General features: G+C 29.8%; 7 protein-coding genes across 7 annotated transcripts; 5 read left to right on the top strand and 2 right to left on the bottom strand.

The window, feature by feature from the left end:
• The first annotated feature begins 3,844 nt into the window (after positions 1 to 3,844).
• Positions 3,845 to 5,692, top strand: LOC132926160 (piggyBac transposable element-derived protein 4-like). The gene is made up of 2 exons (XM_060990497.1): positions 3,845 to 5,339; positions 5,451 to 5,692. Exons 1-2 carry the CDS (start codon positions 3,845 to 3,847, stop codon positions 5,690 to 5,692), a joined length of 1,737 nt encoding a protein of 578 aa, XP_060846480.1.
• A 3,413-nt stretch (positions 5,693 to 9,105) lies between these two features.
• On the top strand, positions 9,106 to 9,933 carry LOC132924553 (uncharacterized). The gene has a single exon (XM_060988933.1). The coding sequence runs from the start codon at positions 9,106 to 9,108 to the stop codon at positions 9,931 to 9,933; it is 828 nt and encodes a 275-aa protein (XP_060844916.1).
• Positions 9,934 to 10,903: 970 nt separating this feature from the next.
• On the bottom strand, positions 10,904 to 13,292 carry LOC132926158 (piggyBac transposable element-derived protein 3-like). The gene is made up of 3 exons (XM_060990496.1): positions 12,512 to 13,292; positions 11,687 to 12,349; positions 10,904 to 10,980 (listed from the first exon to the last, which is right to left on the bottom strand). Exons 1-3 carry the CDS (start codon positions 13,290 to 13,292, stop codon positions 10,904 to 10,906), a joined length of 1,521 nt encoding a protein of 506 aa, XP_060846479.1.
• Positions 13,293 to 13,821: 529 nt separating this feature from the next.
• Positions 13,822 to 15,954, top strand: LOC132926823 (uncharacterized). The gene is made up of 4 exons (XM_060991226.1): positions 13,822 to 14,108; positions 14,497 to 14,779; positions 15,110 to 15,647; positions 15,713 to 15,954. The coding sequence occupies exons 1-4, from the start codon at positions 13,999 to 14,001 to the stop codon at positions 15,952 to 15,954; spliced, it is 1,173 nt and encodes a 390-aa protein (XP_060847209.1). The 5' UTR covers positions 13,822 to 13,998.
• Positions 15,955 to 36,483: 20,529 nt separating this feature from the next.
• On the bottom strand, positions 36,484 to 38,136 carry LOC132926157 (piggyBac transposable element-derived protein 4-like). The gene is made up of 2 exons (XM_060990495.1): positions 37,467 to 38,136; positions 36,484 to 37,358 (listed from the first exon to the last, which is right to left on the bottom strand). Exons 1-2 carry the CDS (start codon positions 38,134 to 38,136, stop codon positions 36,484 to 36,486), a joined length of 1,545 nt encoding a protein of 514 aa, XP_060846478.1.
• Positions 38,137 to 48,630: 10,494 nt separating this feature from the next.
• On the top strand, positions 48,631 to 51,653 carry LOC132926156 (uncharacterized). Its single transcript, XM_060990494.1, has 3 exons — positions 48,631 to 48,789; positions 49,199 to 49,553; positions 51,100 to 51,653. The coding sequence occupies exons 1-3, from the start codon at positions 48,631 to 48,633 to the stop codon at positions 51,651 to 51,653; spliced, it is 1,068 nt and encodes a 355-aa protein (XP_060846477.1).
• A 1,013-nt stretch (positions 51,654 to 52,666) lies between these two features.
• LOC132926155 (uncharacterized) lies at positions 52,667 to 54,081 on the top strand. Its single transcript, XM_060990493.1, has 3 exons — positions 52,667 to 52,701; positions 52,768 to 53,962; positions 54,010 to 54,081. Exons 1-3 carry the CDS (start codon positions 52,667 to 52,669, stop codon positions 54,079 to 54,081), a joined length of 1,302 nt encoding a protein of 433 aa, XP_060846476.1.
• The last annotated feature ends 7,020 nt before the right edge of the window (positions 54,082 to 61,101 follow it).

Raw genomic sequence — 61,101 nt, 5'->3', positions numbered from 1 at the left:
GGACTTACAAGAGTCCCAAGCCAACTACAAAAGATCTGCGCCCGAATCCACATGCCCATCATCACCTCTTTCTCCGAAGTCTCCTCCCATTCTTATGGAAACAGAAGATACATTAGCTTCAAAACAGACAAAAATAAAAGATAAAGCTCCCAAAAAAGCTAAAATCCGATCTAAATCTTCCTCCTCCACAGGTAGCACTACCGACAAACTTGATGAACAACTCGAAATAGTATCAGAAATAATTCACCAAAATAAACACCTATCTAAAAATAGTGATTCTCTCAGATACGTAATTGAAAATTTTTCAAACAAAAATATCAACATTCATGACTTGTGTAAACAAGTTGGATCTAACGCAGTCGATTTACATCAATTGATTGAGATAATCAGACCCAAGTTGACAGACCGCAGCATAAAAACCAAAATCACTAAACTTTATAACCTCCTTTTCCAAAGCTTTCCCCCATCACAAAACTAATTTCCAAAATTATATAATTAAAAAAAAAAAAAACAAAAACAAAAACAAACCTCTCACTATGACATCATTCATTCAATGGAATATAAACGGTTTCTATAAACGTTCTGTCGGCATCTCTCGCATCATCTATGACTAAGGTGACCATAAATTTTTTAAGTCAAAACGGGACAAAAAAAAAACTCATAATTTTGTTAAGAACAAATATGTATTATTAATTTATTATATTTAAAAAAAAAATATTTTTAATTACTTTTATCATATTTTTCACTTGAACAAATTTGCTTCAATAAACTTGGCGATGACTTTACGAATGAAATTCTGGACAAGACATTTGGAAGTTAACTTTTGTTAAGAGCATTGCTTTTAACACTGATACTTGAAGCTGTGTTTTTTCGGCCGTCCATAAGTTGTTCATCAATGAAAAGATTCGTTCGACTGGTGCATTAGAAGCAGGCAAGCAGAGAACATACTCAACAATTTCGCGAAAAATGTTGTGCTTTAAATTGTTGTCTCGAAAATGCTGAAACACTTGTATCCAACGATGCTCCACATTTGTAACCGAAGAACTTGAATTCCACTCCTGTACTTTTTTAGTAGATACATACGATGTTATGAGAGTAAATTCGTCAAATACCTCAGTGTCCTTCTCTGAATCCATTAAACCTTTTTCGATGAGAACGTCCATTGACTTTTGTACTTCTTCCCACGTTGTAATTGTTTTCAAATCGACCCATTGAAATATCTGTAATTCGGGCTGGTTGTATGATGTCCACTGCTGAAGATATTCACTAGTTGTATTATAGAAATCCGAAGCGATTGATTTCACATGGTCTTCTTGAATCTTTCCTTTTTTTTGCAAGTCAGAAATTAATCGACGGACAGAATGAGGAAGAAATATGGAACTTAGTTTTTCTTCTAAATTTTTTCGTAATTCATCGATTACTTTGGCTGCTTCAATCGCTGAAACATTTTGACCTTCAATCTTTAAAATTGCTGTATGAAAAGTCCCCGACTGACTGTGCACGAAAAAAAGCCACATTTCGGAAGATGGGTTCTCGAAGAAATTCTTTAAAACGGTTGGACACTTTTTTATACTCAAGAAATACTCTTTTAGTGGTACATATAACTGCAAAACTCTCTCAATAGCAGGCATTAGTGCAAGCCATCTGGTCTTGCTATAGCCTAGTAATTTCTGGTACTCAGTTCCAGCTGCTTCACAAAATTGTTTTAAGGCTTCTTCTCGCACTGTGTAAATGTAGAAAAAAGAGTAAATTTTAACAATTATACATTCAATATCGAAGGGCAGGCAATCTGTAGCACACTTGATGGCGTTGTGAATGACGTGAGCAACGCATCCAATTCCTACCAAAGATCTACCCGTAATTTGATTCAGTTTGGCAAACACGTTATTTTTTCCTCTTCTTTCAGAACCACCAAAGTTGCAGTTCGTATTATCCCCACAAAACGCTACTATTTTGTGTAAAATGTTGTGTTCTCTCAGCACATCGGCAACATAAGAAACAATAATATCTGAGTTTTCACCAGGTAACTCTTTAAACTCCAAGAGTTTTACTTGCACGCCTTTATATGGTAAAAAGTAACGTACAAGAATAGGAAATATTTTTTGTGATCCATGATTTGATGCGTCAGTTGAAATAGAAACCCAAGTAGCTGTAGTAAGGTGCTCATTCAAATCAGCAATTGCTTTCGGTGCAAATACGTTTTTTATAATTGCCTCGGTTTTAGTACGCGCACATCTAAATTTCGAGTCGAAACATGATTGGATTAATTTTGATGCACAATCGTTAGAGCGAAAACTATGATTTTCTTGAACTGTGTGGTAAGCCCAGATTCCTTCAGCTGCAGCAACTTCAAGGTCTTTAGAAGTTGGCATGTTAGTATTTTTAAAGTATTTTTGGAGAGAAAAATTTGTTGCTGCAACACGGTCAGCATTTTTATGTTTTACAGACCTTAAATGCTGTTCAATATCACTTCCACCACCATGTGATACAGAAAATTGTGTTGTACATCTTTCACATAATACGTCAGATGGAAAACCTCTTACTTTAATGAATGGATACTTTTCTTGGAGAGCTTCATTAAAAACGCACTTACGTTTCGGCATCTTGGAAACTAATAGCAAAAAGTACGTGTACACACTGAGAACAGTCGACGATGACTAAAATGCAGTAATAATGATCCGTAGAAAATAATTCGATAATTTTGTGTTGATTTCATAGCTATAATATAGGTATAATACATTAGATTAGGACACTGGGTAATTTTTATCAAAACATCGACCACCGCAATAGTTATTTTAATATTTTATTGTTGTATTATCTGTCCCGGTGTGCTATACAACCTAGCCCGACGCCGTTCAAGGTCATCACAATCGATCGACTATGTGTCTATGTACAATTTACTACTTGATATTCATTTACGAGTTAAAGATAACATAAACATTACTCGTCCACAAAAATGAATTTTTGTTATTTATTTGTCTATCTTATTAAAACGGGACATTTTAGTGTCCCAAGGAATCTTCTGGGGACAACGGGATAGAGATACAAAAAACGGGACTGTCCCGTTCAAAACGGGACGTATGGTCACCTTATCTATGACCTACAACCCACAATATTATGTTTTCAAGAAACTAACTTAACACGTTCAATGCCACGGTCGACACGTAGTCGACAACTGTCACACGGTCTCAGGGACCGCTGTCGACGCGTAGTCGACAAATGTTATGTATATCTTTATGGGTGTATTATTTGATCGGTTATAGACGCACTGTTTCAATATTTTTATGTGGTTATTCATCAGGATGTCGTGATTTCAATGGTATATTTGGATTTTGCGTAGCTATTTTTAGCGAGTTTTAATTAATTTTTCCCGAATGACGACGACGGCGACGGCGATGCCGATTACGCGGCTGTGCTATTTCCGATAATATTTTAATATCATATTATTTTCGTTGTAACTATATTATTCTGACGAAATAGTATTAGTTTATTTTTATAATCTACAGGGTGTATCTTGCTCGGATGTATAATAACAATAAATGTATATTTATGTTCGCATACTATGGTACACCCTACATTCATATTTTTACATACCGTTTATTATATATTTAATTTGATTCCCATTTGTCTACGACAAAATTATTATGATTTGGTAATACAGATTATTTGTAAAACACATCAATATTCCGAGAAAGTTTGAACAGAGTGCTAGTAATTTGTTTATTGGTTTCGTAGAAATAAATACAATTATTTTCATGACGTAAACGACATTTTATTACTCGATTTCTTTGATAAGTTTTTTGAGATAATTAGTTGATAAATTCTTCCCTTTTTTTCATACAAAATGGACAATAATCCGGGTACATCAAAATCACCTCCAATAAAAAAAAAACGACTGACCGATCAGGAAATTTTTAATTTAATTGAAAACCCTTTGTCCAGTGATGAGGACTTCGATCTTAGTTCTGACACAGATTTGGGTGAAGGTGACTCTGCCGATGATGATGTCGATTTTGAAGAACCTGCAGACAATGCTGTGGGTGAAATGATTTTTGGTGAAATTGATGACAATAATGTGACTGATACAGATGATCCTATTATTGATGAGGTAAGTCCGTTACGTTTAGATGAGGAAAATAGTGAAACTGGTACATTATCACCGCCACTAATATCTCCACCCACAACTCGGCATAGGATAATAAAACAACCAACAACACGTGTTTCGGCTCCAAATTATAATTGGTTGGACCATTCGCCTAATTTGGACACTATTAATTTTCATGAAAATGTTGGGTTAAAAATAAGACCTGATGGAGACCAACCAATTGATTTTTTTAATTTATTACTGACCAATGATTTTTTCGAATTCGTTGTTAGAGAAACAAACAACTATGCAACAGATTTATACATGAATAGATCCAGCGATAAATCCCGTATAACAAAATGGGTAGACACAAATGTAAACGAACTGAAAATTTTTTTTGGCTTGCTTTTACACACAGGCACAATAAAATTGCCTAAAATGTCAGAGTATTGGAAAACCGATGAACTATTTAATTTGAACTGTTTTCGAGAAAAAATGAGTCGAAATAGGTACATGTTGATTATGCGCGTTTTACATTTTTGTAAAAATCCCGAAACTGATGAAGAGGTACCTAGTCGCATATATAAAGTTGAAAAAGTTTTGGATTTTTTCAATAAACGAATGCAAGAAATATATCAGCCTTCTGAAAATTTGTCGTTAGACGAATCGATGGTACTTTGGCGCGGCCGTCTAGTATTTCGGCAATACATAAAAAATAAACGCCATAAATATGGCGTTAAGTTGTACATGTTAACTGAACACCAAGGACTTGTACAACAAATTATGATTTATTCTGGCCAAGGTACTGGTGTATTGCCCGGAGTTAGTCATACCGAATATGTCGTGGAAAAACTAATGGACAATTATCTTGACAAAGGCTATTCGTTATTTATGGATAACTATTACAACAGCGTTCAATTAGCCCATAAATTATTGAAAAGAAAAACATATTGTACCGGAACTCTACGTACTAATAGAAGAGATAATCCAAAAGAAGTTGTTACCAGAAAGCTCAAACCTGGAGAATCAGTTGGCAAGTATACTAAGGATGGAATATGTGTTGTAAAATGGAAAGATAGGCGTGACGTACTTAGCATAAGTTCAAAATTTAAAAATGAAATGGTTGAAACAACTAATCGACATGGTCAAAAAAAAATCAAACCCTTGGCAATAGCGGAGTATAATAAATATATGTCAGGTATCGATCGCCAAGATCAAATGATGTCTTATTATCCAGCCGAACGTAAAACTTTACGTTGGTATAAAAAAATTGCGATTCATTTTTTACAAATAAGTTTATTAAATTCACATATACTTTATTGCACAAATATAAAAAAAGTAAACTTATATGACTACCGGTTATCAGTTATAAAAGCTTTACTTTCTTATAAATCTGACCCGGTACCACTAATTCGTCCTCAGATATCCGAACGTCATTTTCCATGTAAAGTTGAAAAAAATCATAAAAATAGATACATTCGCAAAAGGTGCCGATTGTGTGCTTCCACAGGAAAAAGAGAAGAAACTATTTATTATTGTAATAAATGTGATTCACAACCGGGTTTATGTTTGGATCCATGCTTTGAAAACTTCCATAAAAAATTATGAAAATTTTACATTTTAATGTTTTTCATTTTATGTTTTGTTTATTTATTGTTTTTATAACATACACTTAAACTTTTTTTTATTAATTTGAAGGGATTTTTAAAACCATATAAAATTATTATATACTTATTAGAATTACTTTATGCAAGTTTTAACAATTAGTTGTTTTGAAGGATTTTTATTATTTTAATTTTTTTTGTGTTGTAAACTAAACAAATTAATAAGATAACGATGGTTTTCTAGTTATTTTATTTATTATAATTATAATTAATTTAATATTATATTTATGATTCGTTTTATTTTCCAAAAGTTAAAAATCTGTTTATTTATTAATAGCCAATATTATACGTAAATAATTTTGTTTTTCATGTAAATTTTGTATTTATTACATTTTATTGTTTGTTTTTTTTTTAAATATTAAAATTAATTAGTGTGGCAATAAATTATTGATTACTTTTAAAAAAAATAACCTTGATAATATAGTATATATTCGTACAGAAAATAATTTTTTTATAATATTTAAATAACAATTTTATGGTGCACGGCGCGCGGAACCGGTGTCGACACGTAGTCGACCGACGGCGTCGCGGCTCAGTTTTGGCGCGGAAACTTACTATATGCGCATCATAAATACACTGGCACTCAACGTGTTAAAAAATAACCACTCTGCATCTATCAAAAACTATAAACGATATTTCAAAAACAGAAATCATGCTCTCAGGGCAAGCGGAGGAGTAGCTACTTTCATCAAAGAAACTATCGACAGCGAAAATATTCCGATTCTCTCTGATTACGAAGCCATCGTTACTCTAGTTAAATTTCACAAACCTTTAAGTATATGTAACATATATATTCCAGATAACAAAATTCTCTCAAAACAACACCTTAAGAACATCATAAATCAGCTCCCTAAACCTTTCATCCTTTTGGGCGACTTCAATAGCCGAAATACCGCATGGGGATGTACTCACACAGATCACCGGGGACAATTGATCGAAGAATTTTTGGAAGACGAAGCACTCATCCTACTGAACAATAACGATTAACGACCCAACTAGACACAATGTCTCGAATGGAAACTTTTCTGCAATCGATCTATCGATCACAAACACTAACTCCTCAACACTATTTGACTGGCAAGTGCTCACTGCATACAGCGACAGTGACCACTGGCCTATAGGAATCCAATACCATAACCATGTTAATCCAAAAAAACACTCTACTAAATGGAATATTAAAAACGCAAACTGGGATCTCTTCTCAGAAAAAATCCAATATGAACTAACTCAAAACCCTTTTAATTTAAATATAAATGCTAACCAACTAGAAATAGACTCCATAATCACAACATTTACAAACACCATTCTAGACGCAGCAAACCTATCAATAGGACTAAAAACATACCAAAACACCAAAAAAACAGTCCCATGGTGGAATAAAGAATGCAAACAGGCTATCAAAACCTATGAAAAAAGTCTTAACCGTTACAAAAAAACTAAATATACCATAGACCACATTCAATTAAAAAAAAATAGAGCTATAGCACGTTATATCACAAAAAAAAGCAAAACTCTTTCTTGGCAAAATTTTACTTCAAGTATAAAACACAAAATTCCACCAAATATTATATGGAACAAAATAAATTCCATTAGAGGCAACCAATACAACACCATACCGGACACCCTTCTGTACAATCAAGAAAAAATAATATCAACACAAAATGCCACTGAATCGTTCGCACACTTTCTTTTTTCACAAAAACAACAGTGATGAAAATTATAATTCGGACTTCATTACCCTCAGAAATAGCTCTCCCGACATTCCCGAATCGCTTTCCAACCAAAACAATGAAGACTTCAACAGATATCTCGACAATTCAGAGCTACTTACAGCTCTGCAAAGCTGCAGCAGTAAAAGCCCTGGACCGGACAACATTCCATACATTTTTATAAAAAATCTTCTTCAAATGGCACTGAAAATCCTCCTCCAAATATACAATATCTTATGGACCCAGGGAATTTTTCCAAACCAATGGCGCAATGCAAATATAATACCCATCCCTAAACCGAACAAAAGCAAATTCGATATAGAAAACTACAGACCGATATCATTGATTAGTACTCTAAGTAAACTAATTGAAAAAATAATAAACAAACGCCTAATTTGGTTCCTAGAATCATCCAAATTCATCACCAAAGAACAATGCGGATTTAGAAAAAATCACTCAACGATAGACGCTTTAACTACGTTACATACCGACATTTGCTCTGCGTACAGACGCAACCAACATCTAATCACAATAGCATTGGACATTTCAAAAGCGTATGACACTGTCTGGAAAAAAAGAGTGCTAACCATCCTCCACTCGTGGAAAATTAACGGTAACCTCTTTAACTTTATTAAAAACTTCTTAACAGACCGAACATTTAATGTTAAAATCTATGATAAGATCTCATCTACTCACTCCACTGATAATGGACTCCCTCGAGGGTCTGTACTCAGTGTCACTCTTTTTCTGGTTGCCATTAACGACATATGCAAGAACCTCCCCAATCCTGTAAAATATATCCTCTTCGCAGATGACTGCAACATCTACTGCAGTGGAACACAAATTAAAGCTACAACCCACTTTCTCCAACAAGCACTTGGCTCTCTCTCCAAATGGTCTCATAAAACCGGCTTCAGTTTTTCTCCCGCAAAAACTCAATGCATTATCTTTAACAAAAAAAAAAATGATCCCCAACCTACAATAAACTTCATGAATACTCAACTCTCCTTTACAAATAGTATCCGCATCCTGGGTCTCACTTTTGCCAGCAAACTTACTTGGCGACCTCATCTGAAAAAACTAAAAATGGAATGTCAATCAAGATTAAGGACAATCAAAATTCTTGGAATCAGTACCTGGGGATCCGACACAAAAAGCCTAATCACAATTTATAAAGCACTTATACTTTCATTAATTGACTATGGAGACATCATATTCAACTCAGCAAAAAAAAAAAGATCTAAATATCCTGGATCCTATACACAACCAAGGCATTCGCTTGGCCATTGGAGCCTTCAGGACGAGTCCTGTCGATAGCATACTCTTTTACGCAGGAGAACCCCCTCTACAATATAGACGTCATAGCAATATACTAAAATATGTGACTAAAATTAAAAATCTGACTAACCACATCACTGAAAACATCATCCACAGCCCTCTACCTACCAATATACTGCCCTCCCGAAACACAGTATTCGAAAACTTCAAAATAATCAGTAATAACTTAGATTTCCGATCACAATCACTAAACAAAATTCAGTCTCCTCTCCCTCCGTGGCTCTGGTCGCCAAAAATCAACACCCAATTGGCAGAATACTGTAAACATAATACAGATAGTCGAATCATACTCAACCGTTTTGCAGAAATAATGTCACAACAATATCCGGACTATACACAAATATACACAGATGCTTCCAAAAGTAAAAATGGGGTGGGCTTTTCTGTAATCACAGATTGGGAGAACCATCTCTTTAAACTACCGTCGTCTTTTAGTATATACACAGCTGAAACTCATGCTATTTACCAAGCACTATTAATCATCTCGACTTCAAACCCAACAAACTGTCACATCATTATCAGTGACTCTCTGAGTGCTCTTACTGCAATTTCTAACCCCTACCCCAAAAATGAACTTATTCAACACATACAGAAATTAATATCTGAAATAAACATCCCCACATGTTTCATGTGGGTCCCTTCACACATTGGGATACCCGGGAATGAAAAAGCAGACACATCAGCCTATGAAGCCATTACATCTCCACATTCCATTAAAATCAGCTCTACTTCCTCATCTGAAATCTTCGGCACAATCCACCAAAAAATAATGGAAGAATGGCAACTTTTTTGGGAAAATATTCCCCTTACTAACAAACTAAGAAATACAAATTTACTCGTTAAGAAACTAAATAACCCTCCCGGCACAAAAAGAAAAGACGAAGTAACAGTCACTCGAGCCAAAATAGGCCATTCTTACTTAACACATGTACACCTCATCAAAAAAGAACCAGCACCCATATGTGATACTTGCAACGTAACTCTATCAATTGAACATATCGTAATCATCTGTCCCAAATACACTGAAGCACGCAAGATACTCCAAAATCCAGCATCACTCTATCAAGCCTTCAAAGACGAAAACACAGCTGCAATCAGTACATTTTTCCATAATATAAACACTAAACACCCATTGTAAATAGTAACTATAATAATGTAGTAAAATTTATTGTAAAACTTAATGTATACATATATATATTTTTCTTTCTCTCTTTTTCTTGTATAAATTTTAATTAAAGTAGGCTAAAAACCTGTGTTGTTGAAGCCTTAATAAACCACTTAAAAAAAAAAAAAAATATTATTGCAAATAAAATAGAACGAAATAATATTATTTAATTGTATCGTAAAACATTCAACTTTCAACATCCAATGTTAACATAAGACGTAGAACATCTACGTTGTTACGTTTTTTTGAAAAAAAAAATATATTTACTTATATTAATAAGAAATGGAAATGGAAAACTTTAAAGCATCTTTAAATAAAATCAACAATGAACATAATTTTATAAAATTCAGTGATTTGGAACAAGGAAACTGTGCGAAGAAAATAATATAATTATACCAAAAATTAAGAATAGGAAAGTTTCATGTAAAATGGACGATACACCATTATTGCAGCATACATACCAAACACAAATCGATTGTATTAAAATAGAAGTATATTTTTCAACATTAGCTATCTTGATGAATTCTATGAATGAAAGGTTTCAACAAGAAACTGTTGATATTATTTGTGCAGTAGTCAAATTAATCAACTTAGAGTTTGATATTGAGTCTTCAAATTTATTCCAAAGGTTTTTTCATGTAGTTGCAGAAGCTGAAATTACCATTTTGAAAAATATGAAAGATACCTCTAGACCAATTGGAAATTCAGTGAGTACTATACATGAATGGCTTGATTGGTTGTTAATTAAAGGAAGAGCAGATATATTTAAACAGTTTTTACAAGTATTAAGGATATTTGTTGTAATACCCGTGACCAGCTGTTTATGAGAAAGAACTTTTTCTAAATTAAGCATCATAAAAAATAAATTAAGAAGCACAATGTCTCAGGATAGGTTAAATTCATTATTGTTTCTGTTTGTTGAACAAAAAATGACTGCAAATGTTTATATTGATGAAGTAATTGACAAGTTTAAATTAATGGTACCATTTGATAGAAAACTTGTTTTATAATAAAACAACTCTAAAACAAATTACCGTAGATACAAGAAATTTTAACTGTTTGTTTATATTATAGAATTTTCTAAGCACGATAACATTTTTAAAATTATTTTTTTTTTCCAATATGTACAATTTTGCACAATTAGCATATTTGATAAGGGTTACAATAATTCATGAGTACGTGAGTAAAAAGTCACCCACTAGCGGCACTTGACTGGAATTAAAATACTTAAATTATTTTTAACTATTTACTTTTTAAGTTTCCAATTTTTTTAGTTTTTTTTCTATGAATGTCAATCAAGTGTTATTTGTTGGGTAATAAAAACTTAAAACCCTTTCACTACCAAATTAATTTTTTTGAAAAAAAAAATTTTCTCTGTTCATATCTGAAACTTATGGCCTTTCAATATGATGTACCAATTTTTTTTTTTTTTTTTTTTTTATTGCTAAAAAGTTACAGGTATGTCCATTGGAATGGACATTGGGATTTACGGTTTAAAATAATACAATAACGACAAATGTAAAAAAAAAACATAAAACTTTTATTTTGCTTCATTATTTCGTAAAAGAAGACAACTTATTTACTTAGATAATATTATATTAACTTTTAGTTTATAAAACACTTAAATGAGATTAAAATTAATTACAATGGAAATCATAAAAACAATTTTTTTTTGGTGTAAAACACAAATGAATTTTACATTTATTACATACAATATGTGTTTTACCTGTACATATTTTGTTTTTGCACCGTGTTACTTCTTTTTTATCATCATACGCGGGAAAATGTCCAAAAAGATCTTTGCTTACACCTTCTGTTGGTCGAAACTCCAATGCTTTTGACGATGTTTTGGCAGGTGTAGGTGAACTACATTCTGCAGATCTTGTACTACTGGATGGTGAAGATGTTGGACGACCCCTTTTTTTTCCGGGACTGAATCGTCCAACCATCACTAGCTCTTCAGCCAAAGTGGTTTTGAAATGCAACAAATCTTTTTGATCTTTTTTTAATATTCCCATATTTTCTGCGTCCTGTTTGTATTCGAGCCAAGAATTTGCCACAGCCATACCAAAAGCATGAGTTATCATACGCAGAGTCCATTTTCGAGATTTCATGTACACGCGGTAATAACTCACAAGTTGATCGTGTTTGTCCACTCCTAACATGGATTTGTTATATAGTTTGATAATTTCTGGTCTTTCGATGTTAACATATTGTTTATTTTTTTTGTCCCAGCGAGAAACAGATTCCGGTTTTCCTGAAGTAATGAAGTTAGATGCCATGGTTATTGCTTTGTTGTCGCACCATTTCAACAGTCCAACTCCTAATGTTGAAGTTACTTCATAAGAGGTTCCTCTCCCCATTTTCATAATAACTTTATCGGATAAAACTGGTGGATTAAAAAATCGATTTATTCGAATTGTGCCTGCTGCATATATTTGACGTGCAGTGAGTGCATAAAATAAATTATACGAAGAAAAAAAATTGTCAAAAAAAAGAAAATGTCGATTTGGCGTAAGATGTTTAGTAAGATCGAGGACAACTGCTCCACCTAGACCGAAATTTTTTTGTAAATCCTTGTTAATATTAGTTGAAACTCCTTGATAAAGAATCATGTTATAGACAATGCCACTTTGACCACACAGTAAAAATATTTTAATGCCCCACGGATTCGGTTTTCCTTTCATATATTGTTTTATAACTAATTGACCTTTAAAAGGAACTATTTGTTCGTCAACACTAATGTTTCGTTCCACTGGTAATTGTTTACATCGATTATTTAGCGCATCAAATAATGGACGAATTTTTACAAATTTATCGGTATTATCACGAGCTATATCCATATTGTTGATGATATGAATATTTTGTCGAATAGAATAAAATCTATTTCTGGGCATTGTATCGGCAAATATATTTACGCGAAATTTTTGTTCCCAGTACATCCCGATCCTAGGGTACTTCAAAACACCCATCATCATTTGAATTGCAATAAAAGATCTTATTTCTAATGGTGACGTAGGTTTAAAAGAAAAATCATTATTTTGAACTGCGTATAAATTGGTATAAAATGACAAGTCTTCGAATATTTTTTGGTCAAAATATTTAGTGAAATATTCGTATGGTTGTGGTATAGTGGAGGGACAATCTATTGGTTCTAAATCTGTAAGATTTATATACGGCTCTTGAAATGGTTTATTTATCCATTTTATATCTTTTTTTTGGACAAATGGAAACTGCATTGGTGATTTATCAAAGACTTCATTTCCAGACTTAGTTTCATTTGTTGTTTGGTCGTCTTCTTCGTGCAAGTCTAATTCTGTATTAGCCAGCATTTCATTATCGAGTTCGGCAGAGAAATCATCATTCGCAAATTTATTTAATAAATCTTCAAGTTCATTCTCTGACTCACTATTCAATATATCTATATCACTAATTGTTCCGTCATCCAAAAAGCTCAAAAATTGTTTTTCGTTTAACGCCATATTATATAAAAACTTGAAATAATAATAAAAAACCGAGACGTGCGAGCGAATACATGCAGACGGTACTGATACAGAATATCAACTAAAAAATATAAATAATATAATTGTTTTTATATTATTACCATTATTACGTCATACGATATTGATGACAATACCAAAAAACTCAATTCTAGAAAAAAACCCAAACAGTTATAAAATTAGAATTGAAATTTTACCCGATATTCCCACTGTCCATTTCAATGGACATACTTTTTATCGTGTATTACTTGTAGTGTATGATACTAAGGTATGCTTAATCCAAGGTTTATAGATACTAAAGGTTGCCTCATTTAAGAAATATTGAAAAAATAGGAATGGAGGTATTTTGCGCCGTGACGTAATCGTCGTACATACTACACTATGATAAGCATTAAAAGCATGGATAGCATGCTTTCTTTTATTCTTTAGCCTTTTGCTTTTACGGCTTACACTGTTTACAGCGTTTATTTAATTATCATTATCTTTTTAAAATTTGTAATTTGTATTTTAAATTGTTTATTAGTACGCAATATTAATAATGGCTACAACCAATAAACATAAAGGTGGTTCTGTTTGTGCAGTTTCTACGTGTGTCAATTATTCTGGAAAATTAAAACAAGATGGAATATCTAATATATCTTTTCATAGGTAAATATTTTATTGTGTCTTTACTTATAATAACTAATTATTACTATATTTTTTCTATATATTATGTTTTTATATAAATGCCTTTATGCACTTGAATAGTTATGTTAATACAACAACTAGTTACTTATTATAATTGGTTTTTTAAGACAGTATAATTATTTTTTAAAAACTCCTTAATTGGTCAGAAGTAAAGCTGTATCTATTGGTTATTTTTGTATTATAATTAAAAATGATGAGTTTTTTATTTAATTATTAAACTAGATTTGTTATACTCAGAACGGCAATTACTCCAATTTAATTGAATAATTTTAGAATATTTAAAAATTATTTTATTTTATCTAATTTCATAAGTTAAATATTTATAAATAAATACATTTTTAATATTTAGGTTTCCAAAGAACTCGGCTCTGCAGAAAGAATGGATTCTGAAATGTAAACGTGCTGACAATTGGAACCCTTCTTCTTCATTCATATGTTCTGCACATTTTAAGGATGACGAATTTATCCGTGATCTACAAGCCGAACTATTAGGATATGCTCCTAAAGGACGGAGATTAATACCTGATGTCATTCCCTCCTTAAACCTGCCTGGGCCTTGTATACAAGGAAATCAAGTTTCCACATCAACTTCTAATCGCAGTAAAAGAATGGAAGCTAAATCCTCCAAACAGGTCAGTAGTATATCAATGCTATATAATTAAATTCTACTTCTTCAAATTATGCTATATTTTTGTCATACTGGGTATCCACCAGGTAATGCTATCTTTAATAACTTTCAATACAGCAAATATTTTACTTTTCTTTTTAACTTTTTTTTCTTATTAAATAAAAAATAATAATAAATATGTTTGTAATATAGACTAAAACTGTAATAATCATTAAAAAAAAAAGTAACACAAAATATTAATTGGATCAAAAATTATTAAAGATGTTAGTACCTGGTAGGACACTATAGTCTATATAATACTAGTATTTAATTATTGCATTTTGCATACTTTTAGGCTCATGATGAGGTTATTACTATGGCTCTTAATACAGAAATACAATCATCTTCAAATGAGTCGACATTATTACATGATTCAACTGAAGAACCACCTGAAATCATTGATTATAAATGTTTGTATAGAGATTTATTGAAGGCCCATGATAAATTAAAAACTGATCTAAATTTGCAAGAAAATGAATTGATTTCTGTTAAAAATTCAAATGAATCTTTAATCAAGATTAACGAATCACTCCGGTCTCAACTAAAACAACTACAGAAAAATATCAGTAATTTAAATATTTCAATAAAAAAAAGTCAGAAATCTTCAAGTAAACAAATCAAACAATTATCTGTAAATAAAACCAGGAATATTGAAATTCAAGCCAGAAAATACCTTTCATCTGTTTTTTCACAAAACCAACTTGATCTTATGATGAAAAAAAAGAAAAAAGTACATTGGTCAAGAGATGAAATCTCTAAAGCATTCACTCTTAGGTATTTCAGCAAGCGTGCGTATATTTATGTCAAAAATGAATTGAATTATCCATTGCCTGGTAAGATACATTTTTCTCAATAATAGTTGCATATTAACTAAGTGTGTTTTTTTTTTGTTTTGCAGGAATATCATCTCTGCAACGATGGGCTAAGAGTATAGATATGAGGAATGGAGTTCTTGGAGACGTTCTCAAAATTATGAAGCTGAATGGAGAAGGTATGCAAAGTTATGAGAAGCTCACGGTTTTAATGTTCGATGAAGTTAAAGTGGCTAGTACTCTAGAATATGATGTTGTACGTGATGAAGTTATCGGTCCTCACAGTCAAATGCATGTAATAATGGCTAGAGGTATTGCATCAAATTGAAAACAACAATTATATGTTGATTTTGATAAGAAAATGACTAAAGAAATTATATTTGATGTAATAGAAAAACTTGATGAAATTGGTTTCAAAACAATTTGTTGTGTGAGTGACTGCGGAGGTGGTAATATTGGCTTGTGGAAAGCATTAGACATTAACTACGAAAACCCTGTTTTTTCTATCCCAAATGGTAGAGAAATAGTTTATGTCCCAGATGTACCTCATATTTTAAAACTTTTGAGAAATTGGCTGCTTGATACAGGATTTTTAATAGGAGACCAAATAATTAACAAAAAACCACTTGAGTCATTGATTAGTAAAACATCTACAGAACTTAGTGTATGCCACAAACTGAACAGTGAACATTTAACTTGTGCTGGACCGCAGAGACAAAAAGTTCGTTTAGCGTCACAACTATTGTCACATACAACTGCAATAGCATTGCTGCACTATAGACCAATTGAAGACAATAAATTATTTGAAGACACCGCCAATTTCATAGAATTAATTAATAACTGGTTTGATTTGATGAATGTTCGTCATCCAAATGACAAACGTACACCATTCACTACACCTTATGGTTTAGCTTTGGAAGAACAAGATCTTCTTCTTAACAAGATGTATGACACAATTTTATCAATGAGGTGCACCGGGAAATTTGGACTTCAGATTTTTCAAAAAGCTATTCTTATGCAAATTAATGGGACTAAAGTGCTTCTCAAAATACTTCAACAAAACTGGTTGAAATATATGTTAACATGCAAAATAAACCAAGATGCACTCGAAAATTTATTTTCTCAATTACGTGGAAGAGGTGGATTGGATGACCACCCTACACCTTTAAACGCCCTTTATAGACTGAGGATGTTGATTTTAGGAAAAAATCCTGGTATTACTTCCCAACAAACAAATACAACACACGTTAATAACGAAGAATTTATGGTAGCTACAGCTCTTAAAAAAATTAACTTAAAAATAAACAATGTTGAAAATTTAGATGAAAGTGGAAGTACTACAGAAAGTGATAACGATTCTCTACAAGAAATTGACAATAAATATGAAATGGAAGAAGATGCTACAGAATACTTGGCAGGTTGGGTTGCCAAAAAATATAAAATACAGTTTCCAGAACTTGGTTTGACTACAACAAAATGTAATTTAGAAAGCCCACTAGAACATGACTATCAAATACCAACATGGATACATCATTTATCTTATGGTGGTTTAATTGCACCTAGTCAAGATTTCAAAAATCAAGTTATTAGAATAGAAAGGTTGTTTAAAAAAATAACAAAAAATCAAATTCCTAAAAGGCTTGGAGTTGTAAAATATCTGACCTATAAAATTATCCGTCAAATGGAAATCGAGGAAAAATACAAACCTGTAATTCAAACATACATCAAACAAAGAGTTTTTATTAGGATGAGATACTTAAACCAACATTCAAACTTATTAATTAAACAACGAAAAGCAAAAGCACAATTACAGAAAATGAAAAAACTTAAAAGGCTGATGACATAGGGCATAATATCGGTTATTAAATTTTAATATTTTATTTTTATTAGAACTTTATACTTATTATTATGTACCTAATACTAATTTTAAATTAACTATTCTGTGACAATTTTTTTTTTATTATTAAGTCATTAGCAAATATGTATTATGATAAGCATTTTTCAATTATTATTTTTATTATTATTAAGTATAACAAATTTAAATGTACTTTACTTTGACTGAATTTTTTATAAGTTGTGGTTTAAAAATTATGTTAAACATCCTATCTTAAAATAATTTGTATTATTAGTAGGATTTTATAATTATAGTCTGTAAAAAATATCAATTAATATTCTTTTGTTATTTTATGCATTGTTATTATAAATTATTGAAATGTACCATACCATGACTGATTTTTTTCTCATTTAATAAAATAAAAAATAAAATACTATTTTTAAGATAATGTTTTTATTATTTTATATATTACAAATTAAACGTATTAGGTATTCCTTTAAAGTCACACACGGTACTTTTTAAACACTATTTGACTTAGTAAATATGGCTGATGTAATTTATTCTTTATAATAATATATTACACATATAATAACAAAATATCATTAAATATTATTAGATATTGTAAAAAAAAAAAAGGCCATTATCATGTATAAAAATAGAAAATGCGTATAATATTATATTATATAGGTGGTTTAAAATATATTCTAAATGGTGCACTCGAAAAAAAAATTTCCAGAGAGAAATTGTGTAAATTGTACGACGAAATACGTATAGAATATGGAGCCTCGGGCAGGCCGCCGCCGATGTTGTACGACAATGACGTCACTAGGTCGGGAATGGTGCAGGGGGTTTGAGTTTGTTTACATGACTATGAGGCAACCTTTAGTATCTATAAACCTTGTGCTTAATCAACAAAATTTTATCATTCCAGATACCTTTTACCAAGAAAAAAATATTCAGTGTTACCAACACTTATATTTCAGTGAATAAGTTAAAATATATTTCAGTTTTTAATAACACAACAGTATACAAAATTTTGTTTTGTATTTTCATTTCTTCACAAAAAACTATATTAGTTAGAAGTCTAAAAATATTTTTATTTTGATTTATACTAGTGTTAGATAAATATATATGCGTAATATGATTAGTTTGTATACATAGTAAATTATAGAAAATAAAATAAAGTCATGTCCATTGCAATGGACAATGGTAGCGAAAGGGTTAAAAATTAAGGACGAGGCGTCTTATATAAATTATAATAATTGAAAAATATTAATAATACATTTTATACATAGTCAGTAATCACATTTTTTTTTATAAGCATTTAAAGTTCGAATTTTGACAAAATATAAAATACAAACAAATGAAGAAAATGTGCAAATTATTTTGTTAAAAATTCATAAAAATTTTTCTTTTTAAATCTAAAATTTAAAAATTTAATACAAGATTCCTCGTAAGTTTGTCTAATTTAAAAAAAAATTATTTCTACCAGAAACTAAATTGGAATTTTTATGAGTGTTTGAAAAGTTCAAATTTTTACAACATTGGTATTCACTCGATTTATCATGTAACTAGCGATTTTCTTATTTTGTTGTAATTAAAAAAACAAATAACTGTATCTAGATATTTTAAATAATTTACACTATATGTCTATTTTATCAATTGCTATACTTGATAAAATTTTCAAAACATTTTCACTCTTTCTAAGGTCTTTACGGACATTTTAAATTTTTTAAATTTTTTATTCCATAGTTATTAATAAATTAGTTATTAAATTTGTTGGGTCAAGAATATTGTTAATGAAATCAGAGACATTTTTTCATTTTTTTTATTATTTGTTCCACGTCCCGTTAATGATATTTGCATCCCCAAATTATCCGTTATCAAAAATTCCATTATGCATTTAGTCATCATGTATACATTATTACCACCAAATTCTTTCAATCGTTTTAGCTAGGGAAAATATGTATGCTTTTTTACAAAACAAATGTAATTTGTAACATTTTATGAACTGTCATACCAAACATTTATAATATAATGTATCAGACTTTAGTTTTGAATCTACTTCTTTTAAAGAATTCAAATTATTCAACGGGAATCCTTCCAAATCAGTATTGTCATGAAAGCTATCATCGTGTACTGAATTATTCTTTAAAATATCTTTCAGCATTTCTTCATGTTTAGATTGATTTAAAATTATTTTATTGAGTTTTGAATTAAGTTGTGGTAATGTTGAGGTAATCAATTTTAAGATACAACCATAATTTACTGTAAACATAAAATTACAATTGAAAAATATATATATTTATTTAGATACCAGAACAATTTTTATTTTTTAAATAGATCAGCTGTATAATATGATTTAAGATACTAATTCTTATCATTAGCTTCACTGTCATTTGTTAATATCTCAGACTCTGTTGTAGAAATTAGTTGTCTCACTGCAACATTTTTTTTATGTTTTTTAGTAGATTCAGGTGTCATATCAAAAAAGCTTCTTTTTTGATTACTTTTAATTGGACTATCAATAAACATCGGAGGAGATGCCATCAGATCGTTTTCTATAAAATGTAATTAATAATAAATTAAATATATCACAGGTATTATATTACCCGTTTGACAATGTAGACATACCAGTATTTTTGGTGATATTAATTTCGCTAATAGGCGAGTATAATTTCATTTGATTTAAGTACAAATTGTTTTTATTATTTAGAAATGAATTTTGAGTAAATGAAGGAGAATTACAAATATGTTTGTTCTGCTTGGGCAATTTATAAACTAAAAACAGAAATTATGCATATTAAAAATTGAATTTAGACTTTTTAAACTTTAATATTTGTCTTACTTTCAGTATTTTCTTCAATATAAGTTCAACTGACCAATCTTGTTTACTTGTAGAAGGAGAGTATAAATGTGCAATATTTTTTCTGCAAGATTCGTTATCTAGAAAAATTGATAGGTATTAAATTTATAATAAAAAGTACCCAATTTGTTTATTTAGATATTTACTAAGAAATATAATTTTACCTTTAGTATTCTTTCCAACACGTTTGTGATTAGCATCTAACACTTTATGGTTTATAGTATAAAACAACATAATTAAACTAAACAAAGTAATTTAATTTTTAGTAATACTTACCAGGTAATGACTTAAATGGATCTTTTGGTAGTGGTGGAATAGAAAAACTAGATACTTTTGTAGTTTGACTTATGATTCTTTTTGGTGATAACATATTTTGTTTATTAACCCTTTTAGCAGCAAGCTCTCTGCGTTTTTTTTTTGCAAGCACTTCATCAATCTCAGAGTCAATCTCCTACATTGTCTTCAGTGCTACTTAAATCTGACATGGTTTTAATCTTGAGTATATAGCTAAATGTAAAAACAATAAAATATACTTGTTTGTAAAATAAAAATGCGTGTAAAATACAAATAATATAAGCAGCGAGATGGAAAAAAGAATAATCGAGAGACTGTTTTTGAGTTTCTTAATGATGGGTGAGTGAGTGGGTAATATACTAAAATAATCATAATTTTTATTTAATAGAAGTGTAATGTGTATATGGTAGATAAGGTGGTATTTTGGTAATTGTAAAAAAAATGCTAGTCTCTGACAATATTTGAGTTCACCACACCATTGAATATAAATTTAATGAATTCATCCATTTCAAGTCTTGACAGTTTATAAAAGACTGAGATAGATAAACAGGCAATATTTTTCTAATTTATAGTCAACTGTACCATAAACATTTAATAATATGTATGTACTTACAAGTATTTAATTTTAAACATTAATTATTACTTTGATGCAATTAATATAATATAAAATGTAAACCTTAGTCGATATTGTTATATAAACTATATTAGCTTATATTTATAAAGAATTAAATTAATTGAAAACTCCAATACTACAATCATTATTCAAAATTTCAAAACAATTAAACCTTTTTAATATTTTTTGCAAACTAGAATTAGTTTTTGTGATAATTGAATAATTCAAATTCCATTTAGCTAAAGAAATTAAAATGGATTGTTATCCATCAAAAAATATCAAGTATATTAATTTCATGACATAAAGATTCATCAGTATAAGTATAAGAAATGATTGTAAAAAAACCATGTTTAAAATTAGTTCTTTCTAGGTATAACATTAAAATATTTATTTAAAAAAAAATGTTTAGTTTAGTTTGAAGATTATTAGAGGTCTAAGAACTTGGCATAGCAAAAATATGATGAGATATTTATTTGGTTATAGACCTAATTCAGGTTGGTTATCAATTAAAAAGTCGACTGTTATTTTGTTACATATATAGTTACATATATAGTAGATATATTATTTTTTAAATATTGTACGTTTAGTAGATATACTAATATTATGGTTATACATAGCTGAATATTTTAAATAATTATTAATATTAATATATATATTTAACTTTGTAAATAAATATAATTGAGGACTTGAAATCAATAACGGGCTAAGTGCCAAAAAGTTGATATTGATTTATTCACAATTTTTTTGAAACTAGAGGAAAATTGTAAAAATAAATTTCAATAACAATGTAAGACCCTTTAATAACTTATACTTAACACTACTTGTGCAAAATATAAGTTTAATTTCGCCCCTTAAAATAAAAAAAAAAATCTTATACTAAAAAAATTATAAAACGTGTTAAGTCACAGCAGTATATATCGGTAAAAACGTGCCAAGTGCCAAAGAATTTTTTTTTATTTTTTTACAAATTAATTAATTTAATACAGATATTGGTAATATTAGACTTAAGTTTTTACAAATAATAAAAAACGAAGAGAAAAAAATAGCTTCATTTACTTAATTAATTTTTCGAAAAATTCTTTATTTTCTTCTTTTAGAAATGGTAGCATTTGCTGAAGATCTTTTTTTTTTCGACTGATATTTTATTTTCACATACCAACGACGGTAAATCCATCTCTTTTATTGTGTTAACTGTCACACCTTTTTTGATGACTTTCCACGCGCTCCAGGCTTCAAGTTCATTGAAAGTAGTCTTGGTTTGCACCACACCGGGCTTGTCTTTTGTTATTTTGAGCCAAGAACATTTTGAAATTTGAAGTTTTCCAGTATTTAAGTACTTGTCTGCTGCTTTTTTGAAATCATAGAAATTATTGGGTTCTAATAAAGTGACAATAAACGGGTTATTTGGTGTGGCGTGAACAATGAGTTTTAACAAGTCCATTGGAACTTCACACTTTTCAACTCTTTTACGTTTTTCAATTTGGGCGAAATCTCTGTCACAGGATAGAAAGGAATGCCCAGACACTAGGTACTTATGATTAATTTCGTCAAATTTATCTGTGAGTGTTAAATATATCCATAGAAATAATAACATTTTGTTTTTATTTTGGCCCACACAGTTATCAGACCAAATAGTTAGTTTACGTTTCACTGTTGGATTAGAATTCAATGCTTCAAAAACACATGAAGCGATTTCATTTCCTCCTCGGCCGCTCATACCTTCGTGCCATAAGAACATGTGCCCTCTGTTACTGTCACCAAAATGTACACCTAAATTGTAACAGGATAACTGACGCAAGTAAAATATTTGACTATGCGTTAATGAAGGCAAAGATAAGACCTGTTCTAAATCCATTGAAAACATGCAAATATCACTGGTAGGGAGCTGAGACAAAACCGTGTCTTGTTTCATTTGTTGCCTTGCTTTTTCAGCTTTTTTGTGATGAAGTTCTAACATATTTTTGGTATGTTTATCACGTGGTTTTGCCGCTACTTCTGCTGATAACAAATCACATTTACTGCAAGTATCTGTACGTGGTTTATGGAATGAAATATTTGGGCATTTTTGTTTAAACGTTTCAAAGAAAAACCTGTAGGTAACAGGAGAGTCAGGAAATTTATCTTTAAACGAACGAAATAATTTACTGATATTTAAATCTTGGCTTAAATATTCTTTTTTGCTTTTTTTTCTCCCGTAATGACTCTCATCTCTCGGAAAGGAGTTCACATGCTCTATTATAAGGTTTTTATCTGCATCAGTAAACTTGCTTCTATTCTGCGTATTACCACGAGTTTCAGTATATACAGTCTCTCCCTTTTTATTTTTAACACTAGAGTCTCAATTCTGCGTTTAGTAATCCCAAAAACTTCCATAAATAATTTTTTACAGACCTGTATGATGTTGCCCGTTCCATCTGGCATAGAAAAGCATACGGTAACTTGCCGTCTGCTGTCCTTCGGATCATCATACTTTCCGTGACGCTTTCTTTTCACCGGAGTAATAATCATCAAACCCATCAAATAAGAATTTTGTTTACAGTTGTCTTTTAAGGCATAAAAGTCATGAAATAGGAGTTTCTTTTGAGTATATGAAACACTACGACAGTGAAACTTACATTTACAACTGATCTCTTCTTTTGGTTCTTTTTTTCCTTCAACCATAACATTTTTCTTGGTAACGTAAGGTTTTCCTTCACTTCTACGGATTTTTCTTTCATTATGCACTGACTGTTTTTTTGGCATTTTATTAGTAATAAATAGGTAATACTTTGAGTAAAATAAATATACAGGTAATGTGTGTATACCTATTCTGTCTGAACGACCAACATATACTGATAACTGAAATAATTATTTTTATTATAGGACGGATCGCGTAACAGCATGGGAAATAACATTAACATGATCAAAAATAGAAATAATATATTTAGTGGCACTTAGCACGTTATTTCACCACAAAATCCCGGCACATACCACACACGTTATCTAGCGGATGTTTTTACCTATAATATTATTAACCAAGGCACTTAGCCCGTTTCACATGTTATTGGGCTTGGCACTTAGAACATTTTTCTGAAGCTAATCCAAAAATCAACTTTTTGGCACTTAGCCCGTTATTGATTTCAAGTCCTCAATTACAAAATGACTTACAGACTATCAAGTATCAACTATATTGTATGCAGTGATCAGTTCACTGTTCAGGTTTGTGCAACAGCCAGCTAAAATAAAAATAAATAATATTACAATAAATACATTATATATTGTACCTTAGTATAATAACAACAAATTATACTTACAAATTATAAACCACGTGGATATAAGCAATAAGCATGGAGTGACGCAATGAATAACGATGAGACGACAAGCACCAAGAACGGTTGAAATCGAAATGTAAATGTCTAAAAATAAAAGTCAAATAATCTTAACAAATAACAATACTCATTATTCAATAATCGATAAGTTATAACACCATAGACAATATATATATATTAGATAGTATATAATAGAATAGTAGATACGCATTGGTCAGTCTTATCGTATTGCATGGTATCGGCGTCGCGTATGTGGGTAGGGTGCAGAAGTATACTCTTAGAATATTCATGAAAAATATAAAAATAGCTTATATTTCCAAGTAAACATCGAACTATCCATACTCCGCGATAGCGGCGCATATTGCGCAATGAGCCATGCCGCCATAATATTATTCTATAGATTTTAATATTGTTTAATGTTTACAGTTTATATGTTAGAATCATAATATTATAATAATAATATAATATAGTAAGTTGATTGCAATAAATAAATGATTAATACTATAATATAGCCGTATAAAAATTTCATTTAAATTATTAAGTATATTAAGCAGATTCTATCCTATGTACAAACATCGACAATGAACATATTATTTATTGTTGATTAATAAATTCAGAAGTATATAATATTATTACAAGGATTAGGTATATAATTTTTACTAATGCAATTATAAATTAAACATAAAATGTATAAATACATTAAAGTTACAATTTAACTCGAATTACTGGGTAAGTCTTGGGACGATTAAAATACATCCCATCGGGAAGTTCCTGTTAGGTATCAATTGGGTACTTCACGGGAGGTTCCGGAGAGGTCGAAATGCAGCCCATCAGGAAATTCCTATTAAGTATCAATTGGGCTTTATATAGGCGGTACCCGGGAAGGTCTGTGCTGTTAGGGTAGTAAATCAAGACGGAGTTAAACCAAATCCCGAGGGTCTGGCTGCAATAAAAAATTTTCCAACCCCAAAAACAATTAAACAGACACGTAGTTTCTTAGGATTGTGCAATTTTTTTAGAAAATTTATACCACGATATGCAGAATTAATTTCACCAATAACTGATTTAACGCGGGGACATTATCCTACAAAAAAATCACCCATACAATGGTCCGTGTTACATCAAAATGCTTTTGAAAAACTAAAAAACCAACTAACCAATCCGCCTCTTTTAAAACACTTTAACCCGAGTTTACCTATAACAATATGGACAGATGCTAACAAAATCGGTATAGCAGGAACTTTACTACAAAAATCAGAAGAAGATAAACAACTACACTCTGTGTATTTTGTCTCCCGGCGGTTAACTACGATAGAAGAGAAGTACAGCACAATAGAATTAGAATTACTAGCGATAGTTTTTACATTAAAAACATTCCGCACATATATATATGGTGTCGAAGTAGAAATTTGGACAGACCACGCCCCACTTAGATAACTAGATAACATTAAAACTCTATCAGTGCGAATTCAACGACTAAAAAGTATAATAATTGACTTTGACTTTATAATAAAATACCGAAAAGGACTGTTAAATCAAGTGTGTGATGCGATGTCAAGAAACCCGGTATTCGACCCACCAACTTATGAACAAGAATTACAAAAGGATAGGGACCTAACCATTTGCAACGTTACTGTTATTAATTTACCAATAGAACAACGTAACGACCCAATACTTAACAAAATAATACAAGCATTAGACAACCCAGACATATCAGACCAAGTATGGATAAGAAAATCAAGAAATTATTTTTTAAATCAAGAAAATGTTCTTATGTACAAACATACATCCAAAGGAAACACAATACATTTAATAGCATTACCGAACTGTCGTAAAAATGAAATTTTACGTAACTTTCACGATCACCCATTCGCGGCCCATCTCGGAATTGACAAAACATACAAAAAAATCATAAAACGTTATTTCTGGCCAACCATGTATAATATGGTATTCGCACATTTGTAACGTCATGTTTAAGTTGCCAAAAACGAAAGGCTGATAAAACGGCAACATACGGCCACATGTTAACATCACCAAAAATAACAGGAAGGCCCTTCGGGAGGTTCACTATAGATTATATAGGGCCCCGAGTAATGGATATTCATACATTTTAGTAGGTACATGTGCGACTACAAAATATGCCATAGCAAAGTCATATAAACATGCCGACTCAAAATCAACCGTAGCATTTCTCATAGACATAATATTACAGTTTGGGGCAATAGGAGAAATACATTCAGATAGGGGGTTACATTTTACAAATAAATTAGTAAAAGACCTATTAAAAGCACTAAACATACGAAATACTAATTCAATAGCGTACCGCCCTCAGAGCCAAGGACAAACCGAAAAGTTTAATTGTACTCTAATCGATATGATAAGCCACTTTGTACAAGAAAAAACAAATTGCTGGAATCAATATTTAAAATACGTACTTTTCGGTTACAACACATCAGTCAATGAAACAACGAATCAGTCTCCATTTTATTTATTACACGGTTATCACCCAAAATCAATCTTCGATTATAATCTTATTAGCACAGATACAGCACCAGAAATTTTAAACGAATTAGAAAAATTAAATAACATAAGAGACGAGTTACCAAAATTACTAGAGGAAAAATTTATAAAAAATAAAAAACATTATGATTTACGCAGAAAACAAATCAAATTCATAGTAGGGGAAAAGGTATTAGTAAAGACAGAAAATAAAGAATCGAAATTTGCATATACGGGGGACCATTCAAAATTGTACGACAAATATCAGAAGTTACATATGTAGTAGAAATAACAAAAAACGGACAGTTAATAAATGACTATAAACATGTTAGTCAACTGAAAAAATTTAAAAACCGAGAAATTAAATAAATTACATAGGTAAGCAACATAATTAGGCGCATTACATTCATATTCTAAGTTATTACATATTAACATAAATATATATTTAAGACATGTAGTAATTAATTAACATAATAGTATAAATATAAAAAAAAAACCGCATCTATTGCATTTATATTATTATAACGAAATTTAATACACAGGAAATTACATTGCACCATAATTTTAAAAAGAGGTCACGACTTAAACGATAAAATATCAAATTAATATTTGATGACACGACACACGACTAATATGAACAATTATACAAACAATAATATACAATAATAATAATAAGTAACAAACGTAGGCTCGATATTTAAAAAAAGAACACAGCAAAAAACATACTACTAACCGTATATTAAGGCAATTTAACAGTACCTACGCAAGAATCATTCATAAATAACGAACAGGAGAGAAACAATCATACACTCATACGACGAAGTATTCAAACTACACAATATACAAATAACGTAGAATAATCACACTTTGGTAAGTAAAATAATTAATCATAATTAATACTATTATAGTTATATATTTATTTACTAAGGGATTTACTTAATTTTTTTTTTACTTACACGGTTTAACATAACGTATCACTAAAACGTATCATTAAAACAATTAATATGAAAATAATAATGATATTTATGATATTTGAGTTAACTAAGGGAAATTCTAATTTTTTTGAGAATAAACAATTTATTACCAATCCAGGGTATTTATTTCGAAAACATATCTCCATTACACATAGCTATTTCTCAATGGAATTTTTTAACGTTTTATAATATTTCAAATTACGAAAATAGTTATGCGTTCATAAATATATACTTTAACAGATGTAAGCTAATTTTCCAAAAATTTGAAAATAAGTCAACTGATATAAACGATATATGTATAAATTTTAAAAAAATGAACACAGCACTACTAGACAAAATTAATGATGAAAGAGACACACTACAACAGTATTTAAAATTTTAAACATTGATAGAAAACACGACTTAAATTCTAATGGCTATAGAACAAAACGAAGCTCATTTTTCGGAGGGATTGGAAAACTACAACGAGCCTTATTTGGAGTTTTGACTGAGGAAGAAGGGGAGAATATCAAAATAAAATTAGGCTTTTGGAGAAAAAACAATTAAAAACTTTTACTTCAGAATGATCAAATTAAAATTTTCGAAAGTACCCTTGATTCAGTTACAAAAATTTCGTTAAATTTTACTTAAATTAAAAATAATTTGAATGACTATATAAATAAAATAAATTATGAAATAATTAATCAAAAAGAAGAATTAAAAATAATAAATATAAAAGAATATATTATGTTATATAGCTCAGTATATAGTGAACTTATAAATCAATTTTCAAAAGAAACTTCAGTTATATTAAATACAGTAATAACAGCCCACAGAGGACAGATCAATTCTCAGATATTAAAACCAAACGAGTTATTAGAACAATTTAAGGACGTAAAAGCAAACTTACCTTCAAATCTAAATATGCCGGTGGAAATTAATATTAAAAATTACTTTGATTTTATGAAAATTATAGAGTTAAATTTATGTTATCAGAACCACTTAATTATCTACTCAATAAACGTACCATTAATAGAAAACCTAAATTTTAATCTATATCGAATGATAGCTTACCAGTACACGTTAATAAAAATAATTTTATCTTTATACAATCTCCGGAAGAATATTTAATCGTAGAAAATAATAAACAGTATTACACATTTTTTTCCCAAGATCAGGTCAACAAGTGTAAATCTATCAAAACGAATACAATTTGTAGTGTAAGTACCCCGTTATCTAGCGCAACCAAACCAAATTGTGAATTCCAAATGTTTAAAGGAGGTAACGCTATACCATCTAACTGTGAAATTAAGACTATTACCATGACCCACGATATTTGGCATCACCTAAAAAATAATAACCAATGGCTATATGCTACTCCTGAACCAATAGACATAGTAATTAGTTGTGGTGATGAGGCGGAAAACACAATTCTTAATCAAACAGGTCTATTATCTCTGAGAACAAATTGCAAAGCATTTACAAAAAACACCCTCATAATTTCAAAATATAAAAACCAAAGTCATTTTTCAAAAGACTACTTACCTCCTTTCCACCTACCTAACTTTACCGAAGATTTCAATAATATAATCATGAAACAAAATTTAACATATAACAATTTAGATACTATTGATATACCCAGAAAATTTAATGATTTAAAAACTCACGCTAAATCACTATCAGTTTTAAATCAAGAAATGGAAAACCTTTTAAAATACAAAGAAAAAACAACACATATTCACTCTATTGGAATTACAACATTAATAATAATAGTAATAGTGGTAATAATATATAAAACAATTAAATACATAAAAAATATCAATAAAAAGACTAAAAACCAAACTGAAGATAAACTCAAAGTAGTATATCATGTGGATAAGAATAAAACACAAAATGATAATAATATAACCGTTGAAGAAACGAACTAAATATAATCTACCTACGCTAATCGATTAATACAATTCAAGTCATTATCTCACGTGACAAAAACAGAAATAATAAAAATATTAATAAACGAAAATTACATAACAATGCAAAAATAAATAAATTAAATCTAAGATATATTACGGGATAAGTGATAAAATTTTTTATCAATCTATAATCAACTATTGTATAAGGATATTTTTATGATGTTAACCTAAAAGTCAAGTTTCAGATATATTCATAAATACATAGCGGACATCAAATACCAGTTTAGTTAACCAAAAATATTCAAATCATGTAACTAAATATTATGGATTAAAGTTATATTAGAAATATTATGATTATATATATAAAAAAAAAAAAATGTTTTATTGTAATTTTGTAATTAGATTAACTTATTATAGATATTATATTATTAGACGTACTCCTATTGTCAATCATGAATGTTAATTAGAAAAATTGATAAACATAAAATAAATAATAAAACAATCGAATGTATACATTATAAGACAAACACTATTTGGGTTAATAAAAAGTATAATTTGCCAGAGGCACGGTAGAAATACCTGTAAGCAAATACTTATAACACACAAATAGTCTACACTGTATTAATGAGGAAATTCAAAAAAATCACAAAAAACTTCAATCAACAGCATAACATCATCATATTCAAGCAATCAAGACGAGATAAAAACAATATTTATGTTCAAGTTTTCTTTTGTTATTTTTTTTTTTTTAAAGGAAGGGGGTAATGTAACAATTATAAATAAGTATGTTACATGACACTTATATGTATACGTACGGACTCTGTTGCTGACCAATGCAGTATTAACGCACACATACAAACACACATATATTTGTAAGGCCTATAGCCAAGCCACCGAATGTATAGGTAGTTAATCTGATTGTACACCTTAGACATAAAGGATTGCTGGACTCCGTACGACTACGTTAAGGTCATAATTAGTATAGACTATAGAAGATAATTACCGTGAGTATCATTATTTATAAGTATTTAGTATATAATAAAAGTTAATAATACCTGAAACTGAATCCTATTTATTTATATTAAATTTAAGATTCCTACATTCTACCCCTGGCTACAGAAACTATATCTATAGAGTCCTACAACTCTACCTAGATATCTCATATTTAACTGGTCATTCCCCGACCGGAATCATTGATCGGAATCATTTGGGGAAGAAATCGAGGGATTTGGTTTACCACCAGATGTGGCTTGGGAGTAAGATATACGAGATTGAGTTTTGGTTGAGCGAGGTAGCGAGGAGGTCACCTGTGGGCTGGTTTCTTGTGTGAGAGGGTGTACATTTTGGGGGGTTTGTGTTAAGGTGAACTTGCGATTCTTTTGTAGTTGCTTGTGAATTTGACAGCCAAGGTAGTTGGCGGGACGTCAATTGGTTTGTCGCACGAGGATGAAAGGTGATTTTTGCCACAACGAACGCAGCGTGGAAAGTGGTTACAATAAGAGCGCGTGTGTCCATAGTCTTGGCAGTTTTGACACTGGACTAAGTCTCGGCGTTTGTGAGGCTCTTCAACCTTGATCTTGGTGTGGAGAATTGAAGTGATATCGAAAATCGTTTTTGAGTTATCGTCTTTAACCAGGTCTACGAAAAACAGGGGAAGAGCTATCTTTGTTTGCCGTTGCAAAACGTTTACCACTTGGAGGACTGATAAATTAAAGTTTTCAAACGCGGATTTTATATCATCACAGGGTGTGGAGGGGTGGAGATTTCTGATTACAACTCTGAAAGGTTTTTCACATTGGAGTTGGTAGGTGTGAAATTGAGCGTTTTGTTGGGTATTAAGAAATTTAATAATTTGACGGTAGTTGTCTGAGGAGTTGGCTTGTACTTTGACGTTTTTTTGAGTAGATCTGCAGAGAAATCCATTTTTGCCAACGATGTCGATGAGAGTCTTGCACAGAAGGTTGAAATCAAGATTATGATTTAAGATGAAAATCGGGGGTATTTTAGTTTTTTCTGAAGTTTTGTCAGACGAAAACATTGGTGTATATTCTGCGGAGCCGTTGTTAGTTACTCAGTAAGTAGTAGACTCTACGTACAATTGATTATCAATGAGTATTTTTTTTTTGTTCTGTCTTTCGTGTTATTCACAGCAGGGGATCGTGGCTAAATTGGGTCCAAAAAAAGGCACCGCGGAAAAAAAAGCTTTGGAACCACTGTTTTAGATCATTATCAGTTCTCTTATTTGGAGGTTTATTTTTACCATGTTCATATTTTTCCACTTAAAGATTTATTTGAATTTTGAATCGGTATATATCATCAGTAATTTAGTCTAATATAAAGTAAATTTAAAATAAATTATTGACAAATTTTTATTATAACTTATTAAATTATTATAAAATAAGAATTTGGACAAGTTAATTTAACATCAATGGAACTTGAGTACTTACCTACCGTTTAAGCGGGTTACTTTGCTCCATATTACTATGCTACTTATAAAGTTTAAATCTTTATTGTTGCAGTGTAACTACAATAATATAGATATTATGACAGGTGAGGACAAATTAAAAAATACACTTGTTTTACTAGTCATTTGCTTATTCTTTTTCATAAAATTGGAGCAAAGTATTTTGCAGGAAAATTTCATTAAAATTTACTTAATTTGAACTTTGAAGTATAAAATAATTTATTATTAGTGCAAGTATTAGTGCTTGTTGTTTTTTAGTAAGGATAATATAGATTCTATGTACTATGAAACGATATTTAACTAACATATATCATCACTCAGTAGATTTTATTTATCATCTTAGTATACCGTAGTACCGTACCATATCGGTATTTTAGTATACCGATTTTGGGTTTTCGGTATAAATATTGTGTCATTTCAGTTTTTGGGCATACTCTTTCAAACCGGTAGGTATTGAAATCAATACCGTAATACTGAAAATTAATTTTAATACCGTCAGCCCTACACGCTATATGATAATGATTATTACCTACGTATTTTGTGTTATTAATAATGCAATGCTAAACAAATACAATTTAATTTTTAAAGCAAGAGAATGTATTGAATATAAAATACATCTTTATTAGAAGGTAGATATCATAGACATTCGTAAGTAACCGTTGTATTTGGTACTTGGGGTCTGTAATGTATATCTTACAAAATATACAGAAATCTTTCATACGTAATAGAAAATAGATTCACAATTTTTAATACCTAACAACTGGTGTATACTCAATAGGTGCTTAGGTATTGTGTATCTCGTTTTTTATAGTTATTTATTGCTTTTTTCTAAATCGTATTTGTATATTTGTGAGTTAAGCAAAGATACACAAATTTACAAAAAAAAAAATGTGTATGTTTTCTGAAAAAAATCTAAACCTCAAGAAAATACGAAAGGGAGTCACGATCGACCTTTTGGTCCCCCTTGATATATAATACCTATCTACTAATTATTGTTTAGTGATGATAGTAATTTTGTTGTACCTATACTCTTAATATAAAAAATACTTGAACATTTTTGCCATCACGTAAATTATTATTTGATATTTCTTTAAAAATTGCTATTTAAAAAAATATTTAAAATGCATAAATAATAATTAATAACTATACTTCACCTAATTGTAGGAAAAAAAAACTTGGGAAAAAACCCGCAGTAGATCCTGATGAAGTTTTTAATGTACTTAAGGATCATAAACATTTAATTTTTAATTCCAACGGTGAGTTAAAAAAAATATCTGATAATATATGGAAAAATTTATCGAACCTTCTTGAAAAAAAAATATCGTCCAATCATTTATACATTTCCGTATACCAAGATCGTTATAGTTATCAATCCAATCTAAGAAAAATACTCGGCTTAACTTATATTTCAAAGCAACCAGGGGAAGATAATTATAGTTCTGATGATTCATCTTCCGTTTATGAGGATAATCTTAACGTATTTTCAATAACTATACCTTACGACGTATTTAAAAGAATAATGCCAGTAACAGTAAATTATAAAAATAATGGAAAGAACAGAAAATATAATATTCTTCAAAATGGATGGACTGATGTTATAAATGATTCATTTATTAGTGCACATGGACTACCGTGTAATTTTATATACAAAAGGGCAAAAGTATATTATGATTCTTTTAACTGTAATAAATTTATTACATTTTCCGCAAAATGTAAAGATTGTGGGTCGAACTTATATGGATGGAGTGATAAAGCACCACAATTAGAACAACCACTAATTATTAAAATACAGACTGAAGATACTAGAGGTAAGGAAATGGAACATAATACTAAGCGTCCGTTGAAAGGCTTGAAGCGATCAGTCATAGGAGCAGAACTTTTAACTGATATACCATCGAATTGGAAAAGAAAAAGTGTGTCTAACTTAAAATTTGGCTGTGATTTACCGCCAAATGTTTATAGTAATAATATTCTTAGTAAGGTTAAGCAACAACACAGTGACAACATATTGGGGATTACAGAAAAATGTCCTATAAAATCAGTTATAGAATTAAATATAATTCCGTTCAATCCATAGTATAGGATGTGACCCATTTCTTTTACACTACTGGACAAACCATCAATTAGTTATTTATAAAGATGTATCCAAATAATATTGTCGTATATGTATCGATGCTACTGGAAGTGTCGTAAAAAAAATCCAAAGAAGCACACTAAATTTATCATCATCAGATATATTTTTGTATATGGCTGTAGTCCATACAGATTTTGGGCATTTTCCTGTCACACAAATGTTATCCGAAAGACACGATACTTTAACCATTTATTACTGGCTTGGACAATGGTTAAAGTCTGGAGTAAAAATACTAAATGAGGCGGTATCTAAGAGCTCTACTGGGTGCAATGGCTAAAGCATTTTGTAACTGCTCCAGTCATCATTCTTATATTGATAAATGTTTTTCAACTCTTCATGGTCAAATTGGAGAGTTGCCGACTTGCTTTTTACGTGTAGATGTGTCACATATGATAAAATTATTTTGTCAAATTAGATGTTGATGAAAAAACAAACATTTAAAAGAATTCTATGTTCGAGCATTAAGACTTTTGTTGACTTCTATTACGCTAATATCATTTAAAGAAATATTATGTGCAACATTTACTGTAGTTTATAGTGAAACAGATGGTTGGCTAATGAATGACAAAACTCTTGAAACTCCTGCGGAAAAATGCAGAAATTACTTGATTCGTTGATGAAAGGTATTTCCAATGATACTTCAGTAACAATTAATGATGACGGAGACGATAGTAATGACATTTTTGATGAAAACGATGGAATCGTAAACCATGACCTAAGTATTGTGAACTATATTGATAATATTGAAAAATAAGTATATAAATGCATTAGTTCAAGGAAATTGGATGTCAGCTTATTATTTACCAGAATTAGGAAAACATATAAAACGACTATGTTACGATTTTCCTCTTTGGACAGGAATAATGAACACTATTTTTGATTCTCCTTTTTTAATTGCAACTTCAGCTCCAGTGGAAAGTAGTTTCAATCAGCTAAAAAATCAAGTATTACGGTTTGATCGGCGCCCTATGTCAGTGGATCGATTTGTAATAAGCATATAAATAGTATCAACAGTGACACAAAAATATTTCGTAGCGCGCAAATAAGAGATACACAAAAAACAAAACAATTTGCAATAAATTTGTTTTCAAATATTTCTGACGATGAAAACCTTTAATTGTTATCTAATAAAGACATTAACCCTTTGGAAAGTGAATTGGGATTTATTAGTTTACACTCAGGGAGTGAATTAGGAATGACGAACTTGGATAAATAATTTAAAGTAAAGACGTATATTTACGTCTTAAAAACGATACCGGTATTTTAGTAAAGACGTAAATATACGTCCTATCATTTTTTTAACATTAGATTTCAGTTTACCTTTTTAGTAAAAAGTGTGTATATGTAAATATATAAATTTACTTACGCAAAAAAAAAAATAATAATATTGTATTTAAATTTTTATTTTTTTATTTTCTGAAATTTTAATAAAAAAAAAACAATTCAATATAAAATGACAACTAACAAGATAAATGATAATTGTTATTTGTTGATAGAGTAACAATTTATAACTCACTACATAAAATAAAAATAAATCAAACATAAAAAATACATAATAATATTATAAAGTTTTTAACATCATTCTTGATTAAAATATAACATGTTGAGAAATTAAAATTAAAATTAATAATAAAATAAAAATCTAAACATAGAACTATGTGTGAACATTTTTTTCTTGTAGGTACCTCAATCTCGATTTAGAAATAAGTAAATATGAATAATTTATCCTAATTATGGTAAATAACAATAACAATTTTTTTTAAACAAATGTAAAATATATAATAGGTAGGTAACTAAGTGTAATTTTTTCAATATTTCTTTTTAGTATGATACGCTTCAAAACATGGTGTAAGACATAATGGTTTGTTACATTCTTTACACTCATATCTGGTGTCTTTTCGTGTTTTTTGAGTAAGCAGTGTATGAGAATGGACGTGACATTTTTTTTGAACGTTTTTTTTTGTGCCTGTTGATGTCATAATTCATGGAAAGTGGCGTGCTGTAAGCCTAGTAGGATTGTCATTTGTTGACTTTCTGCCTGGTAAATTTAATCTATGTGTAGAATGTTTTTCTAAAATTTGGGTTATCAGCTGAAGTCGATAACTTGGCAGACGAAATTTCTTATCGATAAGTTTGTTATATATTATTCCAGAGTTAAGAATTGCTATATCCAATAGATGAAAAAAAAATTGTTTGTACCACTTGACAGATTTTCTGATTGTGCCATTAAAACTCATCATCATATCAGTTTTGTCAACTAATCCCATATTAGTATTATAATCAAGTATACAGTTTGGTTTTATTTGTAGTTTGTCGTTTTTATTTATTTTTTTCATTTGGTGTTTATGTATAGTAGACAACATCAATACGTCTCTTTTATCTTTCCACTTGCAAGCTAGAATTTTAGATTTTTTGGTGATTGCCAGTTTGCATTCTCCTCTTTTTAATTTTTTACATAAATTTGGCATACCTTTTCTATTTGCCTTAACTGTTCCACAAGCACCAACTTTTTTAGAGGATAAATGTTTTAAAAGGGTTGGTGAGGTATACCAGTTATCCATGTAAACAATATGCCCTTTCTTATAATATTGTTTCATGAGGGTTGTAATTACCGATCCCGATACGCCTAGATTGTCCAATGTATCGATGTGACTTTGCTGACCACAATACACAATAAAATCTAGTAGATATCCAGTTTCACAATCACACAACACAAATAGTTTTATTCCAAAACGATGGCGTTTTGATGGAATAAATTGCTTGAAACTTAATCGTCCTTTCCATTCCACTATACTCTCATCAATATAGAGTTTTTGACTAGGTTTAAAAATTTTTTTGAATTTTTTTCGCAATGTTTCTAGAACAGGTGTTATTTTATATAATCTATCACCTTTTATTTGATTTATATTGTCATTAAAATGTAGTAATCTAAGCAACAAAAGAAATCGGTCTTGGGACATAATACTTCCAAAAGCTGGAGTAGACAGCAAAAAAGAAGTTGTCCAATACTCTTTAATTTTATTTTTTTTTACATGGGACATAAGAAGACATAAGGCAAAAAAACTATACATTTCATCTACGTTTGTATCAGTCCAACGGTTTAGTTTTGAGTTTACGGTTATTTCTTTATTAGATATAACAAAATTATAAAATTTATTAGTCTTGTCTACTATATGTTGTACCAAATCTTCGTCAAATACAGTTTTGAAAATATCATACTCGGTCAGAGGAGAAGGTAAATCATCAAGTTTAACTCCAGTATTTGAATCATCAAAATCAAATTTTTTGTGCTCAAAGTTATTGATAGCAGTATCATCATTAAACCATTTTTCAGAAAACACATCTGGACCTTTTTTGTTTTGGGGTACAGTACTCGGAGATAGCGTTTGGGGTAAACTAACTGGAGGTATAATAACATTATCTTCACATACTATTGGTAATATTTCTATGTCTAAACTACGATTATTTTCTGATACTACTGTGTTATTCGAAATACTACTCAACAGATTTTCTCTAAGAGAGTTAGTGAAATTACTTTCAGAATCTGAACCATCCGAAAAATCACTTGATTTATATTCATCGGCTGACTCGTCGTTTGTAATCAACTCGATAATTTGTTTTTCGCTTAGACTCATTATAATAATTTATCAACGTTGAATAAATACAAATAGTTATAATAATAATGGAAAAAAAAAAATAATATTATAATAATAATCGTGAAATCATGTACTACGAATGTAATTTCGTGAATGTTTGTACGATTTCATAATATAAATAATAATTTTCATTTTGCATAAACATAAAACAATCTTGATATTGTTATCAAGCAAAGTAATTTTGTATTATTTATGTCAGATAGGCAACACCGAAAACACATAGTTTGAACACTTCATTTATAACCTCTTATAAAATAATTATAAAAACCTATATCAAAATAATAATTTAATTAAATGTATAGCCAGTAGATAGCAGCACACGATTCATAAATTATCGTTAATTTAATACGGACATAATATATATATAAAATAAGGTTTTTGTGTAAAACGTAAATATACGTCCATACTCCCTGAGGAGCGTTTCAACAAAACATATATATACGTCCATACTCGTCAAAGGGTTAATGAAGATGTTTCGAATGGCGACGAAGACAATTGTATAATAGAAAACAACGGAGAGGAAAATAGTTCAAAAACAATAATTTTAAATACTGAAAATATTATAACTAAAAGCGATGCCGAAGAATTTTTAAAAACATAAGTTCAAAATGAAGAAAAAAATATATTAGAAAGTGATACCGAAGAAGACGATTCCTATAATGATTATTTTGAAAATTGGAGAGGCAAAGGTCAAGAACTACACGCAAATCTAACTTTGAAATCTTCCATAACAAAAAAAAAGAAAAAGAAATTCTAAGTACATGAATAATATACCAGAAATTAAAAAAATTCTAAGCTTTCGAAGTCTAAGATCCAATAATGCTACACTCATATTAAATGGTAACACAACAACGCCAATACGAATGAATAAAAATAGATACATCGTAATACTCGTTGGACTTCGCATGACCGTGCATTATCAGTAATAAGTAAAAAATATTTGGCCTTTCCAAAAACATTGGAATAGTTAATTAACTCAACAGATAGAGAAACCTTCAACGGCATCAAATCTTTACAGAATAATGACTTCATTCAAGTTTATTTTGAATTTATTTTTATTAGAAAATATCTTTTCTCATACTACTCCATTATCGATTTATTTGCAATCTTCATCTATTGATTTCACCCAAGCAATCACTATGGTAGATATTTGTGCTAAAAAGTTATCTGATTTAAGAAATTAACAGAGCTTTTACAATTTAATCTTAAAAACAAAATCATTTGTTAATGAAATTGGATTAGTTGAATGTGAGTTTCCAAGTATACGTAGCCGCCGTAGGAAACTGTTGGCTGGAGAAGTTGTTTCTGATGAAGTAATAACAAATCCTTATGACCAATTTAAAATTGAAGTTTATTATGTAATATTGGATCAAGTAAATACTTCTATTATAAGCAGATTTGAAGGTGCTCGAGATATATTGTCTAATTTGTCGTTATTAACTTTTGATAGATTAAAGGCAACTGGTGAGGGAACAGAAATTTCCGACAATCATTTTATTGCACTTAAGAATTGGATTCCTAGTCTAAATCTTGATGATTTAAAAATGGAATATTCTATATTTGCAAGAAGTTTTATTAAATTATATAATGGTATGAATTTATCTAATATTAAATCAAATAATGAACTAATTATTGAAAGTGAAAATGAAACTAACTATGATTCTGACTCTTCAAATAAATTAGACAATGAAGAAGAAATTAATAAAAAACTGTCTGCAATAGAGATACTTAAAATTCTTTGTTCTTATAACTTAGTTGTGGCATTCCCAAATCTTTTTTTAGCATATAAATATTTATGCACTATTCCTACAACATCTGCTGCAAGTGAGAGATCGTTCTCAAAGGTAAAATTAATTAAAACTCGACTTAGATCCACTATGATGCAAAATAGACTTGAAAGTCTCATGTTATTATCATGTGAAAAGGATGTAGTTTTAAATCCAGAAGAAATTTTAAACAAATATGCTTTTACATCTTCATTGTTACAAAAAGAATTATTTAAAATTTGTTTAAATAATAATATAACATAATACCATTGAGTATACACTATCTATACTCAATGATAATACTAATTTTTTTATCTGCATAATTTCATGATATTATTATATTTATTATTATTATTATCATATTGTTATATTTTAAATCAGTTGTTATTTATGTATTATATGGAAAGTATACGCACTTAAATGTTTTAAACTAAGAGCTTATATACTTGTTTTTTTTTACATGTGAGATGTTAAAGATGTTTTTGTTTAAATATTGTTATACATTTTATTGAATTAGAATATTTACTATTTTCTTTATAGTATAAATTATATTATACTGTATACCTAATTACTAATTTTAATAAATTTAGAATTAAATTGTTATTTGACTTAATACCAAAACGTCATGTCAACATTTCAAATTTGAAATTTCTAAATGTTAGTTTTTATAAAGTATACTTACATTGTTACAAATTTAGTTTAAAACAAAATTTTTATAAATAGTATTGCAGTACTTTTATTTTGTAGAAAAATGCAAATTTATACGTAATAAAAATGTATTTTTTTTTACCATACTTGTATGTTTCATACATCACACATGGTAGTTGTTGCGAGCGAAGCGAGCAATTTTATTATACATCTTGTTGTGAATTGGTGGGTGGGTGGATAGATAAAATATATTTGGCTCCTATCATTAAAATTGCTCACCACGCCACTGCAATGTAGTAACGATAACTGTAAAAGTGGAATTAGGATTGTCCCTTGTCCAACAATTATTGTAAAGCTGAAAGAAGGATTTGAAACCCTAGAGACCAGTCTCAAAACATATTTAAACTCTACGATACACCTATGCCTGGAATGTGATGAAACCGCATCATCAACAAAGGATTTATATAAACATATCTTCATCGAGACGGATGTACCTATATGCTGATACAAAACAATTTAGCCTTTTACAATTTCCTAAAAAACTTAAAGTGAATACAAAAACGTAAGTTCAACAATTCTTTAAATAAAACTGTAGTATATAGTTTATTAATTTATTTATAAGTTATAAATTAGAACGTAAACATAAAGTGCATGGCCAAATAGTCATATGTTTACGAAAACTTCTAATACATAATTATTAATTAGATAAATGCTAAAACTATGTCAAAATACATAATTTAATATTATACAATTATAATAATTGTATGCTCTTTAAGTCACACTTTAAAATATTTCATTCCGAAAAAAATAATGTTGTAATTTCACCTTATACGACGTAGTTTTGTATACAAATATACAATCCTAAAATTAATGTTCTTATGTTTCAGTTATGTACTTAATGGTGTGGTAGCTTATGGATACGGTCATTATGTGTCTCATATAAGAAGGTTCAATGGTGTTTAGGAAACACATAACGACCAAAAAAAAAAAAATTAAATCAAATATCAACCTAGAAAAAACAACAGTAAATCCCTACCTCCTTATATATATTATAAGGATATATATTCAGGAAGAATAATATCAAATTTATATATTATAATTTCACTTAAATAAATATAATTATTTTAAAATTGTTTTAATACAAAATATACAAGTAATATGAATAGATTTTGCATTTTACTAATTTACCTAACCATACTACAAACTTTAATTTCATATGATAAAAAAACAACTTGTATTAACCCGCAAGGGTACTCTATTTTAGAGGAACGGGCCTAACGAACCCGCGAACCCTAGTTATGTTGGGCCCTCCATTAATGGGGGTTGTCGTGGGGTTGATCACCCCACACATAAAACACCAGTGATTTCGAAACAACAACAAACAATGCCTCGGACAATAGAGTTTACGGATATACTATTTTGGAACCTGGAATGTGCGCTCGATGTATAGGACTGGAGTTATGACGACAATTGTATCGTGTCTTGAGCGATACAAATTGGACATTACCGCTGTTCAAGAAGTAAGATGGGATGGAGCTGGTAGTTTAAAGACACAGGAGATGACAATCTTCTATAGCGGAGGAGAAAACCATGAAAGAGGAGTGGGTTTTGTAATTAAGAACAGTATCCTGCCAAATGTTGTGAGATTTGAACCGATAAATGATAGAATATGCTATGTTGAGCTTAAAGGTAAATGGTTTAACATAATACTAATTAACTGCTACGCTCCCACTGAGGAAAAAAGTGAAGAAATAAAAAATGCTTTTTACGAAGAACTGGATAGGATTTACGATGCATTACCAACCGGAAAGCCAAAAATTATCTTAGGTGATTTTAATGCAAAAATAGGGAAGGAAGAAACGTATACACCAACAATAGGAAAAGATAGTTTACATAACGATACAAATGATAATGGGAATAAGCTAATAACTTTTGCAACTGCTAGAAACATGAGAATAAGTAGTACAATGTTCCCGCATAAAAATATCCACAAACAGACTTGGATATCTCCATGTGGGAAGGTGAGAAACCAAATAGATCACGTAGTGGTAGACTACCGAATTAGATCAAGCGTAAATGACGTAAGAAGCATGAGGGGCAGTAGTGCAGTCTCGGATCACTTCCTGGTAAGAGCCAAGGTCAAATTTAGAATATCGGTAGAAAGATCAAAAATAATGAAATGTACAAAGAAAATTAACAAAGAAATATTGAAAATAAACCACGCCAAAAATTACAAAGAAAAAATTAAGGAATACCTAGATGGCTTAGATCATAATATGGATATAAATCACTACTGGGAAAAAATGGGAAATGAAATTAAAAGGTCAGCTGAAGAAGTTTTGAGCCATGAACCAGGGATAAAAAGAAAAGCATGGTTTAATGAACAATGTAAGGAAGCTACTGCAGAAAGAGATAAAGCACGGTTAAGGGTAGTACAAGACTCAACAGAGGAGAACAAAAGAAGATTAGCCATAAGACAAAGAGAGGCAAAAAGAATAATTAGGATGAATAAAAGATTATGGGAAAAAGGAAAAGTAAAGGAAATAGAGGATAACAGAAAAAATAACACTAGGATATTTTTCGAAAAGACAAACGAGGTGAGAAGAAGTTTTAAACCCAGACATACAATGATAAGAATGGAGGATGGGACTCTGTTAACAGAAAATGACAAGATAGCAAAGGCATTCAAAAACATGTTTCAGACACTCTTGAATCAACCTAGAAGAGATGTAGTAACAGAAGAATATGACACTGTTGAACAAAATATCGAACGGCCATCAATGGAAGAAGTGGAGACTGGACTGGATATGCTAAAGAATGGAAAAGCGCCTGGAGCAGATTATATAATACCGGAATGTCTTAAAAATGGAGGAGAGCGATTGATAAAACAGCTGCATAAACTAATTAATAAAATCTGGGATCAAGAGGAAATACCAGTAGCATGGAGAACCTCCATACTATGCCCGGTTTTCAAAAAGGGTGACACTATGTGCTGCACAAATTATAGAGGGATTTCCCTACTCAATACATCGTACAAAGTGTTATCGAATGTCCTACTCAATAGATTGAAGCCGTACTTAAAGGAAATTATTGGAGATTACCAAGCGGGTTTCATGGCTGGCAAATCGACGCTGGACCAAATCCATGTTGTCAAACAGATAATCGAAAAAAGCCATGAGTATGACAAAGATGTCCACCTACTGTTTGTGGACTTCAAGGCTGCATATGATTCAGTGAATAGAGAAAGATTATGGAAAGTAATGGACCAATTGGGGATACCAAGAAAGATCATAAGAATGATTCGAGCATGCGTGAATTGGTCGAAATGTAAAGTTAAATATGGAGGGGAGGAATCAGAAGAATTTGAGGTAAGGACAGGCCTAAGACAGGGAGACGCCTTATCACCTGCCCTTTTTAATATAGCACTGGAATCAGCAATGAGAGAGACTTTGGATGGAGCAACGGGAATCAAAATAGGAAATGATCAGCAACTGGTAGTTGCAGCATACGCAGATGATGTAATAATAATGGCGGAAAAATTGGATTAATGGTGAATGAGGAAAAAACTAAGTACATGATAGTCTGATGATAATATGGTTAATAATGATGTGGATGAACCAGAAAGTGACAAAGTGATGGACGATCCTGATTCTGAAAGGGAGGATGAAATAGAGACCGAGATAGAAAATGTACAGAATGTAAAGAGTGATGCAGAAATCAGTATGAATAGGAGCAATGAAATGAAAGACAACTATTAGAAGAGCCAGATGAAGAAATAAGCACTGAGATATGTATGATATATCATGTTCCTGGCACGTCTGCTGAAAAGTATAATATTGTGGTTCCATGTGGATATTCATGGTTATGTCGTGATTGTAAGCTGCGCTCATTAAATTATTGTCCATATTGTCGTGGCGATATAACCATGTTTGTAAGATTACATGCAACAACTCTTTAATATATAAATTTATATATATATATATTTTTAAATTTATGTATATTATTTTTTATCATTAATAAAGGAATTGTTATTAAAGGAACCCAATTAATTTTGTTTTTTGTAATCTTAAACAGTTTTATCCTTTTTTGATTAAAAATATTTGGTTGGTACACCAAAGCCCACTAACAGAAAGTTGATAGAAGCTAGTAGAAAAACGTTTGAAACATTTAGTAAATTACTGAATATTTTATAATTTAATATAATAATTTACAACTTAATATTATTAAAAGAAGACAATTTTATGTTTGCCTACTGTAAATTATCAATAATATAATTTTATTTTTTAAAATAAATTTAGGTATTCTGATCTACCATGATTCTGATGAGGACCATGCTCAGGATTTCGTGATGAAGGGGGGTTTTGAAAAAAAAAAATATAAATAATAATTCAATTAATATCAATAATTAGTAAATAGTATTATATATTTTTTTTTGTAATGGCAGGGGTTTGACCTATAGGCATCTAGGCACTGGCCTAGTTCAGATATATAGTAACGGATTATGGTTATTTTAAAAATATTTATAGTGTAGTGTCCTGTTGCTTTAGTAGTAATATCTAAATAAGTAAGTGTTTTAATTTATAGTTCATATGTTACGGTAGAATTTTGACTAATTTGAACGGCTTTTTAAAAAAAAAATCAAATATTTGTTTCTATTCAACCGCATTAGGGTTGAATAACAAATTCTATGAAAATTTATAAAATCATATTTTATAGTTGGTTAATCATTCAAAATGTCTATCATGTAGTATTTATAATTTATTGTATAATATTGTATTAATTTAAAAAAAAATCTTTGTTCGCTTATATCCTCGTAAATAGTACTATAATAATATTTTAGATGGGCTTAATTTTTTTTTTTAATAACTTACAAGAATTGCACACCAGTACATCACCCACTTTGAACACCACGAGATGCTATTGAGTTATTAAGGTACTTATTAGTAATCACTTGTCTTGATAGGTATGAGTTAATAGTTGATAAAAATAAAAATACAGAAATCCTTGTTATTGCAGACGTCGTCACAGTCACAGTGAAAAACAAAATAACAACATGCGGAATAACTATCAATATCGTGAACCGTCGCACGTCGGAGTCGTCTCGTGAATCATTATCGGCGACTATTTTTACACACATTGGAATTTTACGCTTATTGCTATACAATATTATAATTAATGTACAAGAATATTATTATAATTTATTTTCTCATATCTACAATAATAAATGCTTTTTGTATTTAATATCGATATTCGATAGATGAATACGATAATATGAACATTTTACATTATTATAATATCTACCAACACATTTATTGCAATCATTAGTTAATTTTTTTTTTTTACATTTAATAAAATTTCATCTTTTAAAATTGTGTGTCGCCCATTAAAAATACCATCTACTAGGTAACAAAATATTTTCACTGGGCGACACTCGCCCAGTTAACTAGCTTAAAAAATGCACTGAATCGAAACCGAAATTTTTTCAATCGGTTTCAAGCCCTGATTTTAGGATAACATTAATTTGATGTGTATGTTTTTGAATAACATTTATTCAATTAAAGTTAATTCATCGAACTTTTTTTAACTTATTTATTTAAAACAATTATTTTACATAAATGTAACATCTAAAAATTATGTTCGAAATGTAACCTAAAATGTATATAATCAGAATGTTTTAAAACATTGATTGCACAGTGGGTTACTTACGAAACATTTTCTTAATATTTTAGATGGCTTATTTTTATAATATTAGAAGTTAATGATGTCGGGATGTTTTAAGAATATTATGTTGAATTCAAAGATAATATATAGTTTAACTTATGTTATAAATATCAGAGTATTAGTTGTATCATGAGTAATTTAATGTACCATATTAAGGGGCCTTACTACTGCCGTCAATTTGAGCTCAAAAGACGTACACAATTTTGACAAAATTGAAGTTAGTTTAAGATGTCCGATTTTGATTTTGAAAAAAATTCTGAACTCTGCAGACAATTGTCTAGAGATCGCACAGAATACTTTGTAAACATTAAATCTTATATTCTAATGAAATGTGGTAATAAAAACTTGAATTTATTCAAATCATATTAAATTTAAAATCAAAATTAAAACCGGAATGTTTCGTACGATCTACAGACATTTTTCTGCTGAATTTAAATATTTTTTCAGATTTAAAATCGGACCACGTTAACTAACTTTAATTTTGTGAAATCAATAAGTAAATTGTCGTAAAATTTGTACAGTGAATTTTTATTGTTATCGAGTTCAGGGCCGCAATTACCTTGGGGGGGGGGCGAACAGGGCGACGGCCTGTCTATAAGGGCCTACAAAATAAACTGGGGGGCACTGATTCAAACCTCACAAATTATGACTAACGATAATATTTTTAAATTTATTTATAGATACTTATTACTTATTAGTACCTAAAATTTTAATTTATTATAATATCATGTATCATGATAAAATAATTGATTAATAATAGGCTTATAAGTTATAGGCACAGCTGATGTATTTATATTCTATATAATTATATCACAGAAGTACAGAACTATAATATATAATATGTTTGTATATTTTTGGTAATAGGAGTTTACTATCAATCAAAAATATATCGTTATTTTAGCGATAGCTTATATTATGAAATAAGAAATACAACAATGGGAATGAAAATTCGTGAGATTGCTTGTGCGAGTGTTTAACTTGTTTTATGTATACACAATAAAATCATGACAAAACAAATGTATTTTTATAATTGATAAAACGATAACGACCAAAGACAATAATTATTATTATGGTGTGTCACTCGGTGTGGTAGGGGCTGATAGCACGCAGACGTTTTAAAGCTAAAAATAATCTTTATCTTATTTAATTAAAAATATTATTGAAACAAACAACTAATATGCGTCCAGTGCTTGTCGGTCAGTGTTCATATTTTCTTATTTTGAAACTTTGAGAAAGTGTGATAATTAATACGTGTGATCAAAAAAGGTTCTTCAAGACCAAAGTTTTTTATTTGTAAATGCGCATTTGTTATAACTTGTTTGGATTCTCCTTAATTTAAATATTAAACGTCAATTTTCAATATGCCAACCAAACCCAAACAAGTCAGTGGTTGTCAGAAACGAAAAATAAAAGAAAAAAAGAACTTGAACTAAAAAAACTTAAAGGATCAAATGATATATTTATTAACAAAATAAATATAAATAGTAATGGTAAGTTTTTCATACTTCACTAAATAGATAGTTGTTAGTTGTTACCATAAAAACCAATCAATAATGTAATGTAATAATCAATACACATAATTTTTCAATAAGTAGGTACACAGAATTCTGTAGTAGGTATACCTAATTTTAATTTAAATATGATAATTATGATTTAGGACATTTAGGTCCTAATGTCCTATTCAATGTTAAATTATCTAACATTTTTGTGTTTATAAATATCTTTAAATTCTATTAAATTTTAAGTAGGTACCTATTTAGAAGTTAGTTTTTAAGAACGCATAATTTAAAAGTAAAGTTTTATTATTGTAATCAATGTTTAATTATTTTCTATTTTTTTTTTTTTTTTAATATGTAGCAACTGCTGATGAACAGTGGCGGTTCTAGCGTATGCGCAGGGTGGGTAGCTGCCCATACCAAAATTTCTGGTGCCCATTATTTTAAAAATGTTGTTTTTATACAAAAATAAGATGGTTCATCATTTGATAAATTATAATGATAATTTACAATTATATTATTATCATTACATTGATGACGAACTTACTAATATACACGATTAAAGATATAATAGGTATTATATCTTTAATCGTTCTAATATATTATCTATGTGATAATGTCGTTGCTAGTAGAGCTTACAGCTGTTTTAGCGTTGATAGTACTATCTTAGTTCATGGCGGAAGCGAACGACACCAGACGTTCGGAACGGTCGCTATCATCAGAATAGCCGGCATAAGTGCATAACGTGATAACAAATTATTACATATTGTGTAGATATAATTTGACTATTGTATTGTTTTTTTCTCATTGTGAATTTTCGTTGTTTCTATTAATTTAATATAATGAAGAGACTTTTAACTCATTTTTCCAAACATAAGGCCGAAAAAACAATTGAAGGAGACACACCTAAATCTCCATCAGTACATACAAATGACTCTACAGCTAGTGAAAACACCAGTGTAAATAGCAGTATAGCCGGGTTTACATTGGTAGAGTATTTGGTATAGTACGACGGTAGAGTGAGTACTCTACCGTTTCTAGCATAATGTAAACACTCAGGAATAGTATAAGTAGAGTACTAAAGATAGTAATCGGTATAGTAGAGTAGTTAACCACTGTGGTAAAGTACACTCTACTTGCTTTTACCCCCACCACCGTTTTTACTGTACTCTACCACCACTCTACTGGTGTAAACAGTCTAGTTTTGGTATAGTAAAGTAAAATATTGTTGATATCGCCTGAACCGGCACGTGTATTCATATTTATTTTTAAACTTTGTATACATTTTTAATTTTGTTTAATGTTTTTAAACCTTATAATATAATATAACTATTCTACATTTCTGATCGTATTGTAGTAAATTGTTTTATTTCATTATAAAAGTGGTTTTAATAATTTTTAAAAATGAAGTGGTCTGAAAGTGACACGATAGCTCTGGTGGAATTGTATGAAAAGCATGAGTGTATATGGAATATTGGTTCTAAAGATTATAGAAATAAATTAATGAGAGACGCTGCCTACGAAGATATCGTCAAGACACTTAAAAAAGATAATTTTGGCGTGACTGAACTAAAACAAAAAATAAAAAACTTAAGGTGTACTTACAACCAAGAACTATTAAAAATAAAAAAATCACAGAAGTCTGGTAGTGGTGTAGATGATCTATATGTTCCAAATATAAAATGGTTCAAATTGATGGATTCATTCATGAAAAATGTCAAGTCTGTGAAAATTAGTTGTACACAGGACAATGCAGAAAGTGGAGGTAAGTAATATTTATTTTATTGATATTACTATTTACTAAACTGATTTTCCTCTTTAATTGTTCTTGTAACTTGAAGTGCAGTCAATTTTTTACAAATTATGACTATTTTACCAAAATATGCTGTTAAAACAACTAGAGTTTTAAAGTTTTCATTGAATTAAAAAAGTATAAATATTTAGACATATTATATTTAGATATATTATAAATTTATAATATACCTAACAGTATTTAGTTATAGTTTTAAGAAGATGAATGTTAAAATATTGGAAATATTAAAATTGTTAGAAATGCTACCGTCAATCAGGCCAACTTGGGGCAGCTTTGAAATTAATATTTCTAAGATAACAACAGAATACTTGTCTCACATTAATTAATTGAGAAGAGACGGTTATGGAGGTAAAATTAAAAGATAATATTTTTGCCCCAAGTTGGCCCGGTTGACGGTAGATATTTTTTCAGATGGTATAGTACATATAATTGAAAATTAAATTAACTAAACAGATACAACTAGTAAAAACAGTTTGTTATTTATTAATTAATTAGTTTAATTACTTACAATGCATTTAGGTACAAATTTTTCAAAATATTATAACAAATTTAATATAATTAAACTAATTAAATTAACTAAACAGATACTATTAGTCTAGACTTTATACATATTTATTAGTATATATGCCTATATTGCCAGGGTACAGCTCCTTCATTTACAAAATAATTTTTCAAATTATCGCGTATTTTGTTGGCCAAGTCTGATGCTCTTCTTTCCCTATGATTTTCCAAATTTCGAAGCTCAATTATTTCCGTTCTCCAGCGACCTTCTCTCATTAAACCACTCGATATATCTTCTTCATCAATAGAGCCAGGTGGTAGGTATGTAGAGGAAGATTTTCGTAGAAAGTTGTGAAGAGCGCACGCAGCTAGTACAAGTTTGTTCACCGTTTTTAAATTGCAATATATTTTTTTATCAAATACTCGAAATCTGCTAACCAAAATGCCAAAAGCATTTTCTACAATACGTCTTGCTCTGCTTAAGCGATAATTAAAAATTTTTTGAGGTACAGTTAGAGCTGTTCTGTAACATTTATATGGTTTCATCATATAATATCGCAACGGAAATGCATCATCGGCTACAACGCAATATCCTAATGGAAGCAGATCTTTTTGCAAAAGTTGTCCAAGTTCACAATTTTGGAGAATACCACCGTCCGATGCTGACCCCTTGCTGCCGATTGATACATAAGTAAAACAATAGTTATGGTCAACCAGTGCCATCAACACTACACTGTTAGTCCCCTTATAGTTGTAATATTCACTTCCACAGTTAGGAGGTGCCATTATCAACACATGTTTGCCGTCAATTGCTCCGCAGCATTTAGGAAAATTCCATGTATCTTCAAAGCCTTTCGCAATGCTTGTCCATTCTTCATAAGTTTTTGGCATCTAAATATTTAATTATTATATTATTATTTGAATAACTACCATACAATGTAATACAACTGTGTACATTTATTTATTTTATTTATTTTTGTTTTTTTAATTAACCAAGGTAACGAAGAAGGGCTGTTGGAAAATGTAACAGGTGTATTCACAGAAATGTCTACAACGCCGATGACAACAACTGTAGTTGCTGGAAACCCACAAGTGCCTACAACACCAACTGCAAAAACTCCAGTAGTTATAAAAACATCAGCTAAAAAAAGGAAGCTACATCATTTTACAACAGCAATTACAGAATTGCGTAATATTCAAAATGATTTAAATAAAATGGATTCCACTGAAATAAGTGATAACGATGCGTTTGGCCAGTACGTTATTGCATCACTTAATAAGTTGTCACCAAGGCAAGCTATTTTGGCTCAAAGTGATATACAGTCTCTTTTGACCAAGTATCGATTAGCAGAACAGTCTGGGTCAAACAGTTTTCATTCTACGTCACCACAATCTTTTTATACAACTGATGAAGATACATCTACACAATACAATATAGCAACTGATCAAGATACATCTACCCAATACACTCTACTATCAGCCAACACAGGCAACGAACATGATGAAGATAACAGGGACAATATCATCGCAAAAGCCTGGTCATTAATTTAAATTTAATTTTCCCCAAATGGGATTTTTTTTTGTTTATCTAATTTTTCAGTCCATAATATTAAAATGTTTTGAACTTTAAAAAAATAAAAATCATTTTTATTGTAGTTGGTATTAGTTATAGTAGTCTTAACATTTAAACTAATATATTGTAAATGTTCTATATTTTGTTAATATATAATAAAATATATTGTACCTATGTACGAAATGATTTTAAAGAAAAATACCTACCTTAATATATTGTTCCAGGGCTTGATAAATGGCGTCACAAACTTCTGGTAAAAATTTAGATATTGCGGGAATTGACACTCTAAAGAAATGTTGTAGGGTTCGGTAACTATTACCAGTCGCTAAATAATTCAATGTTATTTGTAGCTTAATGCGCGCTGGTAGTGCATCTCGAAGAATAGTGTCCTGTTTTTGAATAGTTGGTGATACCAAATTCAATAATTGTTCAAAATTTTCAGTTGTCATTCTTAAACACAGCCTGTACTCTTCTGGATCCTCTAAAGCTAGTTCAGTAAGAAGATTTTCTGATGCGCCAAGAACTGTTCTTCTTTTTATCCACTCTTGAACCCAAATTCGTTTTTCTTCATTACTCTCATCAATGAATTCTAAAATATCGTTTACTAACGCAGTTGTAACCACTCGAAGGCATTTTTTTAATAATTTTCGACAATGACGTCGACGTACGATATCCATATTTGTTTATTTGATGTTTTGAAGTTGATCAAACCTAACCGTCACGGCGTGAGTTTACACTTCAACTGCACTCTCTCCTACTAAATACTAACTTCGTGTAAACAGTTACTCTACTAAAACTAGTAGAGTAGAGTGAGTAGGCAAAATAGTAGGCTAGTGTACTCTACCAAATACTCTACCAATGTAAACCCGGCTTATTGCTTTTAACCCAGAGCCGACCAGACAATTGGTAAATTTTTTAAAAAGTATTGGACTTAAGTTTAAACTATGATCAACCTCCTGTACAACCAAATATTGTTTATCCTTACAAATCCATGGGTAAAAGTAAACGGTCCTTTAATAGTACTTGGTATAAACAGTATCCGTGGATTGAGTACTCAATACAATTTGATCAAATTTTTTGTTATTATTGTAGGCATTCTTTACCACCAAGTCAACATTGTAATCCTAATGCTGGTAATCTAACAATTCATGGTTATTCAGACTGGAAACATATAGGCAGTATGGTTAAAGTACATGATAAATGTGACACACACAAATTAGCATTAGCTAAATATAAAGGGTGGTGTAATTCTAAAATACAAGGCAGTGTTACAACTATGATTGACTCACAAATAAGAGTTGAAGTTGAAAGAAATAGGACAATGTTAAAAAGTTTAATAAGGTGTGCTATATATTGTGCTAGGCAAGATATTGGTTTGCGAGGACATTCTGAAACAACTGAAATCTCTGAAATTGTGAATAATGATATTGCAACAAAAAACAAAGGAATTTTTTTAGAGCTTGTAAAGCTATTATGTATTGAAAGTCAAACATTTTGTTCAGCTTATGAAGCGTTACCAAAGAATGCAAAATACACTAGTAAAATAATTCAAAATGATATGATAAGTGCAGCTTCCACAGTGATTGCTCAATCTATTTTAAAAGAAGTACAAGAAGGTAGTAAAATATTCAGCTTAATTGTTGACGAAGCCAGAGACGATGCAAAATTAGAGCAAATGAGTATTTGTATTCGGTATGTACATAATTCAGTGATAAAAGAAAGGTTTTTAGGATTTGTTGAACTCAAAGAATTAAATGCTAATGCCCTAAGCTGTAATATTAAATTATTTTTGAATAATTTTGGACTAGATTTGAATAACTGTGTAAGTCAATCTTATGATGGAGCATCAGTTATATCTGGTCAGTTCAACGGAGTTCAAAAAAAAATTAAAGACATGTCAGGAAATTTGTGTCCATATATATATTGCCATGCACATAAATTGAATTTAGTTTTAGTTGACGTTTCAAGAAAGGTAGAAGAAGTACATGATACTATAGGTCTCTTGGAAGCGGTTTATGCATTTCAGTCATCATCAACACTAAGGTATCAAGTATTTTTTGATAAAACTGGGTCGAAAATCCTTATGCACTGTGACACACGTTGGGTAACAAAATTTAAAAGTATTCGTTACTTTAAAAACAACTTTACATTAGTAGTAACAGCATTAAAAGAGTGTACTGAAAGTTCAAAATCTAAGGAAGCTGCTGAAGCTAAAGGTTTATTAATTCAAATGAATTCTTTAAAAACTATTGTGTTACTTTTTTGTTTGGATTATATTTTGTCTTTAGTAAATATTCTATCATTAAACTTACAGACAACAACACTTGACTATAGCCGTTGTGCAAAATTGATCAAATCCACTATGGAACAATTGATCAATTTAAGAGGACGCCACACCACCCGTAATTTGATAATAAAAAGTGTTTTGCGCGGGACAACATTTCTCGCACTATATTTGTTGTAGAGCTACCAAATTTTCACAGCACATAAAGAAGAACTTTATCTATGCAACATCGTGCTCTATTTTTTTATAGCACTGTCCAATAATTTTTTATAAGGAAATGAAAAAAATAAAAAAATGAAATGTTTAGAAGCAAATAACTTTGTTTCTATTTATGTTATTTAAATTATAGGCACGCTGTTGCATAGATAATTTTCTACATTATATGTTCAGAAATTTTGGAGTCTAGTACGTAAACAGAAAGATAAAAGTTATCCCGTGTAAAACAATTTCACAACAAAAAAAAATTATTATTTCGATGGACATGTGCTGCGCTCATATTATGTATACGGCCGCGTTCGACATTACAACGTTCATCCCCACTCCATTCTTCGATGGTGGCGTGCGAGTTTTGATTTTGACGGCCAGCGACTGATCGCGCCGATTACGCAATGACCAAAATAGAACTACTAATGACATTTTTGAAAACCATTATTATTTGTACAGACACAATCTAATATAATCTATTATCTAATAATTCTACAAAGACGTAGTCTGGGAGAGGGTCTGGAATATTATAATAATTTATAATAATATAAAATAATAATAATAATGTAAGAGAAACATTTCATATTATTATTATACTATCGACAACTGAGTAGGTAAGTACCATTAGTACCAGTACAACTGTATATTACTGATACTTTTTCATTCTCATCGCAAAATGTCGCCAAAAAAGTTAAAAAAGCATGCCCGAGTAGGTAAAATATGTATTAGAAAAATAATGAAGAACATTCGTAATAAGCCGTAAGTATAAGTATTTGTCATTTATAATTTATACATGGTACCTATATATATTTTATTTGTTCAATCTTGAATAAAAATAATAAAATAGAAAATATAAACTCGTGTATTACAATAATATTATCTTATTTATTATTGTTGTAATAATCTGTTGTTGATGCTGCACTAAGAACCAAAATAGCAATTTAGATTTATTTAGGTACATCAATGAGTAAATAGTAAAATACTAAGTACAACTATTGATTATATAAAATATAAATACTAGTAGTTAGTACATATTATGACTTATGATGAATCTTGCATTTAAATTTTGAGCATTTATAAAGAGCCTAAAAAATGTCTAATGTATAAATGAATTGAAAATGTAATACTATGCTGTCCATAAGTTAAGCATAGAATAAATATAAAAAAGTTTAAGGATTATTCAATTTAAACACAATTTTACGAGTGTTTAAAATTTTAATTTTAATTTGAAATCAAAAATACACGTGTAAAATAACGTTATACTACTAAATAATTTTCGATTTTTGTTATTTTTAAAAAATTACCAAACGTAGGAATCAAAATAGAATATATGACAATATTTAAATATAATATATCCTAGACTGACAAATCATCTACGTTCAGAATCGTTTTTCGTATACAATGATACCTATCATTGCATTCAAATTTAACCTACCCTAGTCCGAGGACCACCCCACCCCCTAATGTACAGCAGAGCGATACTCACTTACCGTCAAACCGGGTGACTTGTAACTGGGAGGTGACTTGGAACAATTGTGTTTTTTTTTGATAACAGCGTTTAATTTTATACTAGATAAGGGAAATAAAATTCTGCCTCCACAGCAATATTTTTCGGAACGTTTTGTAAACGTTTCATTATCATCGAAAATGTGTTATCTCTTATCAATAAGCCATGTGATTCAACCATAATTTAATAAAAAAAATCCAAATTTTCAACTCCTTAATTAAGAGCTGCAAAAGTGGTATTTCAGCTTCAAAATTCAAGGTATTGTTATTTTTTAGTGAATTCCTAATGTGTTATTAGTGTTAATTGTTAAGTAGAATTAGGAAATAATATTATTTACATTTTTCAGGGTTGGTTTTATTTTCCGTAAAAAATAATTGGGTGACTTGGAACATGCCGAACTATTATAAACGAACACCCGGCAGTCGTACTTACCGAAATTTTTCTGAAGAAACTTTAGATAATGCATTGAACGAAATCCGAAATTATAGATTGACTTACCGACAGGCTTCTGATAAGTATGGAATACCAATAAGCACTTTAAGTAGGAAAAAAAACCAACTAAATCTTAATCCCCACGGTGGCCAAACAGCTTTAACTTCCACTGAAGAAGGTAATATTGTAGAAACAATATTATTTGCATCTGATTGGGGTTACCCTTTTGATAGGGAAGAAGTTAAGAGATTGATCAAGTCATACTTAGATCGTTCCGGCCGAAAAATAAAAATATTTAAAAACAATAAACCTGGCGATGATTGGTACACACGTTTTGTATCCAGACATTCTGGTCTTTTGAAACCTAGACTTTCCGAGAATATCAAAAGATCACGAGCTGCTGTCTCAAGAACTACTATCAATGAATATTTTAATAACCTTGAATTAAGTTTAGAAAATGTACCACCGCAAAACATCATTAACTACGATGAGACAAATTTTATAGATGATCCGGGTAGAACAAAAGTTTTAGTGAGAAAAAAAAATAAACATGCTGATTCAATTATGGATTCTACAAAGTCTGCTACATCGGTTATGTTTGCTATCGATGCATCTGGTGTTATGCTTCCTCCATATGTTGTATACAAATCCCTCCAGATGTGGGAACCTTGGACATTAGGAGGGCCAGAAGGGTGCAGATACAACAGATCACCCTCTGGGTGGTTTGATCAACCAATATTTGAAGAATGGTTTCAAACTTTAGTTATTCCACATTGCCGTCGTTTGGTTGGAACTAAAGTTATTATTGGAGACAACTTGGCAAGTCACATTTCGGTGAATATTGTTAAGCTCTGTAAGCAACATGATATTAAATTTATATTTCTGCCCCCAAACAGCACACACCTGACTCAACCATTGGATGTGTGTTGTTTTCGGCCTATGAAAATAGCATGGCGTAAAGTTTTGAAGATGCATAAATTAAAAAGAAAAGGACCACTTACAAAAGATGTGTTTCCAAGTATACTAAAAAAAACATTAGAAAAACTTGAAATTTCTCAATCTGATAATATTAAATCTGGATTTAAAGCTACTGGCATATACCCGTTAGACCGAGAAAAGGTATTAAATAAATTACCAGACGATCCAAACTCATCCACAAGCTCTTCTATTATTCCACAAGTACTTCACGATTTATTTAAAGAAACAAGATTTGGTTCTAACGATGGACCAGCAAAGAAATGCAGAAGAAAAAGATTTAATATAGAGCCAGGTCGGAGTGTAACCGAAGCTAATATGTTTAATGAAGAAGAAGTCCGAGACACAGAAGGTTATAATGAAGAAGAATTAAACACAGATACCACTGAAATTAACACTAATGTGACTGAACTAAATAAAAATAATGAAAATAACTATGAGACTGAAGAAATTTATGAGACTGAAGAAATTAATGAGACTGAAGAAATTAATGAGACTGAAAAAAATGATGAGACTGTAAATATTAATAACCTAATAATTGATGATTTTGTTAAGGTAAAATTTGAAACTGTAAGAGGCAACTTTGAAGAATATGTAGGACAAATTACTGAAATAGAGGAGGATAATTTACTGTGCCGGTTCCTTAGAAAGAGCCAAAGTATGAGAGGATGTTTTTCTTTTCCTTTCATAATAGATGAAGCATATGTTGGAAAAGACCAAGTTATAAAAAAATTAAAGGTCATAAAAGAAAGAAGAGGCAACTATCAGTTTGAATAAAAATTAGTTCCTTATCTACTGTAAAAATTTAAATTGTTAAGTTTTAAAATCAATAACATTAATTTTTGGTTACCTATTGTTAAATTGTTTTTTGTTATAAATATTAAATTGTAAGGTTCAAAAAAGAAATACTTATGTTGTATCTATTGTTTTACAAGTCAGTTTAAACTGTTTTATTTTTTGTTGTATATAAAGTTTAATTTTATTAATATGTTTGTTAAATTTATTTTGTGAGCAAAGACTGCAACTTATAAGAAAAAGTATTATTTTGTAATAAACAGTTTTAAAAAAATGTTAAATTGTTTTTAAATTAATAAAAATATGGTTTTTGGTTATTGTTATATTGTTTTTTGTTATAAATATTAAATTTTAAGGTTCAAAAAAGAAATACTTATGTTGTATCTATTGTTTTACAAGTCAGTTTAAACTGTTTTATTTTTTGTTGTATATAAAGTTTAATTTTATTAATATGTTTGTTAAATTTATTTTGTGAGCAAAGACTGCAACTTATAAGAAAAAGTATTATTTTGTAATAAACAGTTTTAAAAAAATGTTAAATTGTTTTTAAATTAATAAAAATATGGTTTTAAACACTTTTTTTTTTTTAAAAATAATTGTAGAGTTCCAAGTGACCTTCCACAAATCATTAAATGCAATCTGCATTTGAAAAAATGTATGTTCCAAGTCACCCAACACCCCAGGTGACTTGGAACAAGCACTTTTTATTTTTTTTTTATCTTAATTTACTCAAAAACTTTATTTTTTTTTTACTTAATCTATTCCTTGGAGGTGTGCGACACTGCATGATTTTTTACAGAACCTAATTATCAATAATGAATGTATTACAGTAGTTAAAAGGTCAAAATCGTTCCAAGTCACCCTGATTGACGGTACCCGCTTTTTTATATTATTTATCAACGCAATTCTAATTTCTACATCATTTTTATCAACAATAATTTGTCTTAACTCTAAAATAATATAGAATATAATATATATTATTATAATATGTAATATTTATTATATACTATAAATAAAATAAATAATTTTCATTTTCACTATTTTTATCATTCCAATGACATAAGGAATAAATTGTAAGTAATTTCCTTTTTTCTTTTTTATTGAGATTTATTATTAACATGTAGGCATTTTACAAAATGTATAATTTATACAATTTTATAAAAAATAATTTACAGAAAATCGATATCAACTAGTATAGACTTTCAACAGTCAGAAAATACTGTTGAGTCTCAATATACTAATTCAAATGTTAGTAATATTGTGTCAGATGATACTACAGAGGATACTTTCTCAGGGTAAGTTAGATTATTAGTTTTATGCGCTGTCATATTATTTAAAGGACTATACAAACGATTCTAAACGCAATAGTGACTATTCGTTTATATTTTTAAAGACATTTTATAATTTATTTTATAATTCAGTCACCAAACGTACAAAAAAATAAAAAATAATTTAATTGTGTATGATGTGAGTACTGAGAACCTATTTAAATATTATCTAGGCAATTAATATATACCTCGACACCTGTAAATGAAATGTCATACGTCGATCATAGATTAGAAACAGCTGAATCTTCTAATGGCACCGTTGATTATGAGTAAATTATTTTTAACATAAATTAAAAAAAATTATGTTGTGTTAATGTTAAATTTATAAAATATATAGATCTTTAGAAGGCCGTAGGATTGTTGACATACGACATTTATTTGAACAAATTCAGAATAGCAGACATGAAAAATTTGACTGCTCTTTTTTAGATATGCATTTTGTAAAAGAATACCGCAGAGGATACAGTTCAACATTTAAATATGAATGTAAAATGTGTGGTACAACTTCATTTATAACATCTGAAAATGAAAGTATGATAAATGCAACAAACTATTTGCCAATAAACCCAGCATTAGTAAATGGCAGTTTAGCTGTGGGTAAGTGTTTTTTTGTCAAGTGACTAATGGTAAGTGGTGTATATTGGTAAATAAATATATGGATGAAGGAACCTCAAACAATCTTTTTCGCTAGCTCGAAGTAAAGTTACATCCATTACTAATTAAATTAAAATATTCCATTTACACTTGCTAAGTATTACGTCACCGTATACGTGTGTAAAATGACCATATAGGCATATACAAATAAAACAAAGATATAATTTAATATGTAACGAGCGATATTTTTAATAATAACTTTAGGAATTGGTCATACTCAATTGAGTGAACTATGCTCATCTATCGAACTTCCGACCTTGTCATCTACTGCTTATTTGAAACATTTGTCTAACATCGGTAGTGCTGTTCAAGATACTGCCATGGACGAAATGATTAAAGCAGGAAACGAAGAACGTAGATTAGCCATAGAGAGTGGCAATATTGATGAACATGGAGTACCAATGTGTACTGTAATTGCCGACGGCCAATGGTCCAAACGCAGTTATAGGACAAAGTTTAACGCATTTTCCGGAGCCGTGAGAAACATATTGAAATATTGAATAAATAAATTCATTATTTTTATTTACGAATAATTTTAAAATTATTCTATACAGGCCACCCTTATTGGATACAAGACAAAAAAAATCCTATTTGTCGGCATTCGTAATAGGTATTGCTCAGTATGCCAAAGAGCTATTACTAAGAAGAAAGATCCACCAATCCACAAATGTTTTCTAAATTGGAAAAAGGCATCCACAGCAATGGAAGCAGATGCAATAGTAGAAGGGTTTTGTAAAAGCATAAATATGCATGGGTTGAAATACAACAAATTGATCGGTAAATAATTGTAGTAATTTATGTACATATAATACTGCAGTATACAGTATATACTATATAGTATAGGTTTCAAGTAGACCTAGCTCTTCATTGAGTATAGTTGAGTAGGTATAGGACGTTTTAATACATTTATATTGATATTTATAAATATTTTATTATTATTACGATATTTCGACGAGTTTTACAATAATTAATAGACAAAGAAAATCGGATCATTATTTAAACTATTCAGTATTCATCATGTACACAGATTCTGCTTAGAATATATAACACACATCGTTGTAAAATAAATAAATTTCAGGTGATGGTGACAGTAGTGTTACCAAAAAACTCAATGAAGTATTACCATATGGGAGTGATTTTAAAATACAAAAGATTGAGTGTAAAAATCATCTCATGCGGAATTACTGTACAAAATTAACCGCGCTCACTAAAAAGACCGAATATTCAATTGTAGTACGGAAGTTTAT

The sequence above is a fragment of the Rhopalosiphum padi genome, chromosome 3 (assembly GCF_020882245.1).
Source record: "Rhopalosiphum padi isolate XX-2018 chromosome 3, ASM2088224v1, whole genome shotgun sequence".
Lineage (NCBI taxonomy): Eukaryota > Metazoa > Arthropoda > Insecta > Hemiptera > Aphididae > Rhopalosiphum > Rhopalosiphum padi.
This window is presented reverse-complemented; position numbering and strand designations above follow the sequence as displayed.

Bases quoted from the DNA above. Each gene is read 5' to 3' on its own strand.
- LOC132926160 (XM_060990497.1), top strand. From the start codon at position 3,845: ATGGACAATAATCCGGGTACATCAAAATCACCTCCAATAAAAAAAAAA. The intron at 5,340-5,450 runs GTTGGTATAAAA...ACCGGTTATCAG, and splicing joins AGCCGAACGTAAAACTTTAC to TTATAAAAGCTTTACTTTCT.
- LOC132924553 (XM_060988933.1), top strand. From the start codon at position 9,106: ATGTCACAACAATATCCGGACTATACACAAATATACACAGATGCTTCC.
- LOC132926158 (XM_060990496.1), bottom strand. From the start codon at position 13,292: ATGCTGGCTAATACAGAATTAGACTTGCACGAAGAAGACGACCAAACA. The intron at 12,350-12,511 runs GTGGAGCAGTTG...TTAATCCACCAG, and splicing joins ACAAAAAAATTTCGGTCTAG to TTTTATCCGATAAAGTTATT. The intron at 10,981-11,686 runs GTAAAACACATA...AATTTGTTTTAG, and splicing joins CAAAAACAAAATATGTACAG to AGTTGTTTTATTATAAAACA.
- LOC132926823 (XM_060991226.1), top strand. From the start codon at position 13,999: ATGGCTACAACCAATAAACATAAAGGTGGTTCTGTTTGTGCAGTTTCT. The intron at 14,109-14,496 runs GTAAATATTTTA...TTTAATATTTAG, and splicing joins TCTAATATATCTTTTCATAG to GTTTCCAAAGAACTCGGCTC. The intron at 14,780-15,109 runs GTCAGTAGTATA...GCATACTTTTAG, and splicing joins AAGCTAAATCCTCCAAACAG to GCTCATGATGAGGTTATTAC.
- LOC132926157 (XM_060990495.1), bottom strand. From the start codon at position 38,136: ATGAGTCTAAGCGAAAAACAAATTATCGAGTTGATTACAAACGACGAG. The intron at 37,359-37,466 runs GTATTATGTCCC...CACCTGTTCTAG, and splicing joins GTCTACTCCAGCTTTTGGAA to AAACATTGCGAAAAAAATTC.
- LOC132926156 (XM_060990494.1), top strand. From the start codon at position 48,631: ATGAAGAGACTTTTAACTCATTTTTCCAAACATAAGGCCGAAAAAACA. The intron at 48,790-49,198 runs GTATAGTACGAC...TTAAAAATGAAG, and splicing joins TTACATTGGTAGAGTATTTG to TGGTCTGAAAGTGACACGAT. The intron at 49,554-51,099 runs GTAAGTAATATT...TAATTAACCAAG, and splicing joins GGACAATGCAGAAAGTGGAG to GTAACGAAGAAGGGCTGTTG.
- LOC132926155 (XM_060990493.1), top strand. From the start codon at position 52,667: ATGGGTAAAAGTAAACGGTCCTTTAATAGTACTTG. The intron at 52,702-52,767 runs GTATAAACAGTA...TTATTATTGTAG, and splicing joins CGGTCCTTTAATAGTACTTG to GCATTCTTTACCACCAAGTC. The intron at 53,963-54,009 runs GTAAATATTCTA...ACTTGACTATAG, and splicing joins TGGATTATATTTTGTCTTTA to CCGTTGTGCAAAATTGATCA.